Source organism: Vanacampus margaritifer, chromosome 2 (genome assembly GCF_051991255.1).
Source record: "Vanacampus margaritifer isolate UIUO_Vmar chromosome 2, RoL_Vmar_1.0, whole genome shotgun sequence".
Taxonomy (NCBI): Eukaryota; Metazoa; Chordata; class Actinopteri; order Syngnathiformes; family Syngnathidae; genus Vanacampus; species Vanacampus margaritifer.
Genome location: NC_135433.1, coordinates 7,096,374 through 7,157,321, shown reverse-complemented (window position 1 = coordinate 7,157,321; position 60,948 = coordinate 7,096,374). Strand labels below are relative to the sequence as shown.

The 60,948-nt window shown below is 38.7% G+C and overlaps 4 protein-coding genes and 1 long non-coding RNA gene across 6 annotated transcripts in view; 1 reads left to right on the top strand and 4 right to left on the bottom strand.

Annotated features, from left to right (window-relative positions):
* Positions 1-1,777: 1,777 nt before the first annotated feature.
* LOC144042661 (uncharacterized) lies at positions 1,778-18,763 on the bottom strand. Of its 2 annotated transcripts, XR_013290942.1 has the most exons (4): positions 18,729-18,763; positions 15,095-15,323; positions 14,359-15,007; positions 1,778-3,834 (listed from the first exon to the last, which is right to left on the bottom strand). It is a non-coding gene; the product is annotated as an uncharacterized LOC144042661 (long non-coding RNA). The 2 variants fall into 2 exon arrangements; XR_013290941.1 differs by lacking the exon at positions 18,729-18,763 and having other exon boundaries at positions 15,095-15,675.
* LOC144042660 (protein APCDD1) lies at positions 3,707-16,753 on the top strand. Its single transcript, XM_077555531.1, has 5 exons — positions 3,707-3,962; positions 9,546-9,723; positions 9,791-10,316; positions 12,345-12,666; positions 14,410-16,753. The coding sequence occupies exons 1-5, from the start codon at positions 3,923-3,925 to the stop codon at positions 14,850-14,852; spliced, it is 1,509 nt and encodes a 502-aa protein (XP_077411657.1). The 5' UTR covers positions 3,707-3,922; the 3' UTR covers positions 14,853-16,753.
* Positions 18,764-19,356: 593 nt separating the features above from the next.
* LOC144044620 (vesicle-associated membrane protein-associated protein A-like) lies at positions 19,357-39,861 on the bottom strand. Its single transcript, XM_077559141.1, has 6 exons — positions 39,659-39,861; positions 27,872-28,024; positions 23,065-23,168; positions 22,715-22,795; positions 22,247-22,462; positions 19,357-20,174 (listed from the first exon to the last, which is right to left on the bottom strand). Exons 1-6 carry the CDS (start codon positions 39,714-39,716, stop codon positions 20,040-20,042), a joined length of 747 nt encoding a protein of 248 aa, XP_077415267.1. The 5' UTR covers positions 39,717-39,861; the 3' UTR covers positions 19,357-20,039.
* Positions 39,862-42,480: 2,619 nt separating this feature from the next.
* On the bottom strand, positions 42,481-53,191 carry rab31 (RAB31, member RAS oncogene family). Its single transcript, XM_077559589.1, has 7 exons — positions 52,997-53,191; positions 51,817-51,896; positions 49,974-50,055; positions 49,274-49,345; positions 47,419-47,525; positions 46,774-46,883; positions 42,481-45,167 (listed from the first exon to the last, which is right to left on the bottom strand). Exons 1-7 carry the CDS (start codon positions 53,030-53,032, stop codon positions 45,070-45,072), a joined length of 585 nt encoding a protein of 194 aa, XP_077415715.1. The 5' UTR covers positions 53,033-53,191; the 3' UTR covers positions 42,481-45,069.
* A 1,253-nt stretch (positions 53,192-54,444) lies between these two features.
* Positions 54,445-60,948, bottom strand: part of ralbp1 (ralA binding protein 1) — a 13,722-nt gene continuing 7,218 nt past the window's right edge. Inside the window, exons 5-10 of the mRNA XM_077558287.1 lie at positions 60,258-60,419; positions 57,727-57,858; positions 57,528-57,638; positions 56,438-56,559; positions 56,244-56,364; positions 54,445-56,110 (exon numbers count right to left, since the gene is read on the bottom strand). Coding sequence (XP_077414413.1) covers positions 55,751-56,110; positions 56,244-56,364; positions 56,438-56,559; positions 57,528-57,638; positions 57,727-57,858; positions 60,258-60,419 — 1,008 coding nt within the window. The 3' untranslated portion in view covers positions 54,445-55,750. The remainder of the gene's footprint in view (positions 56,111-56,243; positions 56,365-56,437; positions 56,560-57,527; positions 57,639-57,726; positions 57,859-60,257; positions 60,420-60,948) is intronic.

The following is a 60,948-nucleotide window of genomic DNA, read 5'->3' as shown; positions in this document are numbered from 1 at the left end:
TGCTTTCATCGAGTTCATCAAGAATGCGAAATTGTCTTCGATGCTTATTAAACGTGTCGCATTCAATGAAGTCTGAATTCTCTTTGATATTTATGAAAATGTCCGTAAGCAGTATTGCCACAGTTACCTTAAAAAAAGTAACTTTAATGATTACTTTCTTTAAAATTTAACTTAATTACTTTTCTGATTATCTTCTTTAAAATGTAACTTAGTTACTTTACTGATGTTTTTCTTTAAAATGTAACTTAGTTACTTTACTGATTACGTTCGCTATAAAATAACAGTTAACTATAATTTGACTGATTACTTGATTTTAAAAGTAACAAAGTCGATTACAAGTTACTTTAATAGTTTCTTAAAGCACTGTATTGTTAACTACTGCAAAAAAATGGCAGGTTTTTAGCTTAGTTTTTTTGAATATTTTTTTCTGTTTTTCAGAATATTTTTTTCGGTTTTACTGAATATTTTTTTTCTGTCAAAAAATATTCCCCAAAACAGGCTGAAAAAAATTATTCAGAAAAACAGGAGGAAAAATTACTCAAAAAAACAAACAAAAAAATATTTAAAAAAACAGCTGGAGTATTTTTATTTTTTTTTCACTTTTGAACTCCAAGTGACTTGTTGCAGACTCGCTAATAGCAGAAGCGGACACTTTCCCGCATACCTCCATATGCAAGATGGTCATGTTTACTTACTGGCTCTCAAAAAAGGAATGAATGTGTATACTGTATTGTGGTTTGTTCTCTAATCTCTGAGGGAAAACCCTTAAAAAAAAGTTCTGAAAAACTGAAGAAAAAAAATACTCAAAAAAACAGAGGAAAATATTTTTTTTCAAACAGAAAAAAAAAAACAAAAAAAAACGGGGAAAAAATATTCAATGAAACAGAAAAAGAAATACTTAAAAAAACAAAGCTCCCCAAAAAAATTTGTCAGAAAAGCAGGACTTTTTTTTTTTTCAAGTGAATGCAATACGCTTCCGTACTTTCTTGACTAAATTTGGCATATTTTTGACCCAGCAGTTTTAAAGGGAAGGTCAACCCTAAATATTTTCTTTACAAAAATATGTTGTATGTACCCCCAAAAGGTCTAAAAACAACATTCTGATTAATATTGCGTTTGTGGAATATGAGTTAAGCAGCAAAATCCACCTATTGTTATCCATTTCAGGGGGCGGCCATTTTGCCACTTGCTGTCGACTGAAGATGACATCACAGTTGCTCAGATCTCAGGTAATGACTGACCAATCATGGCTCACCTGTTTTCTAAAGCTGCATAGAACATATTATTGTGAATAATAAAAATAAAAAGAAACTGGCATTGAAGACGCTAATTGCCTTTTTTTAAATTTTATATTTACACTCGAAATGTTTATCTTAATTCAAGAAGTAAAATTGTGTGTCATGAATTTGAAAAATACATTAGGTTTATTAAAATCTCCCCCAAAAGTAAAAAATGAAATAAAATACAGGAAAAAAGGAAAAAAAATTCAGTGAAGATCTTTGAAGTTTAGCAAAAAATGTATGCTAGCATCACTGACTCCCCAAAACATTGCGCAAAATTTTTTTTGCTTTAGCGAAGACTTAAAATGGTCTTCAAAATTCTGTCGTCTTAATTTAAGAAGCAACATTGTCTGTGATGTTTATTTAAAACTACATTATGTTCATTGACGACAAACCAAAACGTTTTTAGTGTTTCATGGGGGTGGGGCTGGGGAGGGGGGGGGGGGGTAACCAAGACAATCCTCTCATTGGATTCCTCTGGTCCGTGCGTGTGTGCTACACCAACTCATACTTTTCACACTTTTAGTGATTACAAGTTTGAAAACACCTGAAACGCTAATTTGGAAGATACATCTTGGTTGAACATGTCCCTAAATTAGTGCTTTGCAAATTTGTTTTGACGACAACGGACTGGGAGATGTGAGTGTCGGGTGTCACCTGACATTTTACCCCCCTCCCCCCACAAAAAAAAGGATCCGTGCCGCTTTTGTTGAGGAAAAACAAATTTCCTGAGTTATGTCGGTGACTTGATAGCAAAATGAATCTTTTTTTTTCTTTGCCGCCGCACAAAGCGGGTGCAATGATGCTGCGAGTGTGCAGGGGTCAACACACAAGAACAAGACTCCCACTCTGGTCCCGTCATGAATGCCCCTTCCGGCCTCCTTGCAAATCCCGTCAGGGATTTTTCCGGGGACCTGAAAGAGGAGGAAGAGGGGGACGAGATGGTGGGTTGGGGTGGGGGGGTGCGGGGGTGGTGGAGTCACCGTGCCGGAGCAAGGACCCCCGGATTAGAGGAGAAAGAGCACAGAGCATGCAGCGGAGCACCTTAAGGCTCAAAGAATCCAGATTCATTATTAGCTTATTGACGAGTGCCGGCAAAGTTCAAATGGATCTTCTTGGACTTGTAAAGCCTTCAATGGCAGTCAAAGAAGATTATCAGATCAGCCCGGGGGGGAAAAAATTTGGATTTGAAATTCTCATTGGAAACATGGAAGCAATCATGGAAAACAGCTTGATGTCCGCAACCAATGAGAATTAGGGACACAATGAAAAGAGAGGGGGAAGGATTACAAGAATGAAGGAAATTGTTTTACCAAATCAAGTTAAAACAGTGTCATTTAATTTTTTTAATTTTTTTTTTTTAAAGAAGATGTAATCGTACCAGAACACGGAAAAATTGTCATTTTGCCAGAAAAAAAGTTAGAATTTCATGTGAATAAATTTCAGAAGGAAAAAAAAACAAAAGCAATTTCTCAACAGTAAAACAAATATAATTGTTTTCAAATAGAATAATAAGAATTTATTTACGAGTCTGTCATTTCGCATATTTGAGTATGAATGCAAATATTCCAAAACAGGATGCTCACCATTGGGTGGTGTCAATTGCGAATAGTGGTACTGGGATCATGTGACCGTCGGAATGCGTGACCCCGGGTTTCAAAGTAGGGTTAGGGTCCCAAAGTAAGCCTTCAAAATAGGGTTAGTTTTTCAAAATAGGGTTTTAAAGTATGTTTAGGGCTTCAAATTAGGGTTTCAAAGTAGGGTTAGGATTTCAAAGTAGCGTGAGGGTTTTAAAAAGAGGGTTTCAATTTATGGCCAGGGTTTCAAAGTAGGGGTAGTGTTTAGGGTTAGGTTTCTAAAATAGGGTTCCAAATTAGAGTTAGGACTTCAAAGTAGGGTTAGAGTTTCAAATTATGGTTAGGGTTTCAAAGTAGGGGTAGGTTTTCAAAATAGGGTTTTAAAAGCGGGTTAGGGTTTCAAACTATGGTTAGGGTTCAGATAGTTCCAGAGTAGGATTTTAAATTAGAGTGACAATTACTAAAAGATTGTGTTCATTCCTTGTGTCGGAAAGTGTGACCTGACTCTCTTTTCCTTCTGGTCAATTCCAACACCCAAAAGCGTCCTGGTGGGTTAGGTTAGGGTTAGGGTTACCTTCACCTGGACACAAAAGTGAAGGCCCACAACTCAAGTTCTAATAGTGGGATTCAACCGCCAAAATGTGTGACCTCACTCTGAAAAAAAAAAAACTAATTTAAATGCCAGGCAAAAATGGTTTCACCTGAATTGTTGGTGGTAACTTTTGATCATCTTTTGACATTTTCACGTGGAGGAAACGCCCACAAGGCTTTCCACGCCCACCAGGAATGCAGGCGGGCTGCAGCTCAACTGGCTGGCTCAGAATCTGCTCCGCTCAGCAAGTCGCTCCATGCAGCCTTTCCTCCCCACTTGAGAGTTTTCCGCTCAAAAGGGACCATCCATGTTGTGATCCAGCGCCACCGTCTTCTTCTTCATCCTCCGAGCCATCATGTGATTATCATTCTTTTTTTTTCCCCACCTGAAAAAAGCAGCAAGGACGGGGGGCTTGTAAAAAGACAGAAAGCAGTTCATCAAGTGTGGGACAAGTTGAAGCTTCTGCAGCCGCAATGGAATTGGCTTTAATTCTGATCATTTCCTCCTGCTTAGGTAAAGGAACTCCATGTACAGTATGTGGACAATATGCAAATGTGCATGTGTGTGTCTGTGTGCGCGTGAGGAATTTTAGACCATAAAATTAGGTACACCCAACCTCCTTAATGACATACATGTGATAGATAGATCGATAGATATTTAATTACAGCCTGTCCCTGAAGGCAACGCCAGCTACAGCTAGATTGATTGGACAGGCAAATGATTAAATAAAAAAACTCAATTACTGTATTTCTAATAATAATAATAATAATGATAATAAATAATAATAATAATAATAGTAGCACTTGTCTGCTAACTAAAACGTTTAAATCAATTAAAGATGTAATGATCATGTAGTAATATTTTGTTTTTAAAACAAAATTAATTAGTAGACCACCACCTAGACCTAATTTGGAACGCATTTTCTTTGGCAATTATTTAGTTTTCTTTTTTTTACATAATAATAATAATAAATATTATTATTATTATTATTATTAATCTTATCATTCATTTTCCAAGAATAAATAAATTACCATTATAAAAGGGGGGAGATTTATTTTTCAAGGAGAAAAAAAACTGGTTCATGTGAAAAAAAGTTGGATTATTTTTATTTATTTTTTTTAAATGATATTTTGCCTTTTTTTTTTTTTCGGTTGAGCTTTCAAGTAATTTTGTTTCTTACAAAGTCACCCCAAGGGCCGCATCAGCAGCCCGCGGGCCTGATCTTAAAATCATTCAGCAGCGATGAGACATTGTGAATTCCTTGGAATGCTGTAGAAGTGACAATTTGTAAATCACTTGCAGAGATTCAATAGAGAAATGCAACGACTGCTGCTGCTAGAGCAGTTGTGTCCATTTTTCTGTCATTTAGACGTAAAGTGTTGGATATTGACCTTTATGTTATTGTTGGTAATTATTGTGAGAAATCAATAACGTCATAATGATTTGATTTGTTGCAAGGCAGGCACATGTCATTTTTTGTCTGCACCTGTTGGCATGCAGGCCTTAAACAAGTCCATTTATTTGAGGGCTGGTGGGAAAAGGGATGTTTGAAGTCAAAAAAAAAAAAAAAAAAGTCCCCAGGGGCCGTCTGAACGTGAGCAGCAGAGCATTATGGGACTTTTCCACTTAGAGATAAAAGAAGACTTTGTTGTGGGGGAGATACTTGAAGAAGAAGCGAGTGTCTTCTGCTCATACTTGACTTGATGACGGACGAGCGGCCAATGAGACGAGTCGATAATGCGAGGAAGCGCACGTGAAATAGGAGTCGCCATCAATCACTGTTATTAACACACTTTGATGGGGGAAACACGCCAATTCGGCGACTTTGATGCTCGGAGGTCAGCGATGTGATTGATGCCTTCAAGGACATTGCGTGATGGAAAGAAAGTGTGGACAAAACAAACTGATCAACTTTCTCTGAAAATAGGATTTTGATGAGCGTAGAACATCGAAACAAATTGATTCTTAATGGTCAGGCTCATCTTTTAACTGTTATTTTACGGGGAAATATTTGTACTTTTACGAGAATAATGGGCGTATTTTCAAAGGAGAAAATATCCTTTTAGTCAAGACAAAGTGATTATTTTAAATCAGACATGAGAATAACATTTTTTGGGGCATTTTTTTGTTCTATTTGTAAGGTAAAGTTCTGTTTTAGCTTTTTTCCATAGAAAAAGTTGTAATTTTATGAAAACAACATATTTGGGGAGGATATGTACCTTCACAGGGAAAAAGAAAAATTTGAGATCCAAATTTTCTTTTAAAACATTTTTACAAAAGTCTAAATTTTGCAAGGAAAAAAACCCTCATACCTGCGTTTTTTTCCTATAGTCCACAACGGTTAGCATTAGCCCTGCTAGCACTGTCATACGCAGACATTCTGGATTCCATTATAGTATTTATCCATGTGAAAGCAAACACATATTTGGATGTTTTGAGGTGTACACGCGAGAATTGTTCAAGTCTTTGTCTGGGTTGCAGCGCCTGCGCTTGTCGGGGTCTGTGCTGACGTTACCTCACCAGTCGGCGGTTTGAGCCAGCTGGCAATGTTGTGTGCGTTTTCAGAGCTGTGGGAGTCTTGCGGGCGCTTTGATTTTTTTTTTTTAAACATTTTACAGAGCTCGGAGCCCAGTCGACCGATTGTCGTCTTTGCTGGGACGCCAACGACTCCTCTGAACTCAGAAAAATCAAAGCTACACACTTTTAATCATTTCCTCCTACTTAATCAGGCTTCTTCTTTTTTCTTTTTTTTTCATATGAACATCTAATGCCATGTTTAACTGTGCAGCCCTTGATACTCCTTATTTTTAATGCTAACATAGCCACCTAGCATCACGGCCCAAGGGTAAGCGTGGGAATGGGGCGCAACCAGCAGGTCTAAAAAAGGCTAGATCAACTCATTTAGCGAGGGCTAGCATGGGTTTTGGGGGCACCTTCCAAGTTGGTAAGACCCTAAAACCTGGCATGAGTAATGCGAGCATGGAGTCACTTAGTGTCACAGTGTCAGAGGGGAGGACGTTACGTGGGTACACAAGAGCTAATGCAACCTTTGGAGGTGCCTTGCTAGACCCCAAAACCCAACATTAAAATGCTAACGAAGCCACCGAGCATCACAATGGAAGGGTAGCGTGGGAAATTGTGGTATGTGTAAGCAGGAAGTTTACTAAATGTCTAGATATCATTTAAGAAGGGTTAGCAACATTATTTATTTTTTAGTTTCTGAGATCCTAAACCCTGGCGGTCTGACCTAAGAAATGTTAGCATGTAGCCACCTAGCATTGTGGCATAAGGAGACCCTAAAACTTAACTATTAATGCTAACATGTAGCCGCCTAACATCAGAACAGATGGGTGGGAACACATGATGCTTAAAAAAAAACTAAAACGCTAAATTGTCCTATTTGGAGAGCGCTCACATGTCTTTGGGAGGTACCTTTAAAGTCGGTAACACCATAAAACTTGCCAATGGCTAATGCTAACATGTAGCCACCTTGGAACGCAACATAAGGGCATGAACCTGTGACATATTCCCATATAAGAAGGGTTAACATGACTATTAAAACCTGACATTAGAAATGCTAGCAAAAAAGAAAAGATGAAAAGAAAAAAGAAATGATAGCACGGAACCATCTACTGCCGACATTGCAGCATGAAACGTGACACCACCACGAAGTCTATTCAAGTCTAGATAGGCCCATTTAAGACGAGGTGGTGCGACTTTTGGAGCAGTGCCTTTAAAGTTTGCTAGACCCTACAACCTGATGTTACCAATGCTAACATGTAGCCTAGCCACCTAGCGTGAAGTTAAGCAGTGGAAATATACAACAAAAAGGAAGTCTTGCAAATGTTTCGATCATCCAATTTATAAATGGTAAGCTTGTTTCCCCAAAAAGTTACCTGGCAAGCATCAAATCCTTTTTAGTTAGGTTACATTTGATTTAAAAAAAAAAAAAAAAAAGCCTACAGAACCTTTGATTCTATTTCACTTGAGTGGAGCAGGGCTCATCCATCATCTTTATTTCTTTCTATTTGTCCATTTGAGAGCTGCTTCATAGATTCATGCTAGGACAGAAATTTTAAAATGTCCTTGATTCATCTTTGCTGCTGCTGTCAACTTTTCTTCTTATTCTCATTTTAGAACCTTGAACTCTCTAATGGCTCTCTAATAAACAACCCAATCCAAAATGAAACATCAACATTTATGCTGTAAACTCAACTGTAACACTCTACCACATCCCTAAAACTAAACTTAACGTGTCTAAAACCAAAACAATAATCATTTAATTAATTCGAACCTAACACTAACTCCTAACTGCAATACTAGCCAGACGACCAAGACTTCCTTAACCACAACCCTAACGCTAAACTAAGCTATAACTATTTAGCCCCCCAAATCCTACAACTAAAAGCTAACACTAAAATTACGTCAAAGCTATTAGCTAACCCCAACGCTTGACTGTAACCTAACACTGAAGCCACCTAAAATGAATCCCAACCCAATGATGAAATATTACTCCCAACATCAAAAACTCCCGATCTTAGGGACTTTCCGCACTGTGACAAGAGATGCTAGCCATCAACTAGCTAGCAAGCTTCTGTGGCTCCTCTTGATCAGTGGGCTCGTTCATAACGTCGCTTCCAAATCTGCATCTCAGAGTGTAAAACTAGCCTTAGTCCCCCTAACCCTTAAACCCTAAACTAAACCTAACCTACCCCCTAAGTCCCCTAAAACTACCCTAACCCTAAGACTAACTCCTAACTGCAATACTATCCAGACGACCAAGACTCCCTTAACCACAACCCTACTGGAATCCCCTAACATACAACCCTAACGCTAAACTAAGCTAGAACTCTTTAGCCCCCCAAATCCTACAACAAAAAGCTAACACTAAAATTACATCAAAGCTATTAGCTAACCCCAACGCTTGACTGTAACCTAACACTGAAGCCACTTAAAATGAATCCCAACATCAAAAACTCCCAATCTTAGGGACTTTCCGCACTGTGACAAGAGATGCTAGCCATCAACTAGCTAGCAAGCTTCTGTGGCTCCTCTTGATCAGTGGGCTCGTCCATAACGTCGCTTCCAAATCTGCATCTCAGAGTGTAAAACTAGCCTTAGTCCCACTAACCCTTAAACCCTAAACTAAACCTAACCTACCCCCTAAGTCCTCTAAAACTAACCTAACCCTAACACTAACTCCTAACTGCAATACTAACCAGACGACCAAGACTCCCTTAACCACAACCCTACTGGAATCCCCTAACATACTGTACAACCCTAACGCTAAACTAAGCTAGAACTCTTTAGCCCCCCAAATCCTACAACAAAAAGCTAACACTAAAATTACATTAAAGCTATTAGCTAACCCCAACGCTTGACTGTAACCTAACACTGAAGCCACTTAAAATGAATCCCAACATCAAAAACTCCCGATCTTAGGGACTTTCCACACTGTGACGAGAGATGCTAGCCATCAACTAGCTAGCAAGCTTCTGTGGCTCCTCTTGATCAGTGGGCTCGTCCATAACGTCACTTCCAAATCTGCATCTCGGAGTGTCAAACTAGCCTAAGTCCCCCTAACCCTTCAACCCTAAACTAAACCTAACCTACCCCCTAAGTCCTGTTGGAATGACACTCTTTGTCTTCCGCGTGTTCGTTGTTGTTCGGGTAGAGATTGTTGATTTTCTGAATACAGACTGGAGATCGGTGAACAGGTCCTTCGAAGGATTTATTTTACTGAATATTCTGGACACGAGCGGGTTTACAAAAGCACAGCTGCTCCTCGCAAGTGTGTCGTTACAGCAGACTCACAGCATTCTTATACTATCTTGAAACCCCCCCAGAAAACAGCCCCCAGCCCTAACTGGCCCATTGATGTGGAAACAGACGAGGTCCTTTAGACATGATGACATGAGCAGAAATTGTGACAGCACTTACAAAGACACATCCACAGATAAAAGTTCTACTGAGGAAATAAGTAAATTAAAACAGTTATGACTAAATCTAGGCAGAAGAATCTCAACAGTCCCCTAAAACTACCCTAACACTGAATTTCAGCTAACGCACATTGTGTTATTTTTGTTTGTTGTGCAGGTTTGTCAACATGTTTCTCCGCGGAGGAGCGGTCGCGTCACCTCTCCTTGGAGAAAACCTACGGCCGCTCGGTCAAGGACTCCCACATGTGCCACCACATGTTGAAGCACCTTCACGACGGGGCCCGCATCACCGTGCAGATGCCCCCAAACGTGGAGGGTCACTGGGTGTCCACCAGGTGGGTCTCCCGCGATTCTCCCGCGGTCTTCCGCGTCCTCGCTCTGAAAACGTTTGTTCCCTTTCAGCTGTGAGGTGAGACCCGGTCCGGAGTTCCTGACGCGTTCCTACCGCTTTTTGGCCAACAACACCTTCCAGGCGCACCAGTTTTACTACGAGGACAACCACTGCACCAAGCCCACCTACACCCTGCTGGTACGGGGACGCTTGCGTCTGCGCCAGGCCTCCTGGATCATCCGGGGCGGCACCGAGGCCGAGTACCACCTCCACCGGGTCCAGATCACGTGCCACGGGGCCGGAGTGGCCGAGGAGCTGAGCCAGAGGTTGAACCGGAGCTGCAAGGGAGCGGTGAGGGGCCCCTGGGAGCCCGACGTCCCCTATGAGCTGTGGAGCGAGGAGGGCAGCTACAACTGCTCCAGGGAGCTCAACTTCGCCATGCACGAGCTGCAGCTGCTGCGGGTGGAGAAGCAGTACATGCACCACAACCCGGACCACCTGGTGGAGGAGCTTTTCCTCGGGGACGTCCACACGGACCCCGCGCAGAGGCTCTACTACAAACCTTCCAGCTACCAGATGCCCCTGCAGAACGCCAAGGTCAGTTCCGTTCACATCGCACACTGGTTGTTTTTGATGTCATGATTTTAGTGTTCGCCTTAATTTTTTTTAATAATGTTTTTGACTGTTTTCTATATTGGTACGGTTTCCTTCATTTTTCAGTGACTTTATTTTCATGTTGTCTTCATTTACATGACTGATGTGGCCTTCCAGTCTAGGCTTTATTTTAAAATGTTTTGTGGCCGTTTTTATGGTGCCTTCACTTTTTAGATTTAGTTTTTCATGCTTCATTTTGCTGTACTTTTAACATCATTTTGTCCAGACTTAATTTGTTGATGTTTTTTTGACTTTATATTTTTATGTTGTTTCCTTTTTTTTTTCAGTAATATTCTTTTTATATGCTGTTAACTTGTTACCTTCATTTTTGTGATCTGGTTTTCAGGTTTCTTTCATGTATTTGTTTTTACAAGTTTAATTTTGACTTCTTTTTTTTTTTATTAAGCTTTCAATGTCAGAACCTTTTTTGTGACTTTTGTTTTTTTATGTTTATTTTTTGTGACTTCATTTTTTTTTTAAGGTTATTTCACATGAAACATGAAATTTTGGGGGATGGAATTCATGTTTTTTCCACACATTTTTTTCTCTTTGTGACATAATGCTTGAAGATTGTCAGCTTCTAAAGCGTTTACATAGCCAATATGGTCGTCAGGCTTGGTAAAGGCTGGAATTTGTCGTTCACCACACATGAGAAGAAGCGCACTCGACAACGTTGTCTCCCCCTCAAATATGGCGGGAATCCCCCCCCCCCAGAGGCACAACCCTGCCAAAATGTGATCCACTGTGGCCCCGCTGCCACTTTATTTGCTCGTTTGGAACGTAAAACAACATGTTCACACCACAAAGTGATGCTGAAATGCTTGCTTTGTTCTCTTAAACAAATGTGAATACTTTATGGTTGCTTGAATTGCAACAACATTTGCAAACATTTGTTCCTTGTTTTCAAGAACAACAAAACTTGTTTTGTCCCTCCTTAGGGACCCCCCCCCCCCCAGGATTCTGATTTTCAACATCTGACAAAACACACTCTCGAAGTAGAATGCCTCATAAGTGGTACAATTTAGTGTTGCTTTGAGATACAAATTGAATTTGTTCCATGGCTATGCTCGTAACACAAAACAATTGCATCTCCAATCACCTCTCCCCATTGAAATGAATGGTAATCCATGAATTCGTTCCAGCCTCCCTGGAAAATTTGGAATTCATTTCATAAAAGGGAAACGAATATTATTTTACTTTATAAATTAACATATGCAATTTAAAGAATCTATGTTTGTGCATCATAACAAATTAATTGCGGTTGCTTCTGATGTGGTAGGGCACTTAATACAAGCGTGATACAAATTACTTAAAAAAATGTTTTCATTTTCATGAAGTCATTTTTCGCAGAGGATAAACAATATACGTAACCTTCATCACTTCCAGGTTTATGATCCCGTTATTTTGCAGATTTTTCTATTTTTGGTACAGTTTTATAACTCAGTTTTGTTCTGCCTGCGTTTTATTTTGGGTGTAATTCCGCTGTCAGCCATTTACACTGTGTCAATTTGAAAGAAGAGTGAAAACAGGAAGTAGGCCTATTTCGAGATCAGCCTCGTTTTTGCTGAAAGTTATTGAATGTTAAATGGTCTTCAATCCTATTTTTTACTCCTACAGAAAATGACAGCTTTAGATTCACTTTATAAAGTACATCTTTGGCTATGATTATGGGTATAATTTCATAAGATAAGTTTGTTAATTTGGGGAAAATTGTAATTTGTTTACTGGAAACAGAGGGATCAATATTTTTGTCTTAGCCATTAATCTTGCACTATCTTAATATATTATGTATTTAAATGTGTTTGTATTATTCAAAAAAAATAATAATTAAGACCTTTTTTTTTAATAAATAAAAAGTGCCGTAACTGCTATAAAAAGATGCGTATGTAGTATTTAAATAGGATATTTCTATACTGCGGATTTTACTTATTATATGATGTAATTCTAAATTTTGAGCTGTTGTTTTTCCAGAACCACGCGCAGGGCTGCATCGCCTGCCGCATCATCTACCGCTCGGACGAGTTTCACCCGCCCATCCTGCCGCCGCGCGCCGACCTGGCGGTGGGCCTGTACGGTCAGTGGGCGAGCCAGCGGTGCGAGGTGCGCCCGGAGGTGCTCTTCCTCACCCGTCACTTCCTGTTCCACGACAACAACCACACGTGGGAGGGCTACTACTACCACTTCTCGGACCCCGTGTGCAAGCACCCCACCTTCACCATCTACGCCCGCGGCCGCTACTCGCGCGGCTTGCACTCCACGCGGGTCATGGGCGGCACCGACTTCGTCTTCAAAGGTGATGGATTTGCGTTTCATCTCTATTGGTTACAAAACATGTCAACACTGAATATTTGCCGTGACGGTAGGGTCAAGGTCAGAGTCCAAGGTCAAGCTTACAGCAAGGTCAAATATGTCAAACACTAAATACCTGATATTTTTCTCTCACACTTTTCATCTAATTCCCTTCAAATTTGGGGGATGTATAAGCAGGTAGACAACCGGCCACTTACCTTTTTGCTAGTGTTTAATAGAGCCAAAATCAAAGTTTACAAGTCAAAAGGTCAAAAAATTATTTTCTACAAAGCATATTAAGTCATACCTCATATGAAAGATCTTGATAAGTGTTATCCAGAATGTGTCAATATGACCCTATATGATGATGGAATATCAAATAAAGCATAATTTACAAAGTAAATGTTTTGGATTCAGAACTGCACAATTTGTCAAAAATAGAAATGCTTTAAAGTACATCGAGTCATACCTCAAATTAAAGGTCTTTATGAGTCCTATCCAAAAATGTTGTTAGCAAGACATAATATGATGAAGTTTTAATGGCGGTACAGGTGACCCCAGGAAACTTCTTTTTTTTTTTGCCTTACGACTTGGCAGTCAGTAGCACTTTCATTGTCAGAGTGTGCGCTTTAATAAAGGTCTTAATGAGGAGTCCTATTCCGATCTGGAATTATTTATTTAATATGAGCTAATATGACATACTAAACCAAAAAGCATGAAACTCAGAAAACACATATTTACCGTGTAAATTATTTGACTATCAGTTAAAAAAAAAATATCAATTGCTACAAAGCACATAGAGTTGTACCTCAAATTAACTCATTTACCGCCATTGACGGCTATAGACGTCCGAAATTCATTTTAACTAAAGGTCTTGATGAGTCCTGTCCAGATTTGTAATTATTTTGTTAATGTGATCTAATATGATGAAACTCACACTATCATGTAGTTTCTTTGACTTGAGTAAAAAGGTCAAAAATCAATTTGCTACAAAGCACATCGAGTCGTACCTCAAATTAACTCATTTACCGCTATTGACAGCTATAGACGTCCAAAATTCATTTGAACTATTTCTATTAGTTTAACATTTTCCCCACTTTTGTTAAAAAGAGTATGAAAACCTAGAATTAAAAAAAAAATTGTATTAGAACAGATTAAAATTTGTGATTAATCATGAGTTAACTAGTGAAGTCATGCGATTAACTCCGATTAAAAATGGTCATCGCCTGACGCCCATAATTTTTAATAATCTTTTCTTAAAAAATAAAATAAAAAAAAGATTAAAAATTGGAAAAAAATAATTACAATTATTTATTTATTTTTTTAAAGAAAAGATTAAAAATTAGGGTGTCAGGTGATTAAAATTTTTAATCTTAATTAATCGCATGACTTCACTAGTTAACAATTTTTTTTATCTGTTCTAAATGTACAAAAAAAAAGTCTAGGTTTTCATACTCTTGTTAACAAAAGCGGGAAAAAAAGTTAAACTAATAGAAATAGGTCAAATAAATGTATGACGTCTATAGCAGTGAATGAGTTAACGGTCTTGATGAGTCCTTTCCGGATCTGTAATTATTTGCGGCCTCATATGACACAATAACCCCAAATCATAATTTAAAAAAACATCTCAAATCAGCACAGCATCACTCATGATTCCTCTCCAAACTTCAACATGTAGTAAATAAACATGTCTAACCTTGTTGGATCGCAGCCCTTACATCATCTCGCCATATCCTCCCTCCCGTAGTGAACCACATGAGAGTGACGCCCATGGACTTCGCCACCACCTCGCTGCTCAACGTGTTCAACGGCGACGAGTGCGGCGCCGAGCGGTCGTGGCAGCTGGGCGTGGAGCAGGACGTAACGGCCACCAACGGCTGCGTGGCCCTGGGGATCCGCCTGCCGCACACAGAGTACGAGCTCTTCCGCATGGAGCGCGACGCCAGCGGGCGCTACCTGCTCTTCAACGGCCAGCGGCCCAGCGACGGCTCCAGCCCGGACCACCCGGATAAGCGGGCCACGTCCTACCAGCTGCCACTGGTGCGCTGCTCGGCCAGCAGCCAGCCAACGGGACGCCAGCTGGGCTGGGATGACACGCCCCTGCGGCTCCGTAATGGCGGCGGTGGATGCCGCCGAGCCGGTCTCGTGGCGGCGCTCTTGCCGATTTTAGTCATGACTTTGTGGCTTTAGACTCACAATGGAGACTTTGGAGAAGCAACTAAAGTCGCCTTTAGGAGGTCGTCGGACCCCAAAGTGGTACAATTGTGCCTAAAGGGCCACAAAATGGCTTCCGTGGATTGCTGGCTGAAGGAGGGGAAAACAAGCCAGGAGCCAAAGTCTTGTCCCTACAAAAAAACAAAACAAAACTGCACTTTAGGCGGAACGAACCACAGATGGACTCTGATGTACCGTATATATAATGTGATACGTACATTCACCGGGAAGCCATTTTACTATCAGGAGTCATACAGTATACGGCACACACGGGTGTGATTGCATACATTCCTGATTTGGGAATACAGTATACCTGGATATGCATCCCCTTGGGGTATCAAAAATGGCCCGCCATTGGTTGGGGGACACCGCTCTAGTGGGCCCGTATATGGCTCACATGCCGGATGTTGCCCACCATCGGTTTCACTCTCCAAAAAGATCCTGTTCCTTATTTTTTATATTTTAAAGAAACATAAAAGTCACATTATATGTTCAGTCATAAACACACGACTACAATTGCACTTACTGTAACTCTATCACGACGGCATATTAGGGCCACGTATAAAAAAAAATTTTTAGAGGGTGGCGGCAACATAAGGAGAAAAAAACTCACAAATTTGCCACTTTACAAAAAAAAACACACGTAACGTAGCTATAGTCTAATGTGAGAATTCGTTGGTGGTTAATGGGACACTGTTTATAAAATGAAAAAGCAGGATGGACCCGGATTTATTCTTAATTTAACCTTGACTCGTCATTCATCGCAGCTAGAGCGACCACACTTCCTGATCCCCTATCAGCTGACTAAACACTAACCAATCAGATGCTAGCATACTTTAGGTAAATGCAAGTGAATGACGGAGAGCAGCAGATTCGACGCATCAACTTAGATACTTGTACAGAAGAAGAAAATAAATTATGAATGTGTAAATAATAATTCTGGAAACATAAATGTACAAGTAAATATACATTTTAACAAATCAACTTAAACGTTTGATCCTTAACACTTCAAAGAGTGAATGCATTAATGCTTAATCTATACTGAAGCAATAGCTATCTCCTTATTTGAAAACCCGACCCGAAAAGTACTGGCACAAACATTGAAGTCGTATGCTATGTGTATTTCTCATAAGAGGTTTTTTTCCTCGCAATTTTTTTTTTTTATATATATATTGCCCCGCCCTCTAAAATATATATATTTATATGAGGCCCTAATACACCATCATACTCTATTATCATCTATTATCAAGACAGCAGGGTAATGAAAATACTGGAACAATCTTTTTTTTCCATTAATGGACTCATCCAAGAATTAGCTATTAGGTGAGATTTTCATTTAATTTTTAATCGTTCATTTTACGTCCTGATAAAGTGGGATAGACACAAACCAATCATTTCCTCCTTCCTGGGAAAAGTCAGCAAAGGCCTGATTGTTGGATGTCCATGTGGAATGTGTCAAGAATGATTACTCTTCAAAAATGATCAGGCTGACAATCGCAAACGTTACACCTGCTCAATAATAACAAGGGCAAATCCTTTGACTGACTGTGATTTATGCCATTTTTCCGTTTTGACATCACAATCTACAATCAGGAAGTTTACTGGAGCACACACAGTTGCAATAGACGAGCAATCGGTTGGAATGTGTTGAGTGTTTGTGTAACTTGTCTCACAAGTCTTTCGCCACAATAAAAATGTTTCACACAATTGCACGCGATCTTTCAAAAACCTAGAAAAAAACACATACTGTACTTATAGATATGCACAGATGTTAACCAAATGTTTACGAAAAAAAAGAAGCTGGCGGCACAAGTGCTGTAAGATGGCAAGAAAACACCTTTAAAAAAATAAAAATAAAATTCCACAGAAAAACAAAACGACATCAGGACATATTTTGTTCGATTTACTGCCACTTATTTGTTAGTTGTTACTTTTATATTCCGTTCACATTACAATCCACCAAGTCAAATGACTTGAGTGGTCCGCTTTCCCGCACATGTGAAAATTATCGGTTGTTATTGAACACTTAATTCGGCCCCAACCAGTTTTGGACCCTGTTATCAGGAAGAATCCACTCGTAATGCACCTCGGACCAAAAGATAATCTCATAGGACAAGCCTATAAAACGTTGCATATGCTGCTTTAAGAAGTAGGCCTCTGCTTTGAAGTTTGACACCGGAATGGCTTGCGTGTTAATAATCTTGGCCAGCAGATGGCGGCAAACGTCATAGTTGGACGCGAAACGTTGCCATTGTTTTATGTTTTAAAGATTTGTGCTTGCCAATAATGGGAAGTGACAGCAATCAAAGAAGATGAATTGGTTGTTCAAAAAAATCCACTAGCTGATGGTTATCACGTTTGTAGGAACCAAATGGAACACAATGTGCCCCTGGTTGAAACCAAAGTAGTTTAAATTTCATGCCCCATAGGAAATAATATAAAACTAAATCAGTTTATTGGTCATAAACATGACAACTGTAACTGAAGTGTAAAATTAAGTTTACCACTAAACGCTAAAAAAAAAGAAGAAAAAAGTTCAAATGTGCTGTTCAGCAGCGCCACCTGGCGATCGATGAGGGACAAAATAGAACTACTCACCCTTATAAAAAAAAAAAAAGAAATAAATAAAAAGTCCGACCAGAGCCGTATATGTGGGCTGTGTCCGCAAAAACGCATTAATTATTTATATTGTGTATATTAACATCGCTTTGATTCGTGCCATGTATTTTTTCATACTCGCAATGAATTGTGGTCTATAACAACCCGGATGAGTGAACGTCGATGTTCACTACTTTTCAGAATGCATTGTGGGTAATTTTGAGTGCCCTACATTTTCGTTCCCTGGACATTCGGACACCACTACAAAATGGCGTGACTTCTCACAGTAGGGCACTATATAGGGAGTAGGGTGCACAAACTACACATTCGGACACAGCCAGAGGTTTTCCAACTGTTTCCAACAGGGTAAAAAGATGGCGTCTGTATGTCATGTGACCAGCAGTTGACCAATCACAGCGTAAAACTCTCTCAAATTCGGCTGAGTCTGACAGGGCGGTACCGCCATCTAGTGGCGTTTTATAGATACTGCTGGAATAATAACAATAAAAAAAACTGCAGTGTTAAAATAGGTGTTTTACTGCTGTGTATACATATTTCCAACCCACAAAGTCTACCAAAGTGTGTTTTGACCATTTTGATTAAGGTAAATAATAATGTAAGATTGTCAAAATGTATTTTACCATGATGCGATCTTGATATGTGTGACCCGGTAAAGGTTTTGATTTTGAGATTTATCTAAATATCCTCCTTAAGTTATCTATTTTAATTTCCCAGCAGGCCAAAAGTTGAATGCAACCCCCCAAAAAGTTGAAAGTACAGAAGACGCAAGAACGTCCGTGTTTTGAGATGGAGCCAACCTACCTAAGCACATACGTGAATGTCGCCATGTTTGTAATTCATTCATCAAAACATTTTGTGTACCACTCCAAGGACTATTGATCTAAACCTTCCGCATTCTAGGGATGGGCGATACCAGTGATTTTGGATTCGATCAGATACAACGTAATAATGGGACCAAATTTCGCCATACTGGTCGGATATCGATTCCGGAAGTGTTTTATTTATTTATTATTATTTTTTTTTTTTACAATACACAAAGCTGGAAAATTAAAAAAAAACATTGCGCTGCCGCTGTGCTCATAAGAATGAGAGCACACACACACACATCTTCAGTTGCACTACCTCAAACTATTGCGTTACCAATTCTATGTCACCTTGTCAACAGTGGCGTACACACACACAATAAAAAACTTAATACTAGATAGTTGTGACTTTACAGTCAACCACACTCACCATCATCAGTTGATGCCGACATACCCCCGCCAAACTTCCAAATGTTTGTGTTGGTGAGAAGGGGAAGGAAAAGTATGCTTGACACGGGTTTGGGACGTAAGAGTGGGCGGGGGCAGACGCCGGTGCAATGCAATTCATGCAAAAGGCGGAATAAAAAAGTAGCTTGTATGTACAACAATATATATATATATATTTTTTTAAAGAGATAAAGAAAATATAATAAATGAATTGCAAGTATTGATACTTGGGGGTCGATACTTAAAACTGAACACGCTGGATTGAAATCGATATTTTGGTATCAATCTGCCCATCCCTACCGCATACGTCTTCTTTACACAAGTAATGTTGGAGGAAGCTGAGGATGACATTATCAATAAAAAAAATATTAATAATAATAATAATAACATTCGGTGTAAACAAAACGGGAGCACGGCTGAGAACGCTGTAAACTAGGCACAGAATATGGAGCCAATTTACGAGATCTTGTGACGTCAATGAATGCTATCTATAGCTAATAAATATTTTACGATGGCGACAGATCCAATTGACTCAACTCGTGATGCTGTGATAAGTTTTCTGATGCTACAAGGTTATGGGTATAAAAAAAAAACAGAGGAAGAGACTCATATGGAAAGCACATTTTTTTCCCATTATTTTTTTTATTTTATTTTCAATGCTTAATATTATGGGACAGGATTCAAGAACGGAGACCCATTTCAGTCAATGTTTGCCTCAGAAGGGAATAGAAGATTTGTATAATTATTAATAATAATAATAATAATATAAAGTCTGCATTGGTGGGTAAAGAATAGACAAATGTACAAGGAGGAGGCACCTTGATCCCCAACTGGACACGAACATTCCAAGAAGTAGAAGAGAAAGAAAGAAGTGATCCAGTGAAGGTGATGGAAGTTCTTCGTTATTTTTTTTATGTTTAAAAGAATTTCTTTAAAACAAGTGAGTCCACACCAATTAAAAGCAACAGAAGAAGAGAGAGGTGGTTATGATTCACTTCCATGTGGACTGACAGATAACTTCCTGTCACATGACCGGCAGCCTTCAAAGAAAAAAAGAAAGAAAAAAAAAACAAAGAAAGAAAACAATCGTTGTCTTCGCCTTTGCTTTCCGGACACGTGCGCGCACTTAACCGTGAGTGAAAGTTTAAAAAAAAAAAAAAAAGGAAAAGGCAGCGCCTTTGTCGTTACACGCGTGTTGGCCTGAAGACCCACGCTAGCGGTGATATGGCGGACGTCAACACAAACACTTGTTCGAGGGAAGACGGGACGGAAACGCCGCCGCCGACTCACGAGTCTACAAGATGAACTTCCCTAGGAAGAAGCCGATGAAGATGGCCGCGATGACCACCAGGAGGGAGGGCAGGGAGGCGGCCGAGTGGGCGGACGCGTGATCCGAGCGCGCCATCTTCCTTATGCGAGCGCCGTCATCCTGTTGGGGGGGGGGGCAAGCAAAGTGCAGTGATGTCAATTAGAGCTTGGACTAGAAGACCTTAAAGGGCAAGTCAACCCCACCCCCAATTTTTTGGGACATTAATATGTTTATGCAGCCCCACTAGTCTAAATATGGTATTCTGGTTAATATTGCGTTAGTGGAATATGAGTCCATCTCAGGGGGCGGCCATTTTGCCGCTTGCCGTCGACTGAAGATGAGACAATGATCTGTATATATTCCTGGATAGCCCATACACGGCTGTGTTAGCCATTGAAGCCACAGGGCGGCCATCTTACTCCTCCCATCTCGCAAGCAGACTACTGTATTAACTGTACGTATGCGTACTAGGGGTGGGGGCGGGTGGGATCGATATTGCAATATATTGTTGTGCGCTCTGTTGCAATAAATCTATCGATACACTAACGGGAGCATTGATATTTGATGACGGCACAGCAGCGCAAAGCACATAATGGATTTTCCACGTCATTCAGTTAGGTCAATGAAGCTGGAAACTTACTCAACGTAACACGCCGCCTACACCAAGGCTAGCTTTACCAAACAAAACATTGATGCCAATGCAAGTGCCATGGTGGGCTTTTACTTTGAAGTCGGCCGGGGCGGCGACGTGATCGCCGGCTTGACTTCCTTTTTTGAGGCGTTGGCTTACATATTGAAGTTTTTATTTAAATTACATATTTTCTACTAACATTTTTACAATGCCATTCCAGAAGTATATTTAATCACTATTTTAGGATGCTAAGAAACGGCTAGTCAATTACGTCGTCATTGTATGATACGCCGCAAGTCTCCGACGTTAGTGGCTAGCAGCTAGTATTAGCTATTATTAGCATCAGTGCCTGGCTGGTACGGTGGCCCTGAAGTGCAAAAAAGGGCTTGAAACAGTAATGAGGGACACCTACCTGGCTTGCTTTCTTTTTCAACATCCTGGGTCAAGGCTACTTTGTATTTCACTCTCCATGTTTAAAGGAAGGCAATGTGCCTTAAATTGCACTTTGTCTTTTTCAATATAAAAAAAAAAAAAAGAAGAGAGAATATAACTGCGTCTTCATCTATTTTATAAAACACCTCTTCCAATAAAAATAAATAAATAAATAAAAAACTCAAAATGTGTATTTTGGTCGTTTACAATTAGTAAGTGAAATAAGAAGTAGATACATTCTTATTTTATACCTGGTCAATGTATAAAATTAAGGTATTAATGGCTTAAAGTTGTGTTCGTGAATCTTAAACGACCAAATTAGACATTTTGAGTTGTGGCGGGACGATCACTATTTTTTAACAAGTGGACGGTATAAGCTGCTTTAAAGACACCCTTTTTCTAATCACTCAGTTCCTTAGACCCTAAATTAGATTTGGTAGAGTCATCTTTTGTTAAATGACAGTTAGTTATAATTCTTTACTAAAAAATAAATGTTTCCTCCTATATATGTATATAATTTATACATGTATTTAAGGCAAGTTGTAAAATGTCTGAAATCCTTTTGTTTATGTTTAACAAATTTAAAACATCATAAAACATGCTGTTTCTACTAAGTACTGTCTCAAATGTTCTCCAATTTCAATACTGTAAATGTATAGTATTGTATGCCAAGAAACGTTTCTTGGGAGTAGTAATATGGCGGAGGAGTCTCGACCTATCGGCTATCCAGTAATATATACAGATCAGTGAAATGACATCAATGCAACTCAGGTCTCTGGTAACAACCAATCACAGCTCAGCTTCAGAAAACAGGTGAGTTGTGATTGGTTGTTGCCTGAGCCCTGAGCAACTGTGATGCAAAATGGCCGCCCCCGAGATGGATACAAACGGCTGGATTTTGCTTCATAACTCATATTCCACAAATGTAATAATAATCAGAATGTCATGCTTAGACTAGTGAGGCCACATATGACATAATATTGTCAAAAAATGTTTAAGCTTGACTTCTACTTTACAATAATATCACTGATTTATTATTATACTTGATAATAATTTGACGATATATAATCTCAATAATCTCTGCGGCCACCGCCATTGTCAACGCGATGGAACAGGGGATGCGTCCCACCTTTAAGTGCCGGTTCTCCTCGGCCACTTTGCTCATCTCGGACTGCAACCGCTTGCACTTCTCCAGCAACTTTTGCATCTCGCCATCGTCCAATGAGGAGGCAGAGGCAGTGGTCATGATGGTGGCGGCGGGCGCAGCTGCTGCTGTTGTGGTTGAGGGCTGCTCATTCTTGACAGAGTTCATCACCGGGGCAGATTTGCTCACGTCCACGTCATTCTGAAAGTGGGGAGGGAAAACCCTCAGTATGTCATGGTGGCGGTACAACTACTTACAAGAGTGACATCTCAAATTTAAATATTTTTTATGTTTTTTTTTTTTCTTTTTCTTTAGATGGCAATCCAGGAGAAACTGAAAACTTGTACCTCGCCCTATTTGTCATCCAGAAATGGTTAATGCGTTGCTGTGCATATGGTCCCCCTGGTAAAATAATACTTAGCGCAACAACAATTAGCATCAGCTCTTCCTTACCATCTTATCGTTTTCCGAAGGTAGCTCAAAGATGCATCTCAACTTGGAATCCATGAGGTCATCGGGTTTCGCGTCTTTCCACTGGCAGTGGCAGAGAGAAAGAGCAAAGTGGGGGAATGTTATTCATCGTGGCAAACTGCTCGCAGCAGAACAGCTGGGATCACATGATGCAACCACAGCCTATCCTGCCATCCTAATGCGCAGTTCTATGAAATATGTTCATTAGAATATGTTAAAAGAAACACAAACAAGCTTATAAGTCCAGTCTCTAGGAATGCATCACTGTGATTTTGCTGCCCTCTGGTGGCAGAGAGGGTGCAGTACAACCATCACGCATTCTAGTTCCTCACCAAAGAGTCCATGTCAGAGACGTTGGGTGGAGCGAAGATTGTCTGCACCATGAATTTGTGTTTGCTCTTCTCGTTGGGGTCATAGTCGAAGGGCTGTAGCATAACTGAGGATGGAAAAAGCACACAATTAAGACATTTAAGTTAAGCTTGTCTATTGGGGGAAATCAGATTCAAGGCGACATATTATGGACGTTTTCTTTTTAATAGCTCATGTGCAAATAGCGCAGTCTTAGAGTGATCAAGAATGATATTAAACCTAAATACTTTGTATCTGTCCATTTTTGAAAGTGTGTCTGTAAGCAAGACTATCTTTTATCTTTCATTTACATGACAACCAGTCAGTGTTGGCACAAAACCTTCAGTTATCTGTGAAAAGGAAAAGAAAAGTCAGGGAAAGCCTACTAGAACATCTGAACTTTGAGATTAATCTGCGGCACTTTAAATGGTGGCTGATGTTCATGCAGTCAATATACACACACACAGTACTGTCTCCAAGTCGTTAAAAACGTTTTTATTGTCTTTGTTAAGAAAATTCTGAACAGTTTGAATCCGCAGTCAATGTTAGCACAAAACTATGAGACTTTAGCCAGAAGCAAAATGCCTACTATAACATTTTAGCTTTATTTGGTGGAACTTTTAATTAGAGGTGTGCTAAAATAAAATAAAAATAATACGGCAATATATCGGGAGAAGGTTATTAGGATAATAAAAATAAGCAAATTTCAGTGAGACAAGACCTGTGTGTAATTACATGTACTGTTATTCTTAATCATGGGGTATTTTGACAAAAGAATGTCAAAAATATTAACACCTTGGAACCGTTTTAAATCGGGAACAAAATGCATTAAGTGTGTGCCTATCTAAACACTGTATTAAGTAGGGGTGGGCAATAAATCGAATTAACTCGAATGAAAAACGAATCGTTGAAAATTTGCTAAATCATGAAATCAAATTTTGTCTCCTGGATTATTAAAAGCTGTTCTTCTTATTAGGGATGTCCCGATCCGATCACATGATTGGAAATCGGGCCAGATCATGTGCTTGCTGACTCGATCGGAATCAGACGTGGTCTCCCGATCAAGAGTCAGATAAATATGAGGTTATTTTTTTTATAAATTGTTATTAAATCTGGAGTTGGGCAGCGGCGCAGAGCGACACCTCATTTTTCCACACAACGCGTGCGGCATGGCGTCACTTTACTACAGTGACACTATTAAAAGTCCCATTGTATGAAAATGCACTTACGTGTGGTTTTCTATCAATAATATGCATCCCCGGCCTGTCTACAATCCAACCAGGTATGAAAAAAGTCCATCCGCGACTTATTTAGCTTTCTCCTCCTTTCTAAAATGTGTGCTTCAAACGGGCAGATTAAACTTCTGTGATTTAGTGACACCAAAAAGACACAGGTTCCGCCCCCTCGGGTTCGTGGCACCGCCTCTGGTAAAGGTTTGTCACGCCACCGAAATTCGAGAAGCTGGCTGCGCCTCGCTTTTTCTCCCCCTGCTCGCAAATGCTCCGCGGAGAGGAGAAACAATGATCAGGAAAAAGTGGTTGCTTTTCTTTGGTCCTTCCTCGGGTCTCCTGACGGCCTCACGGCTCTGGCTGGAAGTGTTCGGTTTAGGTGAACGGTATGGGATTTTTTAACTCTTTGACTGCCAGACGTTTTCAGAAAAGGGATGCCGTGGGTGCCAGCCGATTTAAGCATTTTGACTGATCTTTCAAGGTCCACAGAAAATTATGTGTTTGGACTATGGAAACACACATACTACCAAATGAAAGATTGGACTCTCATCTTTTATCAGGAAAAAAAAAAGTTTGTTTCTACCTTATTCCGTTCTTCAGTAATCAACAATAGAAAATGGTTAGTTTCACCTCTGTTTTGAAACAAACGTCTTTTAACGTCTTTGGCACTCCTCCATAGGATTTTACTAAACGTTATTTAACGTTTTTGGCAGTCAAAGAGTTAATAGGTTTTAGGTGAACTAATGAATACACGCACGCACATACCAAAAAAAAAAAAAAGTGAGAGAGCGAGCAATGATGATGACATGTCAAATCGGTAAAATTACCGAATGAACAATACTGAGCTCTCCAGAAAAAGAAGGGGGGAAAATAATAATAAAAAATAAAAAAATAATTAAAAAAAAGGAAAAAGTGGTTGCTTCCATCGTCCCAAATCTTTGAAAAGACAGTGGATTACTTTTATTTTTGAAGGACGTGTACCAACATCATTTCTCAAAGGACGGTTTTGTTAGTGAAAGCCTGTTCAGAGCTGGATTAGCAACACGTTTAAAAATAACGGATCGGTCCCAAGTGTGACACCACCGCAAACGGGAAAGATTTAAGTTCAACATTTTTGATTTAGCCTTCCGTCCTATCCTTTCTAATAAGAGACGTGCACCTTCTACCATATTACTGGTGTATTTTTAGTGCTTAAAGTGGGAGAAACATTTGTCGTGTAGAGGTTGTTTGGTTGCAAGAGGTCGGGTATGATAAAGCACACGGTGGTTAATTTGCCGTGACTGGCAACTCGCCACCTAGTTGACATGTCTTTAGCCTTTTTTCCACCGACGCTACCCTACCCTACTTTACAAAAGCTCTGTCTCCACTAAGAAATCTACCCGGCTCTACTCGCTTTTTCTGGTACCTGCTCCTTTGCGGTTCAAAAAAAAAAGAAAAGAAAAGTAGCCCAGTTCCAAAACGTGACGCAATTATTTTGGAGGTCAATGATTGGTTCGAGACATGTCGTCATCAACGTGTAGCTGTGCACGCCACCACCCCAGGAAAACAATTGCCATTAACGATGAAGAGAGGACAACAATGGCTTCCAAACAGATTAACGCTTGGACTTTTGAGGAGGTGCAAACCTTTTTAACATTATTGAATGCAGTCTTCTGGTTGCTGCAATATTCATTTGATGTCTTCAGGCTGAAATAATTTTTCTGCCTGTGTGTGCAGTGCACGCTAGCTGCGGTCGCTTTAGGATGACATCACTGGCAAGGTGAGGAGGGGCTCCCGGGTGGCGGCCGTGGCAGTGGAGAGACACTGCTTTTTGGTGTAGAGCAGAGCAGAGCAGAGCAGAGCAGAGTAGAGTAGAGTAGAGTAGAGTAGGGTAGAGTAGAGTAGGGTAGAGTAGGGTAGACACCGTCGGTGAAAACGAGGCTTTTCTGATGCTAACCGGCCGCTAAGTGGTCTAGACGAAACGGCTTGCACGTTGCGAACGCGCAGTGGTCTAAATGTGCACATTTATTATTAATGACCGCTTGTAAATGTCTACAAGCATTCACGGCAAATCGGAGACATTCACGGCAAAATAACGTTCGTGGGAGATTTGCCGGCTACGGCAAAAATAACCATTGCCTAAACAATCACAAAGTAACGCTACAACATAGTCTCTGTAGTAATGTTATGCTACTTTTTCTTGTGGTAAAACGTTATGCCACTTTTCCACATGTGAAAATAGTTGTCAAATGTGTAAAAGACATGTCTGTATATTCCTTTTCTTCTGCTCCCATGGCCAGTCATTTCCATTCACAACATTAGCACATGACCACCATGACCGAAATCACTGCCCCTTCGAGAGAGAAGTGAATGGCAAGGGCGTGGCCTGCTGCAGCTATTTACATAAAAGTGACACACCCCTAAAACAGGCTGTTTTGAACGGAGCGTTTTTTTGGCTGATTTAGGGACAGCAAAAATATTAAATCCAAAGTCAATTTTGCCGAATGCTTTGTCACAGACATGTCTTTTACACATTTGAGAACTATTTTAGTATGTTGAAAAGTTGAATAATAGGAGACCTTTAATGCCATCGAGCTGCGGGGCTAAACAAGGAAATGGGAGCCGAGGTATTTCGAAGTTTTTTCTTCCTAAGGTAAAACATTAGGTTAGCCCATCAATTTGTGTTGAGTAGCATGCTTTATAACAGCTACAGTAGGTTCTCAAAAATAAAGCTCTTGTGAAAAATTTATATACTGGTTAAAAATAGCCCTTTGAGTAACTCATAGATGTGCCCCCCCCCCCCCCCCCCCGCCCCCCAAAAAAAGTTATTTAAATGATTTACTTAGTTTCACCACTGTCCACTCACCATATAAAAAAAGGTGTTGGGGTAGTTTTGTTTATATAAAATTTTTTTTTTTTTTTTTTAAAAACCTCTCCTTAATAAAATGTTGGGGTATCGATTCGGGACTCTGAATCGGCCGATCTCAAAATGAGGTGACTTGGACTCGGGTCCAAAGTGTCATCGGGACATCCCTAATTCTTATGTTCTGTTACATCCAGATGTTATTGTGAGTTGTAATTTCCCGCACGTGGCAGAATGCTAGATGGGTGGTTTACAAGACATGCTTACAACAGCTACCAACTACTGGCAATTAAGCACAAACTATGAATGTTAAGGAGAGAGTATATAAAACTGATTTTGAATTATTGTTGTCTGAACATTTTGTACAGGAATTATTTTTCAAATAAATGTAACCTGTAAATTAAAATAGATTAAAATAAATGAAAATCGTAATTGTGATTAATTACTGGAAGAAGAAAAAAAATGAAAAATGTAGATTTTATTTTGGGGCCCATATCATACCAGCCCTAGTATAAGGCAAAAAAAAAAAATAATAATAATTTAATAAAAATTTAAAAAAAACACAAGGGGCCAAATTGTCCACACTGCCAATATTTTTGGCAGTGTGGACAATTTGGTTTGCCAACATTATACCTTCTTTTTAATGTAACAGCGGTTTCAGTTTATGACCAGCTGTTTTTTTTTTGTAGCACTCGGTGGAAACATGCAAGCTTCACTGACCAGAGATAATGACGGCGGCTCCCGCTTCGATGACGCCACTGTTGGGCCGTACACAATACCGGCGTGGCGCCGTCGTCTTGACTTTGAAACACACTCTTCTGTCCGAGGGGTTCTTCAGCTTGAGGTTGGTGGTGACGACATCTGTGAATGGACCTGGCGCAGGACACAATGACCAGTAGAGTAGAGTTACAACCACAGACTGAGGAGGCGTGAGTACATAAATTGCATTTCTAGTGCTACATCAGCTAAATTGGCCGGCACATACAATTCTGCTCCAAACTATAATTTGTCGTTTTTAAACCATTATTATTTACTCCAACTGGAACCATGTTTGGCCATTGTCCATGTTTACCTCACGGACAATGGCATCAATGATCAAAGGGATTCACTTTAAAGTTAAAAAAAGACAAAAATAAAAAGTTTAGCAACAACAACATCTTACTAAAACTAAATAAGCCAAAACAAGTACTCTATGGAATAAGCAATTCTAAAAAGATTTGTTAGCAACCCGATGATTTCAATATAAATTAAAGAGTGGAAATTCTGTATTTCCAAGTGCAGTCCTCATATTTGATCAAAACATTTTTTTTACGTTGGCAAAAAGTTCAAAAAGAACTTGAAGAGGTCGCTCGAAGAATACTGCAACTCAATTAGGCCAATTTGATTACAAAGAATAATCCAATCAAGGCTTGTTAGGTTTGCGGTGGCACCGCTTGAAGACTTGTGCGAAAGGGCTCCCGGCAGACAACATGAAGATAAAAGCATTCAACAGACTTGAATAGATGGAGCTGAATTTATGTAATAAAACAGCTATGGTACCAGATATTATGAATCCACTCTGCCATGGGACATTAGAATCAGCTATGCTAACAGACACAAAAATGAGCATGATGAGAGCGGCCATCACAATCAGCTGGCTGGACTGTCAGATATGAGAATCCGCTCGAGTAAAATAAAAGTTGTTATGGCGTGTTCGCACCTGACGCGAAATGGACAATTTGTGTGATGTGATTACATCTAAATGCAAATGCCAAAAAAGGCTCAAAATCATGCCGGGTGATGCCAAAGTCGGGCGAACACATAAAAAAGTAGCTTGATTTGAAAGTTTCTAACTCACATGATGCTGCGTTGTGAATATATCGTGTTAGTGCTGGGCATTATGGAAAAATTCTATCATGATATAGGCTATTTTATATCACGATTAGGGCTGCAACAAACAATTATTTCAGTAATCTGTCGATTATTTTTTTCAATTAATCAGTGAATCGAATAACAAAAAAAGTTTGAATTTTCATCTCCTTTTGCAAAACCAGGACATTATTTTAAACAGTGCACAACCACATTAATTGTGATTCGGTTACTGTTTTGGTTTGGAATGTGAGGAAAATAGGCAAAAATGTTTTTTATTTATTTAGTTTTATTTTAACCAAAATAAAAGTAATTGTTTTATGGAGGACTGTATTAATCAGCGAATATTTACTGCGGAGGAGCAAAAATTCAGAGAATTTGAACAATTTTAAATAAAAAAAGATATTAAACAGTTGTTGAATTATCAAAATAATTATAGATTAATTTGGTAATCGATAAGGTGTCGATTAATCGTAGCACCACTTGAAGCAAATTCATGTTCAGTGTGTACAAAACAGGGCCCAACCAATTCCTTGACCGGCTAATATTAGCTCTTAAAATCTGCAAAAATCACTCCTTTTTTTGCTGAATATTTTTTTCTTATACATTGACAAATTACAATATAAAATAAAGATAATAACATGCAGTTACTTCCCCCGGAATAAATAAATAAATAAAAAACGGCAGATTTTTCTTGAAAAAAAAGGGCCAGTTTTTAATTTATTTATATGTATTTATTTTCAAGGCAACATTTTTATGTTTGCGTTCAAGATCAAGGCCAAATTAAATGATCAAATGAAGAGATAAAATAAATTATTTTCATTTAATTATCCGTTGTGTAAGGTACTACTTTTTGAGAATCAACAAACACATGAATGAGGGACTGTAAGATTCCTGGAAATTGGCATAAATGAACCAATCAGCTCCAAAAACAACTTGTGATGCCCTACCCAGCTCCCAAGTGCCGCACTTTGTACTTGCCAGCATCATAAAACACAAAAGCATTTTAGACTAGATAGCATCATAAGTTGGGACAGGACAAGTCTGCGTCATGAGACTGCTTCTTTTCCCGATTCCAAGGCTAACTGAGTTTATAGTTGATGTAGCATGTCTCATTAAGGCTAAATGCATCTAGCATAGTTAGAACCCTAATGGGAAACGAGCTCAGTCACAAGATGATCAAAACCAAGTATTGATCCTCGTGTCGATAGGTTACTGCATTCAGCCACAGACTTTCATAAACAAGCCTTCATTTGCTCCGATGGTGTAGCCGATTGTAACGTCCAGTGACGCAACTGATTTCAATATCTGCTAGCATAGCCGACGCTAATGTTTTGTCGGATAGCTGATTATTATCTATTCCATGGTCCCACAGCATAATCACTCGTACTTCCCGTCAGTTTGTGTTGTTTGGGGATGTAGACCAATAGGTTAGCTTCTGGAGCGAGGAAAACGTGAATTCCGGGTTTGTGCATGGCAGGTCGTAAGGTATTAAAGGCTGTGCATTAAGCTCGGCCGGTGTTGACAAAAGGTTACATTCACGCCCGCCACTCAGAAAGATAAGACGCCAGGCATGACCCGCTTGCGCAACGCACAAACGTGGCAGTGTTGTTAACGTGCGCACGCACGAGCACACACACACACATTCCTGCAAACCTGTACAACCACGTCAATGATGCCGTCTGTCCACGACAATGCGTGCTCGAAATATTCCCAGAGACATGTGGATGTGTGATAACCGCTGCCAAAGATGCGAATCACCCGCTCCCAATTAAACACACATGATAGAAAACAACATTTTATCAGTTAAAAACACAACAACAAACTATATATAAAATATCTAAACTGATTAAGCACAAAAAATGTCACATTTTTTGGGGGTAAATGGTTAAATCATGCCTAATTTAAACAGCATGGTGCTTTTAGATGTCTTGTGCTTGTTTGTTAGCAGAAAAACATTCATGTGCTTTAGTTACATATAAGAAACTTTTCAACGCCCTCTTTGACCCGGTCTGTAAAGTACACCATTTTCTATCTTTCCTCTATAAAAGATGCACCCACAGAAAAGGGATAGGCCAGAATGAGACAAGCTAAATAAAAAAAATGGTAGGGAAACACGAGTCTCCATTATTGACTTTATCATGGTGGTATGTCCCAGAGGAGACTGAAGACTGAGGAATCGGAATGCAGCAGGCAAAAAGGGAGGCTGTGGAATACAAAACTGGGGCAAAACACACGACGACCCAAATGGTGGACAGTAAATCACAAGTTAAGTTGAAATAACGGTGTTATAATGGTTAAGAGCTGCTGAGGAGATTCGACTTTCCGGAGAATCCCCATGTCCTATGCTAAAAAATAAAAAAAAATGAAGATGCAGAATGATTGGTCGAAGAGGATATGCAACTGCGATTGATTGAGTGTCAACTTGTGTCAAGAGAACTGAATTTGTATTGCGAAAACTGAATGTGAACATAATACAGAATGACATTTTCTGCCAGGATGAAATAAAGTTGATTTCATATTTTTAAATTCAGTTACAAGTTTACTGGACTTCAGTTTTACAGTATTCATTTCAAACTGAACAATTCATTTTCAGATTCACGTCTGCAAAGCAGTGACTCAAATTACACAAAACCAATTCAATTGATCTAATTCAAATTAGCTTCTCAATGTTAGCAATTCAAACAATTCACATTCCGTTTCTGGTGGCACATAATCAGAGCTCCATATAATTCAATAAGTTTAAATTATTTCGCAATTAGGAGTGTTAAAAAGAAAATCGATTCAGCGATATATCGTGATATCACAGCGCGCAAAATCGATGGAAATATTCAACAAAACTTCTTACTTAGGGTTTGGGTTTACGCTTTTAAGCATAAGGTAGAGACACCGTCTTCGCTCTGCAACTCCCCTCCAATTTTAATGCACCACATACACTCACCAACACATTTCTGCGAAGCAGGTGGATCAGAGCGAGGGGGATGTAATTTCCCTCAGCTCCATCTCACCTGTTCCTAATTTTAACACACACACACACACACACACACACACACACACACACACACACACACACACACACACACACACACACACACACACACACACACACACACACACACACACACACACACACACACACACACACACACACACACACACACACACACACACACACACCGGGTGGGGTCACATCCACGATGTAGGAGTAGAGTTCGCCAGTCGGCGAGCTGGCAAACTCACTAACATGGTTAGTTTTCACTAAGCTCGCTGGGGTCACGACCGGGACCTTTCCCCACCGGGTCTGGGGTCCGGAGGTGCTGCCCGTCTCCCGGTGCTCTCCCTTCTCTCCTTCCCTCCCCAGTGTTCCGCCCAACCACAGGGCTGGAGGTGGGCGCAGGTGCCCTCGCTATTTCACTGTTCGGCCTGGGGGGGGGGGGCGTGCTTGCCCTGTTCCGGGTTCGACGGCTCCCTTCTTTGGTGGAAGTTTTCATGCATGCCAGATCCACCACTCCAGCATCTACCGAAATTCAAACACAATCTGCTTCTTCCTCTAGTCCCTGAATCGATGGAGGCTGATGTCGAGGGATGGGAATTGATCAGATTTTTACGATTCCATTTTCGATTCTGCTTAACGATTCGACTCTTTAGTTTATTCTCTTATCGATTCTTTTTGGGGGGGGGGGGAAAGATGAATAAACATGGATTAGCATCCATTTTTTATGTGTTAGTTATATCTGTAAACAAGAGACCAGTTTCAAAGTACCATGGTCTGACAAACCCAACAGTGAAGTTTTAAGGGCCACATTTGAGGACTCCTCAATGGGGTGCCATGGGGTCGCCAGAAAAAAAGAAAAGAAGGAAAAAAGATTTGAAACAAACACATTTAAAAAATTATTTTTTAATCATCTTCTGTATAAATTTACAAAACCTAGAATATTTTGTGACAATAATGTCAAACTCCAGTAACATTCCAACAATAACTCCTCCTCCCCGTCTCAGTCAAAACAGACGCAACCAGTCGACTGGTGTGTGTGACTCTCGTGAGCAGACTCAGTGTGGTCGTGTGTTAGTAGAGAGCGTTGCTTTTATGTCATGATTCGTTCAGTACATCTGTACGCCTTGAATGAACCCTGATGGACAAAAACAACACTCACGGGCCGCTGCGTTTACCCTCGCAAGCCGGCGCCGTTTGGTGAGATACGGGATTTAACATTAACAGTTACTAATGGCATCTTTCACATACAGGCAAACTGCCGCTTATATAGTTACTACCAGTACCTGGAGTGTTGGTAGGAGAAAAAGCTTGCATTGCTGGCGGGCGTTACTGCTGGGTCGATCCCACCAGGACTCCCAAACACGACAGACAGTCATCGCATGCTGCGTGTGCAAATGCGTTTGCATCGTGGTCGTATTTCCTCCCTTAGACGAAATATCCAATTTGCAAACATTGCAAGTTGGCCTGTTGGCTTTTCTTGAAAGATGTCAACAAACTCTAGAGCGTGGCGCCATGTTTGTTGCTCGGCGCGCGCGTGGTGACGTCATCGTCTCACACGGAACCGATAAAAGAATCGTTAGCAAAAACGGCAAACGATGCCAAGGAATTGAAACACTGGGAGCCGGTTCTCAACAAGAACCGGATTTCGATTCCCATTTCGATTCTGTGGATCTCACTCTACTTCTTCTATCCTTACTTCCTTTTTTCAGTCTTTCCTTTGGTCTCTTGAGGTCTACCTATTTTGTTAGAATTTAGAAGTTTCTGGGGTTGGTGAAAGATTCTCGTTAGTAACCCTGCGGGTAGTAGGTGATGTCTGGTCGGTGCTAGATTTCACTTTTCTTTCTTTGATCCTTCCTCGGGTCTCCTGACAACTTCACGACTAGTGGGATTCAGAAGTCTTTGGTTTAGGTGAAGGGTTTTAATAGGTTGCAGGTGAATTAAGGAGCAGAAACTCATACGCACGCACATATACACATACACAAAAATAGAGAGCAATGATGATGTTGAATCAGTAAGACTACCGAGTGAACAATACAGAGCTCTCTAAAAAAAAAAAAATTCGGATGGTGGGTGGGGTGGTTTATCATTCTAAAATGCAACTTAATATTTAACAATTGACATATCTTGTTCAAGCCGTTTGTTATGGAGGATTTAACATGACACAAATAGATTTGTGCAGCACGGTAAAAAGATCAATGATGATAGCGCAATTTAAGTTAGTAAAAACATTGAACATATATGAAATATATGATTTTTTTTTCTTTAAGAAAAGTTATTGACTTAAAAATATTTATGTGTAAAATTTGTATTGGCCTGGTCTGTGTCAGTGAACTTGGGGTGGCCCGACCACAACATGACTGTAGAACCCTGATAAATTTATTTTAAAATAAATAAATAGATAAATAATAATAAAAGGGGCAGCCCTACTGTGGCGTATTCCACTGGGCAGCATTGCAGCAAAGTGGAAATGAGTCAGCAGCAGGTAGTTTAGAGTCTAAAAAGAACTAGTACAAAGTAGACCATTAAAAAAAAAAATACACTGCAGGAATAACTCAAGGCAACACAAACATAAATACACCCACGGTACACCCACACTGCCTCCATCTATTACCTAACCCCGAGCTGACACCTTGGCTCATCTTGTTGCATGCCAGCCAAGTTTGGGTCCCCCGGGCCTGGTCGTGGTCTAAAAATAGCAAGGGGGGGGGGGGGGGGGGAAAGAGGGCTGCCCCCTTCAAGCTTGCTAGAGGAATCCCACATGGAGCAGGACATGTTCCTTCAACATTATAAGAAAGTTATTCATTGGTACGTCGAGAAGTGGTGTACGAGTATTATTCAATACTAAAAAAATACCCCGTTTGACTCATTCTTCAATTGACAGCATTTGCTTTATTAATTCAATCAGTGATGGGTTCGATCGGGTAATTAGATTTTTGGATTAATTACGTCTATTGGTTTGAATCATTAAGTTTGACCAGAGAACATTGACGCCGTGTGGCAGACTGGTAATTGTTAAGTAGTAATTGAAGGTTCAATTCAGGGACACCAAATATTTTTTTGGGGGGTGGGGGGGGTCAACTTGAGCCACATTTAAGCATTCATCCAAAACAAAGTGACCAATGGATTCCAGGCATGTCGACCTTTAAAAGGAACCCCGACTGTCATGACAAGTTTGCTCTACGTTATTTATTTGGTTGTGACTAACATAACTATGAGATTCATTTGTCAAAAATCATTTCCAGTTTAATACATTCCGTAGAAACTTTATTTGGACGTACGCCGCCGTTGTTATTTACGTCGCAACGCATTCAGTGCATAGTAGGAGTGTGAATTGCCTAGTACCTGCCGATTCGAATCACGGTTCGATACGAATCTATAAATTGATTATTGCAATTTTTTTTTTTTTACTCAAATTTAGAAAATACTATTCAGTAAACTTGTACATGTACACTGTAAGATTTGTATTAAAAATGTATTTATTGATCTGAAAATTCTCAGCCACTGCATTTAACAAACAGGTTGCAGTCTGTTTCGTGTTTGAACAGCACTGAAATAAAAAAGTAAGGCTTAATGTTCCATTAATATAACATTCTTCCATGCTTTATGTGTGAATCCTAAACCTAAGTAAGCCGTTTTGCTGAATGTTCCCATAAAAAAAAAAAAAAAGTTTAAAAATCGATTCGATTGGAGAATTGCGCGCTGTAATATCGCGATATATTGCCAAATCGATTTTTTCTAACACACCCAGTGCATAGTGACGTAGAATGGCGGCGGGGTCTCTGCCAAGCAATGTGAAACGCCTATAAAGAAAGCAAATTAAGCCTCGTAGCATTCCTAAGGAAACAACATGATCGTTAGAGTCACCCTCCCCCACGTCGTGCTCTGTTCATTCACCAGACGCATTCAAGAGTTTTGATCGTCCCGTTAGGAACGCGACGGAGAATTTCATTGCTTTCTTTATAGGCCGTCACTACGCACTGAATGCGTTGCGACGTAAATAACAATGGCCGCGTACGTCCAAATAAAGTTTCTACAAAATGTAATAAACAGGTCATGATTTTTGAAAAACGAATCTCATAGTTATGTTAGTTACAACCAAATAAAGAATATGGAGCATATTTGTCATGACATTCGGGGTTCATTTTAAATCAATCTTCAGTCATGTTTTGGACTCAAACAAGCTACAGTTTGACTCCGTGGGAAACACTTTGCTGGATTTACAGTAGTCATAACCAGTGTAATTTTTACACCACTATATTTTTATCTTTTATTTTCAAGATTGCTTTGTCTTTTTCTTTTCTGCTGTTACTACTTCTATGGCCGCCACTGAAGCAGAAGAACGTCATTCGGGTCAAGACAACAAACAAACTCCGAACACATCCTACGTTATAAACTAATCAGCAGCTCACGCTTGAAGTGTTTCCGCCTGTACCGCCTGACTCCTTTGTAGCACAATGAATAACCGAACAGCGCTTTTGAAAACTGTCCGTTTCCAAACAGTCGAAGTAGAGCAGAACGCGTTTGAAGCGTAATTCTGGATCTGGACGCACATATAAGCGATTTCTCATTGCAACGGGAGGAGATCGGCTAAAGTATTGAAAAAGACAACTTTCAACGTTCAACAATGAGACTGCTGAGGGTGCCATGAAGACTAGCCTGGCAAGCCACACCCACTTTCTTGAAAATTTGAATTAATTTATTTGCTGGGATGTATTCTTCATGAGCAATGTCAGTCTTCGGCGGCCAAACGGAGTCCGTCCGTCCTCTTAACATTAAAAATCAAGTTTTTACCACAACAACCAGCTCAGTGGTACAATGTCCGCCCTGAGACTGGGAGGTCGTGGGTTCAATTCCCGGCCGGGTCATACCAAAGACTATAAAAATGGGACCCATTGCCGCTCTGCTTGACACTCAGCAATAAGGGTTGTAATTGGGAGGTTAGATCACCATATGATTCCCGAGCGCGGCTGCTGCTGCTGCTCACCGCTCCCACAGGGGATGGGTCAAATGCGGAGAACGAATTTTGCCCCACTTAGATGGGTGTGACAATCAGTGAATCTTATCTTATCTTAACAACGACATGCCATGTTGAATGTACCTCGTTTCCATCCACCGGTCCGCTACCGTTTCCTACTTTGCTTCCGCACGTCGCTTCTTTGATGCTCTTCGCCGATTGCTTCCTTTCACTATCTGTCTGGTCAGGTTTTCCCCACCTCAAAAATTCGCTTCATTGCGACCGTGCTCAGAGAATCACTCGCTGGTAAAGCGATGAGTCTGATTTCCAGGCTACATTAAGACACGCACTCACGCTAGTGCGATCTGAATACATTTTTACCAGCACACACTGAGAAGTCGGTTGCAGTCACAAGCCCTGTGTATAGGATTCAAAGTAGTCTTAGACTTAACCAGCACAACTTTCCGAGGATTTATAGAAGCCTTAGTTCAACATTGGCATACTAGGGGGCTACAGTGAAAACTGAACGCTTCACAGCAAGCAGCAGTTTGGCAACAAGTGAACAAAAAAGGGGGTTCAAATTCGTTTATTGCCACTCCGAGTTGAAGTTTACTGTCAAAGTAAAGAAAACAAAAATAATTATGTGTATTTAAAACTAACACATATTTTTTCCTTAGTGAGGTTTGCTACCTTAACTCTCATTGTAAAACACCATTGACAAGCTAAACTGGCATTAATGTTGTCTCAATTCCATCCATCCATTTTCTGCCCTGCTTTTCTTCACTAGGGTCATGGGCGTGCTGGAGCCCATCCCAGCTGTCTTGGGGCAGTAGGCACTCTGCAGGATACACCCTGAATTGGTCGACAGCCAATCGCAGGTTGTGGCAATAATAAACCTTTAAACATGTATTTGAACATAAGCAATAGCAAAACATAAAGTTAGCGCATACAAAACCTTTATCCTCTCCGACAATCCACAAATAATATGGCAGCTTATTGAGCAGTTGCGCATGTCTTAGTGCATCTCCATATCTGCATTATTCCACCACCTGGTGGTTTAAAAACATCATCTGCCACTGAGGGGACCACCTCAGTTCAAGCCCATCGCTAGACCCATGGCTGTGTTGTCCTTGAGCAAGATGCCGAACTACTCCGGCGGAGGCTAAAGCAGGCCTCTGCTCCAGTGTTTGCCCAGTGTGATGGGTCAAATGCAGAGGTCAAATTGCATGTATGTACTGTACATGACGACCACAAAAAAAAAAACATGCTTCCTCATTTTTCTTCTTCATGAAATTATGGTTCACAAACTACTTAAGTCTTTAGATTCTAATTAATGTTGTTATCCGGTATATGCTCAAACTACTTTGGCATTCGGCAAAACGTGCAAAGGCACCCCCCACCCCCTTACTGAATTGAATGGTAAAGAGCACTGTGACAGAATTTATACGAGAAATACGACAGTAGCAGACAAAATGAAAGAGTCGAGGAGACATGTTGAGATATAATCAGGTTATAAATAATGTTTTACTCTAATTTGAGTCTTTCCTTGGGTGACATTGCACAAAAACGTTCCCCAAAAGCCTACTTTTTCCAACCCTCCATCTGTGAAACCCATCATCAGATTTTCAAAATTCTGCCATTGCAACCAATCTGACAGTTTATTTTTTGGGAGGGAAATTTCATCACATTGCTAAGCAAATTAAGGCTCATTCGGTGAAAGATGATTTAAGGTAGGGGTGTTTTAACTTATGACTAACGGAACAAATTAACCTTATAAGATATGGCACTACTTTACACGTAATGGCGCAAGTAGGTGTTATTGCAGCCAATAGTGTTATGTGAACCTTAATATTTGCAAATGCTAAGTGCAAAGGACTAAATAGCTCTCATATTATATTCTAACATTTTCTACCCATGTTAGGACTCTTGACAAAATCAGCAATAAATGAAGAATAAACTAATTGTAAGGGGTGACAACATTCCCTGCAAGCTCATCACTAGAACACATCCATCAACATAAAAAGCAACAGTTGGAATCAACAAATGTTACAAGAGGAGGTTAGGAGAAGGGGTATGTTCAGAAACAAGTTTAAAAGGGGTCGTTTAAGACAAGCTAACACTTGGGCTAGCCTGCCTAGCCAACGATTAAATGACACACCACTGACGGCTAGCCAGGTGAAGCTAGCACAGCACTGCCTTGCATTCAATGATTTTTCACACTACCCTAACGCTTGGGTGGCTTTGCACCATTTCACCAAAGTGAGCTGTATAAAAAATATTTAGCCAAGTTTGTTTTTCCAACTGTCAGTCACTTAACTAGCTTGCTATGGCAAAGTGTACATTTCCCATTGCCCATAGAGTCATTCCATTAATAGAATCATTCAAACCATTATTAAAAGGTACTTGGCGGTGCTAACAATGCTAACACGCACACTTCCAGCAACGTCAGCCTCCCCCCCGCATATCTTCGCCACCTTTGGCCGCCAGCGTGGCCTCGAGGCCCGGTTAGCCAGCGTCACCGCAGCGCGAGGAGGAAGCGGCGGCCCGTCCGGTCCGCGGCTAACTTAAAATGGCGCTGAACGCTCGCTAGCGCGCAGCCTACGACGAGCCGCCGGAGCGAGTGTAAAAATACATTTGGAGCCCCGGCAACACGCCGTCGCAAGTCGTCGGGACGTTTGTCACGCAACAGGTACATTGCGGAGCACCTTACCTTTAAATTTGAGGTCGGAAGGAGGCTCGAGGACGAGGATCTGGTCCAACTTTGACATTTTAGCTAAAGAGGAGGGGACGTGTGTGTGGGAACGGGTCACTACTGACTAGTGGAAGTCTCTGCTAGGATACTCTCTCCCCTCTCGCTCTCTCTCCGCTGTGCACAACGCCGACGTGCGCGGGCATGTGGCTACAAATACACGAGCGCGCACACGGCACCCACTGCCAGTGTATACGTACATACGTACGTACGTGCGTGCTGACGTACGCAGCTGATGAACCACAACCAGAACCCGCCCCCGCCGTGTTTAATTCACCTAACGTGACTTTTGACAGTTTGCAACGCTTCACAGATTTGTTTAAATGTGATCTAATTATAATCGAAATTTTAGACTATAATTACTTTTATGAGACACTTTTTTTTAGAATAGGCTCTGAAACAAAGTGGTTCATAAAAGTCTCCCCGCATAGTTACGCTTCGTCACCCGCGGTTCACTTATTTGCGGTTTTGTATTTTTATTTTTTATTTTTGAGAGTCAACCTCCGTGTTTCGTTGAACATTAGAGATTTATCAGCGAGATTGAAGATTTTCTTTTTTTTTTGAAAAAATATACAGTTCACATGTATACATTTATAGTGATACAAATATGAACACAGACATTTTAAAATTCCTTTATACTCTAAAACAAGAAATGAGGGTGATTTTTTTTTATTTTTAAGAATTCACATATTTTATTAACATTCTAACACATTTGTAAATAGTGTCCCCTCATTTATTACTGGGGCTATATTGCAAAAAGTACCTGCAATGAGTGAAATCCGCGAAGTAGTCAGCTTTATTCATTTATTTTACATTTTTTATGAATGTTTTAAGGCTGTAAAACCCCTCACCACATACTTTATACACGTTTCTCATAGAAGCATTTACATTTTCTCAGATTTCAAATTTGTTTAAACACTCTCAATGGTCCAGCCTTCATAAATAAAAAAATATATATACAGTATAGGTATACTACAGTGGGGGGTTGGATGAACCCAAAATTGCACCCAAAAAATCCACGAAACACTGTAAATATGACTACATTTACATTCTGAAAATAACCCAATATACATTTAAAAAAAAGTCTTTCTATCTAAGATATTATTTAATGTTTAATTAAAATTTAATTGTACTCATAGAACAATGTTTCTCATCATGTGGGAAACACCCCGAATTGTATCCTTTCCAACCGTTGAGCTTCCAAGATGGCGGCATGATGGGATGACATGGGTCGGATGGCGACACATTCCAAGTTCTCACCATGTCAGGAGGTGAAGAAACGCACCACCGGCATTTATGCTTTCCCCCAGAGTTTCATCTCGCACAGGCATGTCCCAGAAACAAACACGAATGCGGAGCGTCGAGGACAAATGCTCATGTTTGGATTGTGGAAATCAATCTGTCATGATAACCATAGAACAAGGCTATAAAACTTTATTGCGGCACAGGAAATCGTAAAAACAACTTCCTGATCCAAATCCATTATCAAGTTGTTTTTTAAATAGTGTCATTGTTGTCTCCATAAAATTGAGATTTTAGTGTTTTCAATTATTACTTTGTTCCTGTAAAATAATGTTTTTTTTGTAAAAACACAACTTTATTTTTATATAAATGCACCTTTTTTTCACGTAAAATTCAGACTTTACCGCCCCCCCCCAAAAAAAACAAAAAACACTACCAATTTTGAAAAACTAAAACCTTGTCATGAACCTTCTTATAAACGTACGACTGTTGTTTTTTTGCTTTTAGAATTATGACTTTAGTCTCGTAAAACTACATATTTATTTATTTTCATTATATAAAGAACCTCATCAAATTAAACAATTAGAACTTTATTTAGATAAATATACAACTATTCTTGTATAATTAAGACTATTTTTCCCTGTAATGACTATTTTTGTAAAATTACACCTGTATCCTTATCAAATTAAGACTTTCTCATAAAAAATAAAAAAAATTGTTAAGTTAAAACCGTTTTTTCGAAAAGAAAAGTTACAACTACTCTTGCACAATTAAGATTTTTATATGACTATTCTCATAAAATTATGACTTGTTATAATGTAACTATTTTTGAAAAATAACCATATTCTCACAAAATTAAGACTTGTTTCTTTTTTTAAAGACTATTTTCACAAAATTACAACTGTATTCTTATAATTATGACTTTCTCAAAATAACTACTTTCATAAAATGACAATTGTATTGTCATAGGATTTCAACTTTCTCTGAAAGTGTGACATGTCAAATCGGTAAAATTACCGAATGAACAATACTGAGCTCTCCAGAAAAAAAAAGAATTACCGATAAGAAGGAATTGGGATAAGCCCTTTTTAAAACTTTGTCATTGTTTTTTTTTGTTTGTTTTTTTTATGTGAATTTTTATCAATCTGGAGGTATCGATACTTGGTATTGGTCTGGAAAAATAAAAAACAAAAAAAAATAAAAAAGTAAAATGAAAGTGACTTATTCCCTGCATTTTTATTTTTATTTTTTTGGAAAAATCATGAATTGTGTGATGATGACCATAGAAGAGGAAATGAATGACCTTCTAAAGGTGAGTTAAAAATATATATATATATTTTTAAAAAACTTTAGTTTCACTTGCTGGGCTTCTTCTTGTTGCAATCAAAAACGACTAAAATGTTTTCCATTCAGGTTTTCAAGATGACCCTGCACCAAAATGTCCTCCCTTGGCCCCATCTTCATGGAAATGAGCTAAGTAGATTGAACGTAATTATGTTAGAACAGGAACACACTGTGATAAAAATCAAATATAAAGAGTATAACATCGAATAATTAAAATTTTATTACAGTGCACTGATTAAGATGCATAAACAAGTTAGAGCGGGTACAAGGAAGCTCTACGTTCTTTGAGAAATCAGCTGATTCATGCATGATTCGGCACTTTTGGGAACATTAACTACCGGTAATTTGACATCCAGTATGTGTCGCATGATCGCTTCTTGGCATATTCACAATGAGTCCAGCATGGATGAAGAAAAAGTGTTGCTACATAGTAAGACTTGTTAAAAAAACGCACTTTGAAGAGGAAGTGAAAAATGCTCTTTACCATATGTTGTATGCAGCCAGCAAGCCTAATATGGTAAAGAAAAGTTTGGACTTGACTTCCCCTTTAAAAAAGTATGTCTCGTTTGTTAGTTCATTAAACACTTTCTTACATGATTAAGAGTATAACATTTTTAAAAAGTAACCCTTTTTGGGCAAAAAAAAAAAATACATGGAAAACACATGTTGTATTCCCTGTAGTGAAACCACAGAACATTATGCGGCGGAACCTCCAAAGTGGAACAACACTCTGTGAACGTCTAAAGGATCAACTCACCCAATCAGCACTTTTACTTGATTTTATTTTTATTATACAGCTGTTAACTTTGTTAAAAACTGATTATTGCTTAAGTCCCACGCTGTTCTGTGGAAATAGAACTTATGACATAAGAAACATAGACAGCAAATGACAACCGGAAGTTATGACTTTATTCTCAATTTTATTACGCCTTCATTGTTTGCTATGACTTTGTCACTTTCTTCTTGAGAAGTAAACAAAAAATCTTCCTGACAATGCAACTTTTTTGGGGTAATATTACAATCAAAGCAAAATTGCGACTTTTTCCCCCCCCTCATAAAATTACAATTTAATTCTGACCAAATTACAACCTTATTCACACAAAATTATGATTTCTATGTAAAAAGCACAGTTACGAATATTTTCATAAAACTCCCAATTCATCCTCATAAAATAAAAAAATTTTGTTCCTTAAAATTATTTTTTAACTCATACAATTGCAACTTAAAAAAAAAGTTATTGGTGTAAAACAGCATTTTTTTCTTGTAGTTTAAAATTATTTTTTAACTCATACAATTGCAACTTAAAAAAAAAAGTTATTGGTGTAAAACAGCATTTTTTTTCTTGTAGTTTTAGATTTTATTCACACAAAAAAAATTATGTCTTTTGCCACATAAACTAGGAATTTACTTTCATAAAATAATGACTTCCTTCATGCAAAATCAACATTTTTTGCCATAAAATGAAAACTTGTGTGCCACTTTTCCTCATAAAATAATAATTTTGTGTGACAACCATAACCATAGAACTAAAAATTGAACCTAACAGAACGGGGGTTTGAGTAGCAAATGACAACTCTTTTCATACATGTCTATCTTGAAAGGGCGAGTGATTTTACGTTGATGTCAATTAAACGTCGCCTTATGCTTAATATGGCAATTCCACTGTAGAGGTTCCGCTGTAGTTCATTCGGCATGTAAACAATCGTTGTAAAGGGGAGGGTCACAATGTTCCAGCAGGTGGCGCCATACAAGCATGGCGATTACCTCTTACACAAGTGCATGTGTGTGCTACACGAGAGCATGTGCATTAAAATTGTATGCTGATGTGCCATCGAAAAGCAACAGTGCATTAAATGTAATGAGAGCAGACGGGAGGGAAAACGCTTTGCAATGAAGCACCAGGGGAGACATTAGATTTGCTAAAAAAAAAAAAAGTTTTTTTTTTTTTTTTAAATGAGATAGTTGAGGTTATGCCACATGGGTGAGTATTAAGGCCACACTGAAAATGATTACAATAGCTTTCGAACGGTATGACAAAAAAAAAAAAAACATGGAACAATCTTGTATTAGTGTTAGAATGTTATTCTTTTTTTTTTTGTAATGCTGCTTTGTACGGAAACGTATTGCATTCACTTCGAAAAAAAAAAATTCCTGTTTTTCTGACTAATTTTTGGGGGTTGCTTTGTTTTTTTGAGTATTATTTTTTTTTCTTTCTGTTTTTCTGAATATTTTTTTCAGTTTTTCAGAATTTTTTTGCTGTCAAAAAATATTCAGAAAAACAGAAAGAAAAAAACCTGAAAAATAATTATTTTTATTAAACAGGGAAAAATTACTCAGAAAAACAGAAAAAAAGAGGAAAATGTTTTTTTTTAAAAACAGAAAAAAAATATATTTAAAAAAACAGGGGAAAAAATATTCAAAAAAACAACGCTCCTCCCAAAAAATTTGTCAGAAAAACAGGACTTTTTTTTCCAAGTGAATGCAATACGCTTCCGTAGTTTTGCAAGTCTTATCTCACAGAATATTTTTTCCTCATCTTTTTTTTTACAATATAAAATGAAAAAAGACTTAATATTACAACTTTTTCTCATAATATTGTGACTTGATTCTTGTAAAAGTATGAGATAATATTACAATTATTTTTTTAATAGTATTAAAAACAAAATCTAGAATAATAAAATGTTTTTATTGTTCTCACAGTGGCCCTAATACCTTTGAATACATGTGACACTAAGCAAAATGATGTTCTGCATGGCGACTGAGACCTTGAGAGTTTGTTGGCCGTACTAGCAGCACCTCCTGGTGGCCGGAGCAGGCTGTCGGGTCAGTTTGAACGACTCTGTGCTTTCCACGTCGGGGTTTTCCAGCGGTGGGATCTGTTTGCCTGAAATTGAAAGATGTCAAAATGGCGCCATGCTGTATTTGGGAGCACAGCAAGTGTTTGGGTTTTCACATACAAAATGGTTTATGTTAAATCAGTGACAGTGACCATGCATATATTGATATATATATTGAAATTTAAAAAAAATAATTTGTCAACACACATTTTTCACCGGACTAAAACTAGACTAGACAAGACAAAATCAGTATGCATTTTCGTCGACTTATGAAAACGAGACGAAAATATACTTCACTTAATAAAAACTGGACTAAATTCTATATCTATTTTAGTTCATGAACAAAAACGAGACGAAAATTATATGATTTTGTAAAATCGTGCCTCTGCTAATCTGTCACTGTGACACCGTCATGTAACACAGTGACCCCCCCCCCCCCCTTTCAAATCTGCAGCTAGCGAGTGCCACATTGACAAACACGTGGGATAGACAGGAGGTGGATTCACGGTGAACGGAAAAAAAAAGGTAAATATTATAGTTATAACGTAATATTAATCCAACGGCTATAACGTTCCAACAATAATGTTAATCCGACCGCTAACTAACGCTGGCTAATTTCCTAGCTCATAGCATGGAGCCATGGTAGCCACTTGTTGATAGGCCTGGGTTAAAAAAAAAAAATCGATATATCGATATCAAATCGATATTTCTTTTCATAGCCCAATATCGATTCATAAAACCATGAATCAATACTTTTTAATATAGCTACCAAATGCAAATGTTCCCGTCTGGTTTTGAGAGTACCCCAAGGGGAGCCCAGTGTTTTTGCCACTTCATTTACATGGTGCTGTGGTTGTAATCGATTTCAATTATTATTTATTGTTTTGATTAGGTCATGTTCAATAAAACATACATGATTAATGTAACTGCATTGGATTAAATTTTAAATGTAAGTATTCATATGTTCTACTATTTGCAGCATTGGTACGTCTGAGAATGTCTTCCATATAAAAGTCAAATTGGTACTGCATGAAATCCTTAACTGAATCGAAAATAAATGTGAATCGTGAATCGGACCCTTCTGAATTGAATTGAACCAATTTTGGAAATATGAATCAATACCCAGCCCTACTTGTTGATAGACTGTAATTGTGTGTTAAGTTGTTTTTCATCAAAAAGACGAGAGAACATTTTATGTGAAATAGTTTTAGAACTGAAATGTTCAACATTATCTGCCGACAAAAAAACAAACAGGGGTTAAATGATTGTCCTGACTAAAACTAGACTACAACGTTGGCAGTTTGTGTTTGACTAAAACTAGATCAATAAAATTATGTTTTCTTGGACTAAAATAATGGCTAAAATGTTTGGATTTATAGTTGACCAAAAATGCACCAAATCAAAATGGGATGAGGTCGACTATGTTCAAATCTAACAAGCGTGATTGAAACTGCACTAAAACTGCAACTACATTTTTAAATGGCTGATAAAATGGTGAGCACGTCTCCCATAAAAGACGATTCTTAACCTAGGGATTCATTGGGTATGATTGAACAACAGTACTAGATTTAAAATGTAACAATTCGATTTGGGTCAATCGAAACCCTTTTCCAATTCAAACCGTTTTTTCCCATGAAGTGGCATGAAACCTACTGATCTTCTGGAAGAGTTCCTCCACGTTGACGGCATTCCTGGCGCTGGTCTCGATGAAGATGGCGGCGATGGATTCGGCAAACTCCTTGGCCTCCTTCATGGGGACTTCCCTACAATGTCAGCGTCGGGTATGAGATAGACAAGGATCTTTTTTTTTTCTTTTTTTTATGGACATACAGTTGGACCTTGACTTACGAGTTTAAGTCGTTCCGAGACTACGCTCATAACTCAAAACACGCAATCATATTTCCCCAGTGAAAGGAATGGAAATGCCATTAATCCATTCCGGCGCACTAAAAAAACACCAATAAAATGTTTTTGTAACGTGCTGTAAGAAAAATTGCATGCAATAGTACAAATACATTTAATAACACGCATGTAGAAAATCAAACAAATCATGATGCACCTGCATTAATTCAAAGGGCTTTGTCTGTCTGAGGATAAAGAATATATATATATATATATATATATATATATATATATATATATATGCTTGTGAGTATAATTGTTTGCTCTGTCTGTATGTGTTGATACAGTTTGTGTTAAAAAAACAATACATACATACACAAAGTCTAAATGACTTTGTTATGTCTTACAGTAAACTTGGCTCTGTCATGGTACAGCTAAATTACTACAACAGCCCACCTGATGTCTCCTAAGTCGTTCTTATTCCCTGCGATGGCGACAACGATGTCCTCGGGCCCGTGTTCCTTTAGCTCCTTCACCCACTTCTTCAGTGTCTGGAAAGAGTCCTGCAGAGAATTACCGGGTCAACTTCATTCCCACAATTCCGTGGTTGTTGCAGATACACACAGCAGTGGTGGGGGGTGGATTTGTGTGTGTGTGTGTGGGGGGGGGGGGTTGTAGGCGGAAAATTTTAATTGTGTGGCCTAGTGGTTTTGCAAGTCTGTAACATAGTTCTGAGAAACCACTACTATTATGTTAATACCAAAAGGTAAGCAGAGCTGCATCGTTTGATTGGATGTACACATTAGCCAAGCTTTTTGGATAAAAGGGACATACTTAAATTGCTAGATGGAAGTTAGCGGGGGCAGCGCGTGGCTATTTTTGTTTTGTGATGTGTCTTTGCACCACATACAGTACACTAGTGTTGGAAACCGGTACCAGTACCGTACCTCTATGTTTCGGCGTCAAAAACGGCTCAGTATCATTTTTTCTTAGTAACGGTACTTAATATATATATTTTTTTTTAAAGCGTGTGTGCAAGAGGGCGCAAGAAGATGGCTTTACGCACTGAAGCGCTCGCTGGACGTACACTCTTGTTGAGAAGCATGAAGCGCTAATTAAGCTCATTAAAGCTTATTAACTCATTCACTGCCATTGACGGCTATAGACGTGAAAAATTCATTTGAACTATTTCTATTAGTTTAACTTTTTTTTTCTTCACTTTTGTTAACAAGAGTATGAAAACCTAGAAGAAAATTATTGTACATTTAGAATAGATATAAAATTCGTGATTAATCGTGAGTTAACTATTGAAGTCATGCGATTAATTACAATTACACATTTTAATCGCCTGACGCCCCTAATTTTTAATAATCTTTTCTTAAAAAAAAACAAAAACATATATAGATATATATATATTTTTTTTTTTATGTCTAAGTTTTCATACTCTTGTTAACAAAAGTGGAGAAAAAAAGTTGAAGTAATAGAAATAGTTCAAATGATTTTTTGACGTTTATAGCCGTAAATGGCAGTGAATGAGTTAAGTGTAGCGCTCGTTGACGCGCTAATTAAGGCTCCACGGGAGCGTGGAAGCCACACGACAGCATTGGCATTGCCATGTTTGCAGAACATGAAGAACACACGTGTGGTTTTCAATTTTCAGTTTTAGAAACGTTTTGTAACAAGAGCAAATGTTTTTTCGCAGAGAAGCAGAAGAAAAAGCAGCAATCATTCCTGCAGTGGACTCAAGGTGCGTTCAATGAACAGGCACACAGTAGGACATCGCAGTTATGCGTAGAAAAAGCTCAGACGACTGACAGAGCGACAGACACAGGTTGTGATGCATTTTGACACTTTCCTTAAAAATAAGTGGAGTGTGAATTATTTTGTTCCCAGTTTGTAGTCTTTGATTTCCGCATTTGACTAATTGGGAGTGAAATGGAGAAGAGCAGAGACATGCACGCACACTCAAACAACGTTATGTTGAGTCAATGGCGTGCCACTATATTGCCAATATTTAAAACGGATGACATCAAATGCAGTCAAATACAGTATTTCAAGAATATGGCATGCAATGTGAAAGCACATAGAGTATAAACATAAATATATACAGTATGTACATAAATGAACATGTATACATCCCAATATTTTGAATTAATAATAAATAAATACAAAATTGACATTCTTTTGTCAGTTTTAATTTTGCTAGTCTTGCTGATGTTTAAGAGTTTTGTCAAGTAACGGTATCGAGATATTTTATGCAGGTGTAGTATCGATGTCAAAATGTTGATATCGTGACCGATGAGGAGCTTACCAGTTTAGTGATGTCATAGACGATGACAGCAGCAGCCGATCCTCTGTAGTACATCGGAGCTAATGAGTGGAACTACAAAGAGGAAAAAGGACTACGTTAACTTGACTTAAATTTCACAATATTGCGCCGTAACTGGAATGAAGCGCCGTGACCTCACATCTTGTGATTAAACAAACTTCAAAGGAAACCGTTTCAAACCCTGGGCTGAGCACTTTAATAAGGAAAGCAGTCAACATAAAAATGTTTGCAAATTACACTGGACATTCTCAAAAACATGACTCACGCACAGTGAAGCAGAAGCACTGACCTACATTAACAACTTCAATTCTAATACAGTACTTGTTCCATGGAATTGTATTGATTTACTCCCAGCAGTTTATTCTCTTCATTTCATAACATTTGTGTTGTCTGCACCGCCTCCAGTACATGTATCATCCCTCCATAATCACAGATTTTTATGGCCAAAATACCCCCCGAAAAAAGAAATAGTATTTTTCCCTGTGGTCAAATGGACGTGAAGCCAAGCTAGCGTTTCCTTGAATCTAGAATCTTCAGCGGTAAGGCAGATCATGACGTTTCACGGCCGACAGCAAGTCAGTCACAAGAGAACACGATACATGATGGGGGGGGGAGTTGTTGTATGCGAGAAAAATCAAAGTATGTGACCAACCAAATAGGGAAAGGGGAAAAAAAACATCACCCGCTCTTGTCCTGCCGTGTCCCAGATCAGGAATTTATGCAGCTCGCTTCCGGATGGCACTGTCTTGGTCAGGAATGAGGCGCTGGAGAGGCACATGTAGCATTAGCGACAGCATAAAAATACACCAAGAAGTAAACATTATTTAGCATTCGTGACAGCGTAAAACCTCAGACAGCATTAGCGTCAATCTGATATTTCACTTAGCATTGGCAACTGTCTAAAATTTCCTTTAACATTAGCGACAGTGTAGCATGTTATTTAGCATTAGCGACAGTCTAGGCGTTACTTAGCATTTCACACCCCTATGCATTAATGCCAGTCTAAAACTTTAATCAGCATTAGCGACAGTTTAAAAAACATCACTTAGCATTAGCAACGATCAAAAATGGCACTTGGCAAGTTGACATTAAGCAATGGCCAAAACTTTTACTCATATGGCAGGCTAAACCTCCACTTAGTATTAGCTTCACTAAGCAGTTCATTTTAGTTAGCATTAGCGACATACTGTAAATCTTCAATAAGCAATAGCCAACTTAGCATTATCTACGGCTCATTTCACACCCCTATGCATTAATGCCAGTCTAAAACTTTAATCAGCATTAGCGACAGTTTAAAAAACATCACTTAGCATTAGCAACGATCAAAAATGGCACTTGGCAAGTTGACATTAAGCAATGGCCAAAACTTTTACTCATATAGCAGGCTAAACCTCCACTTAGTATTAGCTTCACTAAGCAGTTCATTTTAGTTAGCATTAGCGACATACTGTAAATCTTCAATAAGCAATAGCCAACTTAGCATTATCTACGGCTCAAACCTTCACTTAGCATTAGACTTCTCATAGCATAACTTAGCATTTAGCTACATGCTAAACCTTGACCTAGCATTAAACGTCACTTAGCATTTTACTTCCATTAGCAACAGTTTAACGTTGCCTCATCATTAGACTTCGCTTAGCATTAGTAGTAGTTAAAACCTTTGCTTTGCATTAAACCTTCTTTGGTATTACACTTCATTCTGCATAACGTTGCTGCTATGTGAAAAACTGTCTTTTTTTTTTCTTTTTTTTACGCTTTTTGAGATGTCTGCATTCAGTTTCATCCCAAAAACATAAAAATGTTTAAAATAAATAAATAATAATTTAAAAAAAGGAAAAAAAGATAAAAATGGACATAATGGACATAAATGTTTTTCACATAGCAGCAACGATAAGCAACATCCCAATCCTTCATTTGGATTTATAGAGCAATGTAACAAGAGGCTGCCATCTTTGCAGAATTTTCTAACATTTTCTAACATCTAAAATCCTCTAAATCTCTATAACAAACAGATTTAGGGGGGGGGGGGGACTATTGATTACTAAAAGATATTATATTGCACTCTAAGCTTTTTTTCACAAATAATGTTCCATTTGCGCTTATTAAGTTTTGGCAAGTGTTTGAAATGTCACAGAAATTTGTGTGCGACGAGAAGGAACCCCTAAGAAGTTCAGCCCATGCAAGCTTATTGATTGATATTTTCAAATGAAACTTGTCACATTACTTACTACTTTACACATTAGTTAAAATTTAATTTCATTTAGCATTAGACTTCATTTAGCGTCAGCTAAACCAGGGGTCACCAACATGGTGCCCGCAGGCACCAGGTAGCCCTCACGGACCACTTGTGTAGCCTGTGGGCATGTTCTAAAACCAGTGATTACATTGTGATTTTGTGGGAATTTTGTAGAAGTGATCTTTTGGAACAATGAAAACGTGTCAGGTTCCTAATCATTGTAAGAAATCATTAACATGATCAGTGTTTTCACATGAATGAATATAATTAAATATTGTTAATACTGTACCCTATCGTGGGGCTGATGTTGTGGTCAAAGTGATCCTGGACAAAGCGACACACAATGCTGGATTTGCCCACACCGGTGTCCTGCACACACAAATGCAAACACATACAGACCAGACCAGAAAGGCAATGATTTATTCAGATTTTTTTTTTTTAGATCCCAATCAATCAAAAATAACTAGAAATGTGCAATCATCGAGAACCACCATGTATCTCAATTATTTATGATAATTAATTTCCACAAATGACTTAGCAATTAGCGGCGGTGTAACACTTCACTTGGCACCCTTTTATCTTTTTTTCCATTTAAAAATGTCAGCAGTTACGTCAAGAGAATTCAATTTTAATGTTCAACTAAATCTTATTTTTAAACATTAGCATTTATGCTGAGAATTAAAAAAAAATTACAACCCAAAAATAATATACGTCAAGAGAATTCAAGTTTAAATGTAATTATTAAATTATTTATATTATTAAATTAAATTGTAAATGTTGTAATGTTGCACTGTCAACAATTATGTTGAGAATGTTCAGATATTTTAATTGATTATATAAAAAGTCATTAAAAACAATCAAGCGGACTATTTTTTCCCCAACATTTAATAACTTTTTTTTGTATTATTTTGTGACTAGCTGTTGTGATTCCTGAAGCGACAAGCCCAAAGTCACTTCTTTTTTTTCCCCCTCTTACAAATGTGTGGCACATTTTGCGCACAAAAGCTAAGAAAAATGACCAGAAAATTAAAAAAAAAAGTTGAGAAAAAGATTTTCAATAATTGTAGATTTAAATTAATGAACAGAACTTGGCTGAGAACTACACTAAACTATTCTTGTTTGGACGGTATTATTAGTTCTGTTAAATGACAACTTAAAAGGCTGGCAATTCAATTGGCGAGACGTCATATAACGTCACAATGCTCCGAAAATGTTCTCAAATTGTCAGCTGCTCCTGATGATGATGAGGTTTGGTTTTTGGGTCAACTTCAGCTCGCCATCAACAGGATACATTTACACTATTTTCGCACAGAAAAGTCGACTGTGTGGATCGTTAGTTAGTAAGCGGTCTAGTTAAGTCTAATAAACTAGCTTAGTTTAAAAAAAAAAAAAAAAGAGGAAAAAAAGTATTGTCCAAAGAAAGAATTTCCCCAAAATGGAGGGTGATAAACAAGAAGAGTAGCACTTACCCCTAAAAGACAAACTTTGAGCTCCCTTATCGCCATGGTGGGTCGCCAAAATGACTTAAATCATTATTCGTCAGTGTCAAATCACTGTCTTTGTCTCGTCATGCTTGAAACTCGTACTTTTTTTTCAGTGGCAGCCCCCCCACTCTACGTAGGAGAGAAAAACCCAGCCCCGGACTGTCTGACTTGCTGACCATCAGCAAGAACATCCCGCAACAAAATGAGACGCACATCCTGTGACGGATTTCAAAACAAGAACTACATCGACAAAGAAATGACAATGACACACATATATAAAATGGAGATCATGTTTTTGATTGTGAACTACACACTAACCCATTTCAATGTTGGTCAGTTCGCAAATTGCGAAAAAAACAACTCTCAGTATATATATATTTTTTTTAATGATAATGCTTTCACATTGCGAACTTCCTGTATTGGATTATTGGGACTGCTGTAACTTTGCTTATATTTTGCACATCGGAAACCGGGCGGATTACAAAAAATTGGTTAAAAAAAAACATTTTCGGCTCGGTACAGTTACTTTCATTCAACGTTTGTCTTATTTTGTATTTATTTCACACAAATATAATTAACTACTGTCCTTTTGAGACATAGGGAAGTGTTAAATATTGCACAAACTTCCAGTTTTGTAACGGTAAGTGGAAATGTTTTCAAGCATTTTTTCTTTGACCATGTTTGGATATAAATCAAGCAAGTCAGTCGAAATGGATGCATTCTTTATTCTTCACAGCAGATGAGTGTTTCAGTCACAGGGGTATTTTTTAATATCACGTTAGATCATGAGATCACACGTGAGCTTACAAGTCAATAAATTTATATATAAAACAATTAACATGGAGGGAATTAAAATGGAAAATATGAAATGTCACACCCAAGCCTCCAACAAATAGCCAGAAGAAAACTGTAGTGTGCTAAAATATATATATATATATATATGGCAAATACATGAAAAATCATCACAAAAATTCCCATGGAGATGATTGCAGTAACACTCCTTCCAGCCATTTGTTACCTATGACATATATATATATATATATATATATATATATATATATATATATATAAATATATATATATACATATATATATATATACATATGCATACATACATGCATATATATATATATACATATGCATACATATATATATATATATATATACATATATATATACATATGCATACATATATATATATATATATATATACATATATACACATACATACATATACATATATATATATATATACATATATACACATACATACATATACATATATATATATATATATATATATATATATATATATATATATATATATATATATATATATATATATATATATATATATATATATATACATACACACACATTACACACACACACACACACACACATACTTTATTACATATTACCAGAAAGCTTAATTTCAATACAGGTACAACTTCTTCAATTTAAATATTTAGAGCCATCTTATGTATTCGGTATTATACAAAGAGCCTTTATGTTTAATCAGTCTTCATTTTGGCACAGTTTAATGGTGACATTAATTCATGAAAATATATGACAATCTAACGTGATTATTTTTATGATGATATAGAAGTATTTGTGGGCTTTTTGGTTTGGTTAGTTTTTAAGAGAATATGACCCACAGGCCAGAGTTTTAAAACCAATTCAACCAAACCCTATCGTTTCAAGCGCTTTCTAAGTATATCATTATTTAGTCGATGTTGTAAGATGAAAGACAAAGGAAATAAATCTAAACATATCTATTTGCAACAAGCCTCATCGACTCACCAGTCATATGAAAGGTGTCAACGAGGGCTTTGGAGATGCATTATTATTTAGTCACCCTAAGATGAAACAATGATGAAAATACTTTTTTCTCAGCTTGAAAATGAGTAAAAATCCCCCAAATCATTAACCAGGTTAAGCAACAAACATCTGTGAGACCTTTCCAGCTCTGCAATTAATTATTCAATATGCTTGCATCAGCTGAAGCAGTTAGCAAAAAAAAAAAAACAACAACAAAAAAAGGTGGTGCTTTTCTTTTGCTTGAAAGTAGCTACATTTACTACTAAGCAGGTCAAAAATCAATTCGCAACAAACCGCATTGACTCACGCATTATATTAAAGGCCACGGCAAGGACCTTCAAGATTTGTAATTATTTGGTCAATATGTCACCATAAGATGACTCAATGATGCACATACTACGTTTATGGTTGATTTATTTTCTAAAGGGGAAGTCAACCCCCCAATTTTTTGGGACAATAATATGTTCTATGCCGCTCCAGTAGTAATATGGTATTCTGGTTAATATTGCGTTAGTGAAATATTAGTTAAGCAACAAAATCCAGTCATTTTTATCCATCTCAGGGCGGCGGCCATTTTGCCACTTGTTGTCGACTGAAGATGACATCAATGTTGTTCAGGTCTCAGGTAACAACCAATCACAGCGCAGCTTCAGAAAACAGGTGAGCTGTGATTGGTCGTTGTCTGAGCCCTGAGCAACTGTGATGTCATCTTTAGTCGACAGCAAGTGGCAAAATGGCCGCCACCTGGGATAGATAAAAACGGCTGGATTTTGCTTCATAACTCATATTCCACAAATGTAATATTAATCAGAATGTCATGTTTAGACTAGTGAGGTCACATATAACATATTATTGTCAATAAATGTTTAAGCTTGACTTCCACTTTAAGTAAGGGAACGTCTTTCCTTCAATTTTGCCTCACACGTTGCCGTCCCGCCTGTCTTTGCTGGGCGACGGCTTGGGGGGATCCTTCACTGTCTTTCCGGCAGGTGCCACAACAGAGATAGCGGTGGTGGTGGTGGCGGCGGCGGCGGCGGCGGCGCCAGTGGTGGCAGTACTGCTGCTGTCGGCAACCTTGGCCTGCTCCTCGTCAACACCTCGGGCCTCCGGACTGGGCTGCACGGGTGCGGCTTGCTCGGCTGCCGTTGGTGGCGGCGCCGGCTGCGCGGCTACCTCATGCTGCAGCTTGTGGCTTTGTAGCAAGCGCAGCTGGACGCGCAGTTCCAAGATGGCCTCCTGCTCCTCATGGATGGCCTGGTTCAGGTGGGTGTTCTTGTTCTGTGACAAAAAAAGTCCGTCGGTTATGAAGAAACTTGGACTTGGCTGCCGCATCATGAGATTTATTGACATCTCACGGAATGGCGGTACGAGCTCTTGTTGGCTTTGCGGCTTTTCTTTCCCTGGTTCTTACCTCCAGCTCCTCGTTTTGTTTCTGAAGGTCCTCCAGGATCATCTGCAGCTCTTCCTCGTCCTCGCTTTCGCTCTCACTCTCGGAGGAATACTCCTCGGTCTCGCTGCGGCCCTGCTGACGACTGGATGGGAATTTTAGTGCTCTAGTTAGCATTACGGCGCTAAAACGCGAGGAAACTACAGCCACCATTTTACCTCTGGATGTCTGCGATTTCCGCCCGTAGCCTATCGATCTCCTCCTTCTCTGCGGCAATTTGTCGGCGTAATACTTGCTCCAGTGAGATTAGCTCCTCCTGCTCTGTCAGGATCTCATTTTCCTGACCAGATATTTGAATTCATAAGCAACTTTTAAATTATCAACAGCATTTTACACAGGATAAAAACATAAAATACATAGGTTGTTTTATTTTTAGTGTATCCTATTAATGGTTCAAATAATAGGGCACATTAATATGAATACTGTATTTACTCATTTAAATAAAATCATGTCAGTTTATCGTTTTATTGTAGAATTAATTTTTTAATGTATTGTTTTATTCATTAAAGAAATTAAATGGATGGATTTATTTATTAGTTTTTTTGTATATAAGTGCAGACAGCATTCGAAAGGGTTAGTTAGGGTTATGATATGGTTAGGATTTGTAGATTTTCAAAACAAAAATATCAGTATTAACAAGGCGCTATCTTGTGGAATCCTGGTGTTACTGTTAGGTTTAATTAATTGATTGCAGTTATGTAAATTTTAGCAATTCACAGCAGGGCTCGGTCAGTAGCAAATAGTGTGTAATACAATATATATGTGAATTTTAATTTGACATTGCAACAAATACACATTAATATTTTTCACATTTATTCATCAATTTCAGCACTCATGAAATGTTATAAATTTCTTATATTTATGAATTTTTTAACATTTAACATTTTAAATACATTTGTTATATACATATTACATATGATACATAAATTACTAAATGCATACTTTATTTTTAATGTGTACCATAAATTATCAAATGTTCTAAAGATATTTCACAATAATTTCACACTGGTGATGTTTGAAAAATTTTAAACACTTTATACATATTTTATCCTATTTTCGAATTCAAAGAATTATATATTTGATTTCATTTATCATAAACAAATGATTATTCATTAAATTGTAATTTATTTATTTAGTGATTGTGACTAAATTAAATTAAAAGCCTTTTCTAAAAATCTCAAACATCCTGCTTATTCATCCAGTGAGGGAAGTATTATGAGTTTGGATGTAAGGTGGCGAGGCACTCACCTGCGCCAGTAAGAGGTTAACCACTTCCTCCTCATTCTCCGTCATCTCCTCTTTGGAAACGTCTTCCTTGGACAGACTGGCGATTTCCTGGGCGATCTTAGTCTCGCACTCCTGAAGCGACGCAAAAATTAGTTATCATCGTTATGTCACCATTGTTCAACTAAGGAGGCGGTGGCATTTGAAAGTGAGCGCCTCTTACTTGTCGCTTGGCCTCCCTCAGCTTGCGCTTGAGAGCGGTGAGGATTCTCTGGACCTCCCAAAGACGCTCCTCTTTGGACAAGTCCTTTACGCCAGCCTGTAGGTCCCTGTGCAGGCAGTTGAGCAAGAACTCCTACAAAAAACACGGTCATACAGCAAAAACATGCTTTAACTAGAAAAAACAGGCTGCATTCAACGCATCAAAAGAATGGGCCAATATTAGATTCTGACGGTATTAAAAATTACAGCTCTAAAATGACACATTTTAAAATATTTGTGTCATCAAAAACAGCATTTTTTCCCCATTGAACACAATCTATTTTATATTTAAACAAAGTATAAAATATTTGGTACAGAAGAACTGTGCGCCATGTTAAGTTTAATTAACTAAATAAATATTAGGGATGCACAATAATATCGGTGGCCGATAATTATCGGCAATTATCCACCAATTTGACGTCAAACAGATAAAAAAGATAATAAAGAAAGCTGCCGATAATAATAGACATGCCACGTTGGTCCACCTGTTGCGTTTGTGGCTCAAGTTGTGCCCAAGTTCTCAACCCCTCCCCTCTTATATGGTAGTGTCGCATATTTGTGATGTCATAATGCGCACAAGCTCGTTTTCGCAGAAGATGCATCATGGCGTCATGGCAGTCGCCAGTGTGTGCTTTCTTTACTGTGTTGCATTTGCAGTTGTTTTGGCAAACTCAAAATGAGTTACCGGTTGTCTTTGAAGCAGAGATATCAATAAAATGCTGCTTCATGGTTCTTTACACAATGTTTCAATGTATTTGTACACGTTAGGACTTGAAAGTATATTTCAGGGATGTGATTTGACCAAAGTGAAATTATCTGAAAATTTAGCCGGTTTACATTCGATTTCTCGAAACATGAATATTAACAGTATCTCGACCCCCGTGCCTGTGTGACAATTTTTCTGTTGGCTGGCTTGTAAGTTTTGTTGTCGATGTGATACATCATGAGGGCAGTGCCCTGGTGGGGGGACAAGGGGGGCGAAGCCCCCCGGAGCTCATGGGTTTTCCGTGTTTTTAAGTACTTTCAATGCACTCACATGACAAAGAAATAGACAAAACAACAGCATAAATTTTCAATGTATATTGAACGATCCCATATAAAATGGCAGTTTTAGTCAACTCAAAATCAGTCACATTCAAAAACATTGGACTGCCTTTGCTTTTAAAAACTATCACTGAGAATATCATCATATCTAACTAATGTGATTACTAAGTTAACACATAAATAATGTTGAAGAGTTCAAATTTCATGAACAAATAATTGTATCATGACCAAATGAAAAGTAACTCATATTAGAGCATACCACAAATGTCTTTGTTATAGCAGAAGATGTTATCTGTCGGAGTCATGTGCATACACAATGAACTACTAAAAATAAAATAAAAAAATAAATCGGATTTTTTTTGGGGGGGGGGGGGGGGGGTAAAAAAAGCGGAATTCCGCGAATTAGCGGAAAAATCACATCCCTGTATATTTGTATTCAAGTTAATTTTGCAAACAATTATCGGCTTGCTTATCGGTTATCGACACTTCCTAAATTATTGGTTTATCGATATCGGTTGAAAATAGCATTATTGTGCATCCCTAATATATATATTCTTCTTAGTAAGTGACAGTATCCAATCACTGGTGATGGGCTACGCACGCTGTCCTAGTACCCACTTCGCACCTTTTTTTTTTTTTTAAGGACAATGCACATTAATCAACACAGCAAAAAAGGCCTCAGTTTGCAGCGTGTGTTCCCTCCTCCAAGTGTATCTGCTCACCCCAACCCTCTCAATTAACTTCAAAGAGGTGTCTCATTAACTCAACTCTGCAAGCAGCCAATCATATTGTGCCCTGCTCAGGAGTCCCCCTAAAAAAAACTTTAAAAAACACACACAAGAGCTCATTACCGGTAACAGGTAGTAGCAGCGGTTATTGAAACTTTGACTTTTTAAAAACCATTGTAAACTGTCAAACTGGTAAATTGGCCCATGCCTAGTTAGGACGTGACGCTAATAAAACAACAACAATGGAGGAGGGGCTTATGTAGTTATGGTAAGGAGGCTGATTTTATCCAAAATACTATTGGCAGCATAAAAATGGACTACAGTAGCAAAGTGGGGACTGGTCCTTGAGGTCCGGAGTCTTGCAGGTTTTAGATGTTTCCGCCTAACAACACACCTGATACTAAAGATCAGGATCGTTATCAGGCATGCTGATGAGCTGATTATATGAAACAGGTTTGCTAGTGGGTGGAAACATCTAAAACCTGCAGGACTCTGGATTTTGTGGACCAGAATTGGTGAACCCTTGTAGTTGAGCATAAGGTTAATTCTTGGAATTCTTTACCATGCGTTCTCAAATGGTAAAGCAAACCAACAGTATTTAATTCAACGAGACTTAAAACAATAAGAAAATGTTTTGTCATTTCCATCCTAAACATTTAAATGGAGACTTACTGCATTCAAGGGCAGCAAGACAACACACCAGAAAAATGTATCATCTCACCTGTCGCCTGATCTCCTCCTTGATGCTATCCTGGGTCTCGGGTAGTGCCGGCATGGTGGCCATGTTGGACCAGCGGAGCGGGCGCACCGCCTGTCTCAGGACCACGTTGCCGAACAGATCTTTCACATGCGTGAAAAACATGTAGAGGACCCGGTTTCCGATCTATAAGAATGTTGAAAGGTGTGGGGGTTTATTTACTAAACCCCAGGTGGGAGAAAGCATCTCTTAGTGGTAAGTTACATTTGACTGACGTTCCTGTTCAACTGTACACACAAGCATTTTTATTTTTTTTATATTAACCCTGGAGAACCCAAGAACCCTTTTCTTCTTTGGAAAATTATGAATTATACATTAAATGATTGCTATAAGTTCACTGAACACCAAAATATATGTTTTTTCAATTTGAACCCTTGTTTTTTGAACTAGCTCAGAGTTGCTAATTTATCAAAATATATATATAAAACATACTCCTAGGCATTCTGCAACATGATATGAAATAGATTGGGAAAAAAAACACAATTTTACCATCTGATGGTTTGCTGAGAAGATGGTTTTGTTTGGATTGATTTCCAGCTCAACAAAACAGCATGTTGCCAGCCATCTTGTCACCACCACTCTGGCTCATGTAAGTGCAATATTCATCCACTAGATGGCCCCATGCAGGGGTCAGAAGTGGCACTCTGGACTTTTG

What these genes read in the sequence shown, in the direction of transcription:
- rab31 (XM_077559589.1), bottom strand. Translation starts at nt 53,032, where the DNA reads ATGGCGATAAGGGAGCTCAAAGTTTGTCTTTTAGGG. An exon ending in TCAAAGTTTGTCTTTTAGGG is followed by an intron (nt 51,897 to 52,996) that starts GTAAGTGCTACT and finishes TTGTGTGTGCAG; the next exon opens with GACACCGGTGTGGGCAAATC. An exon ending in GGAACTCTTCCAGAAGATCA is followed by an intron (nt 45,168 to 46,773) that starts GTAGGTTTCATG and finishes TTTCAATTTCAG; the next exon opens with GCAAACAGATCCCACCGCTG.
- LOC144044620 (XM_077559141.1), bottom strand. Translation starts at nt 39,716, where the DNA reads ATGTCAAAGTTGGACCAGATCCTCGTCCTCGAGCCTCCTTCCGACCTC. An exon ending in TTCCGACCTCAAATTTAAAG is followed by an intron (nt 28,025 to 39,658) that starts GTAAGGTGCTCC and finishes GTCCTGCGCCAG; the next exon opens with GTCCATTCACAGATGTCGTC. An exon ending in AGCCGCCGTCATTATCTCTG is followed by an intron (nt 23,169 to 27,871) that starts GTCAGTGAAGCT and finishes TTCCATCCTCAG; the next exon opens with TTATGCTACAGCCCTTCGAC.
- LOC144042660 (XM_077555531.1), top strand. Translation starts at nt 3,923, where the DNA reads ATGGAATTGGCTTTAATTCTGATCATTTCCTCCTGCTTAG. An exon ending in GATCATTTCCTCCTGCTTAG is followed by an intron (nt 3,963 to 9,545) that starts GTAAAGGAACTC and finishes TTTGTTGTGCAG; the next exon opens with GTTTGTCAACATGTTTCTCC. An exon ending in GGTCACTGGGTGTCCACCAG is followed by an intron (nt 9,724 to 9,790) that starts GTGGGTCTCCCG and finishes GTTCCCTTTCAG; the next exon opens with CTGTGAGGTGAGACCCGGTC.